The sequence below is a fragment of the Mustela nivalis genome, assembly GCF_964662115.1.
Source record: "Mustela nivalis genome assembly, chromosome: 10".
Taxonomy (NCBI): Eukaryota; Metazoa; Chordata; class Mammalia; order Carnivora; family Mustelidae; genus Mustela; species Mustela nivalis.
The window spans coordinates 97,452,118-97,524,206 of NC_139029.1; the positions used below are offsets into that span (position 1 = coordinate 97,452,118).

At 36.4% G+C, this 72,089-nt stretch overlaps 1 long non-coding RNA gene across 1 annotated transcript; it reads right to left on the bottom strand.

The window, feature by feature from the left end:
• Window positions 1–3,234: 3,234 nt before the first annotated feature.
• LOC309842967 lies at window positions 3,235–58,617 on the bottom strand. Its single transcript, XR_014299880.1, has 3 exons — window positions 58,535–58,617; window positions 58,295–58,410; window positions 3,235–3,331 (listed from the first exon to the last, which is right to left on the bottom strand). It is a non-coding gene; the product is annotated as an uncharacterized lncRNA (long non-coding RNA).
• Window positions 58,618–72,089: the final 13,472 nt, after the last annotated feature.

The window sequence follows — 72,089 nt, forward strand, 5'->3', positions numbered from 1 at the left end:
ACCCCATGCCTTGATCTTACCTTCCCTGACAAATCCTTTTCCTCCATTTTTCACAGTGCTGTATGCAAAAAGCCTTTTTTTTTTTTTTTTTTTAGATTTTATTGATTTGTCAGAGAGAGAGAGAGAGAGAGCGAGTGAGCACAGGCACAGAATGGCAGGCAGAGGCAGAGGGAGAAGCAGGCTCCCTGCTGAGCAAGGAGCCTGACGTGGGACTCGATCCCAGGATGCTGGGATCATGACCTGAGCCAAAGGCAGCTGCTTAACCAACTGAGCCACCCAGGTGTCCCGCAAAAAGCCTTTTAACCATATTCATATTGTATTAATTCTCTGAGAATTTCTAGAGAGATGTATCTACTAGGAAATGATCAGTCATTTTACTTTGGTGAAATCCAGATGAGCTGGAAGATAACAACAGCATGATGGGGAGGTTAGGTGCAGTTGATGCGTGTGTGGCTATAGAGTAGAATTAGGTCTCACAGTAGATGTTGAGAGCCAGAGAATATGGTGGGAGTTACTTGGAACGTGAGAGCAGGAGGCTGACTTCAGAACTGTGATATTCAAGCTAAGTTGTGATGTGGGTACAACTGCACAGCTCTCCTACTGGCCAGCTTCATTTCTGACCATAACTGAGCCACTCACTACTCCCCTTAGCATTTTTAAAGACCCGTGTGTGTGTTTTAAATGCTTTCTGTTAAATTTTTATCTCTTTCATGTACTCCAAACACAATGAAAAGGAACAAACTGTCAAAGCTATTTCTCTGTTTGACATCAGAGTGCATCATCCTTGCTTTCTTTAAAATTACATTGCCATCATTGTCTTCATTAAGGAAGATATTTATTACATAGACTGCCACCTGAGGGGCACTGTCCTAGGCCTGGTGACTGAGGCCCCTCACTGACTTGCCATTATCTCCATTTTAATACTTCATGCTCTTTATCAAGGGACCATGTTAATATGCACCCAATTTTTTTGTAATTTCCTATTCTCCCATCCTTTCTCTTAGGTAATTTTAGGCAGATATATTCAACACCTTCATTATCCTAATCCTGCTTTTAACTCTTTCATCCTTTAGCTTTACCCATTGCCTGGAATGTTCCTTTTTCCTGTTTCTTTTCAAAGAATTCCTGATTAACATTCCACGGGGAGACTCTGTGAGCCATAGATGAGAAGTTTACATAGGTGTCACCTGCCAAGGAATAGTCAAGAGAATTAGGAGACTAGATATTTCCATTCTTCTGGGTCTCATGTGAATTGTAAGACTCAAAAGGGCAGCATGCTACTGTTACTGAACATTGTTCTGGAGTGAGGACATTTTAGAGATATGCAGCAAAGTGTTAGAGCTGACAGAGTATGTCAGTGACCAACTTGGTTTTAGTCTTAGCATCTAGTAGGGAAATTACTCCTTCATTCTACTGGAAGCAAAGTGCAGCCATAACACAAAGGAAATACATGTTAGCTATTTCCTCTTTATAGCCATTATTTGCTTAATTTTCATAAGTAATACTGATATTCATGCATTTTTTATTTCATAAACTTCCCCCAAAAGATTAATTATAACTATTTACTTACTTTATACTTTTCCCAAAACAGGATGTTAGATAGATAGATAGATAAAGTGTTTTGTTGATGATCCTGTTCGATTGAATGATCCTTTCCTATTACTGTACTGTTTATTGTCAGTGATCACTGTCCACCATCTTTTGCTCCTGATTTCTATAAACATTTGAAAAATTTATTTTATTCAACAAACATTTGACCATGGGACTTAGAAATTCTGATTCCTGTGAGGTCTCTCAGGGAAAACAGAAAACATGTGAAGGTTCTTCTAAACCAAGGGTATAAATAGAGAACAGAAGTACTAAATTTGGGTTTGTGATCTAGAAACATGAATTCCATGTTGGCAATTCCAGTGTTCTTTTGTATGACAACCAAAAACAATTCAAGTTCTCTGTGACTCTACTTCTTGCCACTTTCACCCACCCTTTCCATGTAAAGAGGAAACATGTGGGGCAAGTTCCTTAATCTTTGGGGGCCTCAGTTCCCTCGTATATAAAATGGAGATTAAAAAAAAGAACTATCTCAAAGGGTCATTATGAAAATCAGATGAGTTAATATATGTAAAGAACTTAGAATAGTACATTGTATATAGGAAGTGTCAAGTAAGTGTTTGCTATCATTATTTGGACTACCTCTTAGTATGAGGTAAGTATTAGTCAAGGAAATATCTCTAATTGTCTTTAAATATTTTTAAAATATATATTTTTTTACCTTTGAAAAGAGGACCCTGGCAATTGAATTGCAATCAGTTATGTTTCACTAAAGAAGGTACAAATCCTGTAATGGTTTAGGATGAAAGTCCTTTTTACTTGTTGTGACCAATATTACAGAAATGCTGGGAATATTTACTAGGAAGTTTTGCCTAATGAGTACAAATTGCAGTAAATGTAATAGAAGTGGAAAACATTTGCTATATTAATGATGCAGGAAACAAATTTTAAAAATAAGCCCTGGGAAAATTATATTGCAATGATTTAAACACAGAAAGTCTCTATTTGTGTTGTATCACACACAGTAATTCTGTAGAGATACTTTTTGGGAAAACACAGTCATTACTAAAAATCTTTTAAAATAATCAGTGGAAATCTTATTTACCATAATATTGAGGAGGGAACAGTATGTAGCACTTTTAAGCCAGTATTTGCAGAACAGTTTTCCTGAAGTAAAAGTATTTTGGGCTATAGCTACAGAATAGACTGTCATCATCTTGACTCTTTAACACTCTTGTTTCACTTCAGTCTGGGGAGAGCTGGAAGATGATATATTATACAATGGAGAAATGAATAGTTTAAGGCAGAGACAAATAGTGTGGAATGTTAAATGAAGGTAGAGAAAAAGTCAGTAACAGACACGCCATAAGGCGCAGCATGGTTACTGAATATGATCTGCAAATTTGCCTCTGAACTTCCTAATGGCCAAACTAAAAAGAAAAAGTATGAAGTAAAACATTCTTTCTGACCATATAATAGATAGACCACTGAGTTGTTAGAAGCAGCAAAGAGTTTCCTGGTATTGAGGTCTAATAAAAATTTCTTCCATAGGTTTTCACAAAGGGGAATGGATAATGTGGTGGATGTTGTTTTTGGTCACCTAGCTACCATAAACCCAATAGTGTTATAACATTCTTTATTGTATCCCTCAGAGAGGCCAATGGCAGAATACCAACTCACTTCAGTGGCAGCAGTTCTGCAAGAAATCGAAGTAAATGAGGTCTGGGTAGATATGACTGGGTAACCTTAGCATTACTTCTTGCAGTTGAAATTTAGGGAATTCCTACAAACAGATGAAAAACATACCAAATTAGGAAGCAGTAACTTCTGTCCTGGTTCTGCCTCTGAGCAGAGGTGTAAGCATGGGCACATCACCTCCTGCCCCAGGTGCGTATCCCAGAAGCAAACTCCTAGACTTGTATTTGGGTACGAATGACCTATTATGAAGGTGATTTTGTAAAAAACAAAAACAAAAACAAAATCCAAGCCCTGAACTTTGTACCCTTATACCAGTTAGTTCTTGGTTGTCCTGGGCTGGGGTAGGGGGCTGGAGTGAGGACCCAAACAATCAATTTCCTCAGGTTGTTTGTAAAAGGCAAGGGCTCTAGGGCCCAAGAGAAATTCTCTAAAGTCCCAAAGAAACTTTAATGCCAAGCAAAATTAAAGGCCTCAAGTGGGGCATTAACATGGTTCGTCCTGACTTCTCTTCTTTGGGCCTCAGGATTTCATCTGTAATACAAAGTAGTAGGATTTGATGATCATTAATGTAGTATCTGTATGTGATTATAAATTCTGTGGCTCTAAGCTTACTTTTTAACTCTTTGGGGAATATTGTTTAAATGACAGCATGGCTAGGCAGCTTCAACAATTTAAAAAAGACTTATAGTCTAGCACAAAAATAAAGGTGCTGCCATGACGTGGCCAGACTGCTGTTTGTTAATGTGGAAATACACCCAAGAGGCTGTCTCTCCTGGTGGAGCCACAGAAGGAATGAGTGTGACACATGGGAAAGCGCAGGCTGGGGAAGAGCCAAGACTTGAACAGTGGTTAGAAGATGGAACTTTGTAAACTGCCTTGAAAGCCAATTATGGAACACTGAATGAAAGTTACTCAGCCTTTATGGCCACGGTGGCACCTGTTCAGACCAACTGATGGTAGTATTTACTCTCTCTCTTGCTTGGAAAAGATTTGATCCACCTTCTCCAACAGCACATCTGAAACCTGCCTGGAGGTGTGAAGCCGTATAACCCTTGACACCCATCTCCGCTATACGTCCTCCCCATCCTTCTTCCATGCAATCCAGGAGGGTGGGAAGTGGTGAGAAAGCTTATTTGCACTTAATCCATATTCTTTCAGTTTGGGTCTTTGGCAAAAGTTGTATTTGTTTATCCTCTAATCTCCAACTTTAGAAGTTTTTTAGAAGTTTTAATTCCTAATGAAACATATACATTATATAACTATGAACAAGTCACTTTGTTGAGTTTCAGTTTTCTTATGTGTTAAAGGAGCTAACATAGTATCTATCTCATATGTTATTGTGAAGATTAACAGAATTATTGGCTATACACCACTTAGAACAATGCTTGGCCAAAATTATCATGGTCAGTATTATCATCTCAGGTGGCATGGTGTTTTGAGATTGAGGCACAATGGGAATCTTTGTCTCTCACAGATGATATCTAGAATAAACACAGATACTCAAGGAACACATTTTTATTAAAACTTGATGAATTATTTTATTTGACCTAACTGCTCAAAGTTGTCTCTTTATGGATTCTAAGTTTCTTCTTACTGAATGTCTTAATATGTCTGCCCTGTTTAAAACAGCGGATCAGTATAAAACTGCAAAGTAAAATAAATAGCTTACATAAAGTACCATGGAATGCATAATGTCAACTATATCAACTGTTAGACACTAAGAAGAAAGACTGAATCCCTCTATTAAAAGACAGAGATAGTCTGCTTAGGTTAAGAAACAAAACCCAGTTACAAGTTATTTACAAGTAACAACTCAAGGTGATGACCCCAGTTTAAAAATAAAAGTATACTAGGTACATGCAAATTATAAGAAAGCATGAGTCATACTATTATTATCAGAAAAGGTAAGTTAAAAGATATAAAACAGGGTAAGCGGAGACATACATATGTTAAGTGGTGCAGTTTATGAACATGTATAACAGTACAAAAATCAGTGTGTTTCAAATCATGGAGCTAAACATGCAATACAAAATAATTAAAATATAAGAAAATTATGAAAAATTAAACTTGTAGTGGGAGATATTGTTATCCATTTTAAGACTGTTGAATCTAGTGGTCAAATGTTACTAAGGACACAGAAGACTTGAATTATACTATTACACACACCAGCTGAATTTAATGGATATTTGTATAGTGTTGTACCCAATGATTTGAGAATATCTCCCTGTATATCAGCTAGTCTCAATCTTTTTGGTTTCAGGACCCCTTAACACTGTTAAATATTATTGTAGTCCCCAAATAGCATTTGTGTATATATATTGGTTATATGTGGGTCTATATAGTATACATTAGAACATCTGAATTATATCTAAATTTACCATATTTGTAATTAAAAGTGATAGCTGAAAACATTCATCAATTTGTTTTAAATAACAGTGATAAATTTATTACATGTTAAGAATAATATACCTTATGAAAAATATATTTTCAAAAACAAAGAAGTATTGTAACAATATTTTGAGTTTTCTAAATATTTTTAATGTCTGTCTTAGAAGAAATATGTATTCTCATATTCTGCTTTGACACTCAATCTGTAATATATTGTTCTTAGTTGAAGTATGTGAGGAAACTCTAGCCCCATACCTATAGTCTCATACGTAGTTGGGAAAGGAAGAGTGTTTCAATAGCCTTTTCAGATAATTATGGATATTCTTCTGTAGTACCACAAAACTTGACAAGTGGTATGCTTTTAAATGTTATCTGCAATGTGAATTCTGAAACTATGTCAATGAACCTCACATACTCTGTTTCACTAACATCCATTGATTACTTGTGCACTTTGAAGGGATCATTTACCCAGAGATCATTTTGTAATGTCAGGCATTGGTAATATGGAAAATACTGGTTCAGTGAGTTTGCAGATCTTCCAAAATTTGATAAATCATTTTACATTATCCAAAAAATTGAATCATTAATATCATTACCAGTTTCATCAGAAAAGGTTTTAAGTATGAGGAAGGGGTCAAGCTCAGATTATTGAGTGCTGTGAAGTGTGTAAACCTGGCGATTCACAGACCTGTACCCCTGGGGATAAAAATATATGTTTATAAAAAATAAAAAATTAAAAAAATTCTATTTTTGTTAAAATTATATTTTATCTTTGGCAAGAAATGTTGTCAGTTATTTTCCTGTGTATATATGTATCAGGTAGTTCAACTCTCAATTCAGTCACACAACTGATTTTCCTCAAGACAACCATCTTACCTTCATACATAGCAGAAGTACTTTTTGCACATTTTGTATTTTATCCAAGAAAATATTAAAAACACTTGCTCAGGGTTAAGTTTTAATAAAATTTATTATTATTTTTGCTGCTTCGGTAGGATATTCTTAAGTGAAAGAGCATTTTTTGTTTTTTACAAGTGTTTCAGTGAAGAAAATGACTTCTATTACAGTTCAGTGTTCTCCCTTGTTTTGTGTTAAACAATTTTACCCACCCTTTCTTTTGCACATTAGTGCAGCTGCTAACACAATAAAACTGCAAATAATGTCTTAGTATTATTATGAAAATAGTTTTCATCTGTGACCTCCTTGAAAAGTTCTCTGAAAACCCCAGTGATTAGAAGACCATACTTTGTAAAGCTAATTCCATATATTATATATGTGTCTGTATGAAATGTACACATATTACACACATATACATATATGTTATATATACCAGTTATATATGTTATATATACCAGTTTATATATGTTATATATTCCAGTTTTATCAGGGATCTTACTTCCCTTTATCATGTTGTTTTGCCATCTACTAGGGCACCATCACTACTTGGTCACAGCTGGTATTCTATAGTTTCTAGCTGGTGCCAAGGGGCAATGAAGCACAGAGGAGGTATGCCCATTGTCTTAAGACCCAAGCTGGGATGTTTGTAATGTAACCCAGAACTGAAATTCTAGATAATATCGACCTTATAAGAAAGTGGTAGAGGGTGCCTGGGTGTCTCAGTGGGTTGGACCGCTGCCTTCGGCTCAGGTCATGATCTCGGCATCCTGGGATAGAGTCCTGCATCTGACTCTCTGCTCAGCAGGGAGCCTCTCTCTCTCTCTGCCTCCCTTTCTGTCTACTTGTGATCTCTGTCAAATAAATAAATAAAATCTTTATAAAAAAAAAAAAGAAAGAAAGTGGTAGAAAAAGCCACAGAAACGAGAGGGCATGCTAGAGTTATTGTCTCATTGAAAGGAAGATATAGAGAGCGATAAGTTTGAGAAATATTATGTTTGAATCTGGGGTTGAAGACAATCTCTGAAAATAAAAATAGAACATAATAAAGTTCAAACAATTACAAAAAAATTATTCTCTTAATTAGAAAGCAATAAAGGAGAAAAATAAAACAAAATTTTGGGAAATAAAATGTGTGAAATGAAATAGTAGTAATATAATAGTGATTGCAATAAATGTAATTCATTTAATGGGCTCAGCTCAATAATTAAAAACTAGAGAGGGGCGCCTGGGTGGCTCAGTGAGTTAAAGCATCTGCCTTCAGCTCAGGTCACGATCCCAGGGTCCTGGGATCGAGCCCCATGTCAGGCTCTCTGCTCCGCGGGGAGTCTGCTTCTTCCCCCCTCTCTCTCTGTCTCCCTCTCTGCCTACTTGTGATTTCTCTCTCTCTGTCAAATAAATAAAATCTTAAAAAAAAAAACAAAAACTAGAGAGTCTTAGTTTGGACTTAAAATCTCAAAAAATATCATTCAATGTCCAAAAGATAGAATTTAAAACAAAATGATTGAGAAACTGAAATAAAAAGTTAGAATAACAAAAAATAACAAGAGTGTTAACCAAAAGAAGATGGGGTGCTGGCCATCTTAAAATGTGATGAAATATCAAAGATAATTACAGACAATGAAAGAAGTGACATTGCAATAAAAGAAATAGTAAAGTAAGAAGATATAATAGCTATGAATATTGACATCTGCCACTCTACAAAATACATAATGCAACTATTATGGGAAGAAACAGATGAATCAACTGTTGCAGTTTTAGAGTTTTAACACAAACCTCTTGGAATGAGGTAGGAAAAAATAGCTGAGCTATAGAAGACCTGCACAATGCAATTAATATGCTCAAATGATTACACAGAGAACTCTCAGCAACACTGAATACACATTTTTGTGCATTCATAGAATATTTACAAAACTTGTCCATATACAAAGGAAGCCTCAATACATCCCAAAGAATACATAATGATGTATAAAATGAGCACAAGAACTAACAGTTAAATGTTTAGAATGTGTGAAGCACAGTTCTAAGTAATTTGAATCCTCAGAGAAACCTATCTTATGAGTCTCAGTTGATTAAGCATCTGTCTTTCACTCAGGTCATGATCTCAGGGTCCTGGGATCAAGCCTGTCCTTGGGTTCCCTGCCCACTTCTCCCTGTCCTCCTGCTCATGCTCTCTCTTGCTCTCTCCATCTCTCAAATAAGTAAATGAAATCTTAAAAAATTTTTATTATTTTCCTTTATAACACAAAAGCTAAGTAACTTGTCCAATTCATTAAACTATGCAACTGTTCTTAATCATTATGTTGTACTAATAATCTTATGCTAATTAATTTGATAATCTGGATAAAATGAAGACATTTCTGGAAAAAGTTAAAATGCAAAAATTGGTATAAGAAGAAATAGAGAACATGAACAAACCAGTAGGTATTAAAAAGAAGTAAATGGTAATCAGTGTCATATAGTCTGTATTCTTCCACTATTAATATATAAGATTTGGGTTAAAAATAAAATCATAAGGGAAATTGAAAAATATTTAAAACTAAAGAAAATTTAAAGCATGTCGGGGTACCTGGGTGGCTCAATGGGTTAAAGCCTCTGCCTTCAGTTAGGGTCATGATCCCAGGATCCTAGGATCAAGCCCCACATTGGGCTCTCTGCTCAGCAGGAACTCTGCTTCCTCATCTCTCTCTGCCTGCCTTTCTGCCTACCTACTTGTGATCTCTGTCTGTCAAATAAATAAATAAAATCTTTAAAAAATATATAAAGGTTGTCAATGAATGGATAAAGATGTGGTACATATATACAATGGAATATTACTCAGCCATCAAAAAGAATGAAATGTTGCCATTTACATTGATGTGGATGGAACTAGAGGGTATTATGCTGAGTGAAATAAGTCTGTTGGACAAAGACAAATACTATATGATTTCACTCATGTGGAAATTAAGTAACAAAACAGATGAACATGGAGGAAGGGAAGGAAAAATAAAATAAGATGAAATCGAAGAGATAGATAAAACATAAGAGATTCTTAACTATAGGAAACAGTTGCTGGAGGGGAGTTGGGTGAGCCAATGGAGTACCTGGGTGATGGGCATTAAGGAAGGTACCTGATGAAATGAGCACTGGGTGCTATATGCAACTAAACTCAACTTCTGAAATGAATAATACTATATGTTAATTAACTGATTTTAAATTAAAAAGAGATAACCACCATTAACAGTTAAAAAAAAGACTGTCAAAATCTGTGGCACATAGCTAAAGTATTTTTTATAGGGAAATGTGTAGTTTTAAAATATGTATTAGAGCATTAAAAAAATAGGAAAAAATGTACTAAGCTTTCAACTTAAAAATTTGGAAAGGAGGTGCCTGGGTGGTTCAGTCAGTTAAGAATCTGCCTTCAACTTGGGTCATGATCCCAGGGTCCTGGGATTGAGTCCTGCTTTGGGTTCCTTGTTCAGGAGTAATCCAGCTTCTCCTTCTGCCCTTTTCCCTGCTCATGCTCTCATCTCAGTCTCAATCTTAAAATAAATAAATAATCTTAAAAAAATAAAAATAAAATTTTGGAAAGAAAGAGCAAAGCTAAAATTCTGAGCAAAGAAAGAAGAAAAAAATGTGTATTTGATTGGGAAAGCATTACAACTGAATGAGATGAAATAATTGTGGGAGAAGAAAGGGGAATAAAAGTTTAAAAGGGAAAGAATGGAGGATCAGAGGCCACACAGGGGCCACACAGCAAAGCTGGTGAAGTCTTCTGGAAGGCTGTTGCTTGCAACTAGTGGTGGGCTTTGTTGTGAGGACTAAAGGGATTATGATAGTAGAAAGTGCTTTGGACAGGCCCTGGCACATAAAAACATGTGATACTCTTATTTTGCATATAATAACAATAATTAATCGGAAGCAGATTTGGGAAAATATGTTATTGTAACAATGCCATTATAATCAAGATTAGAAAATAGGAATAAATTTAACAAGAAAGCTACTTATGAGTAAAACCACAGAATTTTATTCAAGGATATAAATTATAATTTAAGCCAGGTATCTGCTAACTTTTCTGTAAAAGACCAAATAGTAACTATTTCAGGCTTTGTGGCATGTATGGTCTCCATAGCAACTATTCAACTCTGCCACTGCTCAACTCCAGTTGTAGCATTATGACAGCTATTGACAAGATAGAAATGATGGGCATGGCTAGATTTGGCCAATGGGCCGTAGTTTGCTGACCCCTGACTTTAAAAAATGGAATTACATGCCATATGCTTGGGTGAAAAAATTTAACAAGGACAAATGTCAATTTCTCCAAAATAAAAAAGAGGTATTCTGTAAAGATAATTGCATTAGAGCAACTGAAGAGAAAGCCCAGAAATAGTTTTTCTTTCTCTCCCTCCCCTTTTCTCTATTACTCTCTCTTCTTACCTATTCAGTAGAAAAATGTCAAATATATCTAGATTTGAGATGAGAACTTTTCAATCAAGATAGAAAACCTGTAAGTCATAAAAGGGAAGACTGGTTTTTGATTACATAACAAATATGAATGCTTATATAGTAAGAGATACCATATACATGATACAAAGTAGACAGAATTGTATTTTCTGCAATTCGTGTGAGAAATAATATTTAAGTATACAAAATTTTTACACTGCTACTAGAAAGGCAAAAACACAATAATGGGAAAAAGCAATTTAAAGAAATGCAAATTGAAAGGGTTCATTAAAGTATTAACATATGCTTTGCCTCAGCAGTAGAAACATCTTCCCTAACATTGGTAACCCAAGCATGTATTGGGTTATATTGCAGCAGTCTCTGTGATAGAGGGAAAAGCAGAAACAGAGCAAATGCTTATCAATCTAAGAATGGCTGAGTGTACTGTAATACATTTAGACTATAAATATTACATGGAAATTAAAAAGAATGTGTTAGAGTTTCTGGTTTAACTGAGTGATTTCTAAATATACAGAGAAAATAAATTAGATGTAGATATAGATATAGTCTCCTTTTTTAAATAAGTAATGAGCCTCCCCAAATCTTATGTGCATAAGTGTATATATCTATATGTAAATTATATGAGCACAAAAGAGTAAAAAATATTGATTGGGGATACGGGGGGCTGGAAAGAAGCAAGGCACATGCACACACACAGTTTGTAAGGAAAAAAGTGCTCATAATTTTAAAAATCTCACTTATGTAAAATTTTATTTATATATCCAGAGGTGGCATTAAAAATATTTAACAACCGGTATGGCACAGGTACAGACCAATCAGAACAGATGCTGACTGGTACATTGTACAGTGTGTGTTCACTGAATATTGGCTCTGTTACTTCCCTACATACTCATGCCTTTATTTCTGTGGGATAGATTCCTAGGAGTTGGATTGCTGGGTCAAAGGGTATGTGTATTTCTAATTTTAAAAGAAATTGCCAGATTGCTGTCCAAAAAAGACTGTAGCAATTCACATTTCTTCTAGCAATTTATATAAGAGTGCTTTTTCCCCACATCCCAACAGCAGTGGAGAACATATCAATCACTGAGCAGGGAAATATTCTAAGATAGGCAAGTATTCTGTCTCTCAGCTGGAAGCCCCAGCTGTTGAAAAGAGTGAAAGGAGCTTGTGGTTTTAAAGAAGGTCTCTGACATGCTAATCTTAAACTCTGAATACTATGTGCTCGAGGTAGAATGCCTACCAGCTGCTCCTGTCTTCCCTCATGTTAATCCCCACCAACTCCAATTTAGGCCTGTCCCTTCTTCCTAACCTGAGGTGATAATTTTATTGCAGCGGATGTTCCTATCTTTGAGATATGTAGTACCATTTAAAGCTTTTATCACTAACCCCAGAGGATTTGGTTGCCTCAGCAAATGGACACCATAATAACGAACTACTATTTTTAATAAACCAAAGTTCAAACCAGAAAACTCAAATGACAAGGGCTTTGCTGTAGGGAATGCAGACTCATGGTGTTTCATAAACTTGTGTAGAAAAGATAAAGAGGTGAATAGTTATTCCTTATGGGATACAAATATTATTCTTTGGTTAGGGTGTTTAGCCCACTGGGTGTACAGAACACTTAAAGATAGAAAAGGAAAGGAGGTAAATATGACTGAATTCACAGCATAGTTGATAAGATGGATGAATAATGATATTATTTATAAAGAGTAAATGTGCAGAAGTGCTTTTTAAAAAAAAGGAACATTAAATTCAGCTTTGAAGATTGAGTTTCCTTTACTAACATTTATTGAGAGGCTACTATATTCTGGGTGTTGAGGATCCAGAGATAAATGACACCTTAAGCCACAAAGATAGATCTATGGGTATAGATGGATCTAGATAGATATAGAGTCTAATGGACAATTAAAGTTTGTGGTGTATATTTTAGTTAAGGTAAAATTCTAAGGTAACATAGGAGAAGAGAAAAAAGACACCTAGCCCTAAGAAAGGGTCCCTGGGAGTCTTACTGGTAGCGGTGATACCCTAGGAGTTTATACCGGGAATAGTGTGAGTCCAGTGAAATATAAGGGAAGGGCATTCCAGATGAAAGGAAAGCGTTTACAAAGGCACAAAGGGAGGCTGATTGGAACAGGTGTAGGAAAATACAGTTGGTTAGGTATCGCTGGAATGTGAGCGAACATAGGGCAGTAGTCAGAAACAAATTGGAGAATAGGATCATGAAAGGCCATGCTGAAGAATTGGGGTTTACCCTCTAGTTGGCAACGGGTGAATCATTGATAAAGGAGGTGAGTGAAGACCAAATTTGTATTCAAAATTGATCATGGACCTCTGTAGAGAAGGTGGATTTGAGGAGAGGTGGTGGGACTGGAGTCAGGAGACCCCAACAGGAGGGGCTGCAAGCACCTTAGCAAGATCCTAAGGCCACAGGGACCCAGGTGTTGGTATGTCCCAGACAACCCACCCACCATTCTGCCTATCTCCTCTCATTTCCCTTTCATATTTCTAATCTAGCAAATCCTATCTTTGTCAAATATTAGAGCAAGCAATCAATTTGATACCAAATGATGAATAAGTCACAGGCTTATTTTAAAACCACTTTTAATTCTAAATTGGAAGCATTTCAAGTAAGATTACTTAGTTAAAACCATAACTTTTGGCTATGTGAGAGTGTCATTTACACTTCATAGCTGGCCACCTGCTCTGCCTGCTTATAAAACCAGCCTTGTGCAACATACAGCTATGGTCAGAGGTGAATGAATGGGAATGTTTCCTTCCACCTTTGACAGGGTCTCTATTACAGGGTCTCTGGTTACAGAAACCTAAAGCAACCCTAGCAACTTAAACAAAAGTGAAGTTGGGCATTAAAGAGGGCGTGTGATATGATGAGCACTGGGCGATATGCTCAACTAATGAATCATTGAACATTGTATCAAAAACTCATGAGGGGTTGCCTGGGTGGCTCAGTGGGTTAAGCCTCTGCCTTCAGCTCAGGTCATGATCTCAGGGTCCTGGGATCCAGTCCTGCATTGGGCTCTGTGCTCAATGGGAGCCTGCTTCCCTTCCTCTCTCTGTGTCTACCTCTCTGCCTACTTGTGAGCTCTCTCAGTCAAATAAATAAATAAATAGAATCTTAAAACAAAACAAAACTATGATGTACTATAACTTGGCTAATGGAATTTTTTTTTTTAAAAAGTTAAGTTTGGGATGAAACAAGGGTGAGTTTCTTGGAAACATGTGAGATTTCACAGGAGTAAAGGAAAAAGGAAGCAACCATGTTGGGGAAACAAAGTGGTTCCAGGGATACTTGAGTCAGGAACCGACGTGTCCCTCCGGGGCATGGCCTTAGAAGGGCCTTGGCTCTGATTTAGAGTCCATAAAGCTCTTGACTGACATAGTTTGTTTCATGTCCTCATCCCCTGGTGAGGGTAGGATGAGGGTGAGGGGTGCCATAGTTCATTCCTAGGAAAAGAGGGAGGAGTCACCAGAAGAACAGGGAAGGAATGCTTAGCAGGCAAATACAACAGATATCCACTATAGCGTTGCCTTGCTAATTTAATTTATAAATTGAGTGGACTAGGAGATTCTAAACCTTCTTCCTCTAAAGTTTGGACTTTAGAATCAAATATGACTAGGTACCCTTGTATGCTTTTATAAGTCCATAGATCCCTCTTATCAATTCTTCCCTTAGAGAGACAGTTTCAGTTTTAGGTGTGTGGCCAGATAGGGTCTAAATAGAACTACCAGTGTTTGCCTGCTGGATATTTATAATCGGCTTATAGCAATGGAAAGATTAGTGTTTAAAAAATAGAGCTATAAAGGAAATATTCACAAGGTTTTTAGAAAGATACAAGTTCCATAGCTTCCCCGTAGCAGAAGGCTATTCCAAGAAATTAGCTCTGTTTAAAATATGTGGAGTCTTTAGTTTTAGGGACTTCTACTAGCCTTCCCATTTTAAGACCAAGAATGTGCACTTTCAAGATAGTTAAAAATACAGTGTTTCCATCTCTGACCAGACAAAATGTTGACCAAAAAGTTAATTACAGCAGAAGTTGCTTAATTAGTACATGTGTTAGTGGTGTGGCAACTGCCCTAAAGACATTTTCAGAGACCCTCTAACAGTGTTCTTCGTGGGCTCCAGGAAGCCTGGGTCTCTGGCTTGCAAGGCCCTGGCAGAAGCCTTCACTTGCCTTTTTACAGTAATAACAGATGGTTGGCACCAATTGATGTTTGCCTCTACAAGTTTCTTTCTATTCAAGACCATAACATGCTTCCTGGCTGCATTTTGGCTTCTTTGTGGAACTTATTCTTCTTCATTAAAGATGGGCAGAATCTCAGTGATTTGAGTTCTGGCTTTGATTTGGGAAGTAAATTTCGAGGAAGAATGGAGTGTGTGCCTTTGATTTCTAACCTTTCCTTTTACTTCTATGTGACTCAAACCGAAATTATAGCCTTCCATTATTTTCCCCTTGAATGATTTTTGACGTGCTTCTAACAAATAGGGAAAATAAACTAACCAGCATAAGAAAACCAGTGTCAGCATTAGAAAACCATGTGTAAGAGCAAATGGAAAACCAGCATCCACAACTCATAAAAATTAATGGCAGGGTGTGGCACACAGCTGCCCACCGATGAGAAGAAAGCTATATAGTGAATTGGTGGGGAATTAACTATTGTAAGAGGAGAAGTAGAGTAATAGTGATTTGACCCGGTAACATTGGTGGGGAGGATGACAGGAAAAGAAAGAAATATTTAAGCATTTGCCCGAGAGTCATTGGTTTTTCCTGTTACACAGATATTTTTCACCATGGAAATATTCATTCGGGGATGATTGCAGTGGTTATGACAATAGAAGTTGGTGAGATAGGAAAACTGGAGTGTTCTAAGGAAAAGAAGATTTAAATTTGAGACATCTTGAAGTGCTCTAAGAGGATCCCATTATAGACACTTGGACAGGTAATCAGAATTTTATTCAATTATGAATACTGGGCACATTTAAATGATGCAAGTCAAAGGTGAAAAAAGTGACACAAGGAAAGGTGAAAAAAAGCTTCTTCTCAGATACAGCATATGTCATTTCTGCTCATATTCAATGGCCAAACAAGTCATGTGGTCAAACAGATCATCAGTGGGAGGGAAATACACTCTTCCTATGAGGAGGACGTCGTAAAGAGATGCAGCAAGTATTTTGAACAAATAATTCAATCAATCCTATTACTAACACAATTTGTTTAGTTATCATAGATTTTCATTTTATTTCTTTATTTTAAATTTTTTCCAGCTTACTGAGATATACTTCACATATGATATTGTGTAAGTTTAGGGCCTACAAAGTGATGATTTCTCTAGAGGCTGCAAAAATGTTTATTGCAGTAAGGTTAGGTAACACATCCTTTACTTCTAACAATTACTGTTTTGTTTTTTTGTTATGGTGAGAAAATTTTAATTCTACTCTCACGGCAACTTTTGGGTATATAATCCAGTATTATTAATTATAGACATCATGTTGTACCTTAGATCTCTAAAACATACTCATTTTACAACTGAGAGTTTGTACTTTGAAAACTATTTCCCTAATTCCCTTGCCCCCGGCAACCATCATTCTATTCCATTTCTGAGTTCAGTGAACTCTACATATGAGATTATAGAGTATTTGTCTTTCTGACTTATTCCAGTTAAATAAATGAGGGCTGGCTATCAAAATCCATCCATGTTGCTTCATGGCAGGATTTCCTACTTTTTTTTTTTTTTAAAGATTTTATTTATTTATTTGACAGATAGAGATCACACGTAGGCAGAAAGGCAGGCAGAGAGAGCGAGAAGGGGTAGCAGGCTCCCCGCTCAGCAGAAAGCCCAATGCGGGACTCGATCCCAGGACCCTGGGATCATGACCTGAGCCGAAGGCAGAGGCTTTAATCCACTGAGCCACCCAGGTGCCCCAGAATTTCCTACTTTTTAATGGCTGAATAATATTCCACTCTGTTTGTGAATACATGTGTGTTTCACATCTTCTTTATCGATTTATCCACTGATGGACTCTTAGGTTATTTTCATGTGTTAGCTAGTGTGTATAATGCTTCAATGAACATGACAGTATAGATATCTCTTTGAGATCTTATTTTCATTTCCTTTGGATATACTCAGAAGTGTGATTACTGGAACATATGGTAGTTCTCTTTGTAATTTTTGGAGGAATCTTCATACTGTTTTCCATAGTGGCTGTATCAATTTACATTCTGACCAACAATGTACCGGAGTTCTCTTTTTCTCTACATCCTAACAGGTTTTTTGTTTGTTTTGTTTGTTTTTTGGTGGAGTCCTTAGAATTTGGTATAAACAAGGTCATGTCATAAACAAACAGACAATTTGACTTCTTTCTTTTTGACTTGGATGCCTTTTATTTCTTTTTTCTTGCCTAACTGTTCTATCTAGGACTTATAGTACTGTGTTGAATAGGAATGGTGAGAGTGAGTACTCTTGTCTCTATTACTGATTAAAAAGGGCAAACTTTCAAACTCTCACCATTGAGTACAAAGTTAGTTGTGGACTTGTCACATATGGCCCTTGAGTATGTTGAGGTGTGTTCCATCAATACCCCATTTCTTGAAAGTTTTTATCATGAAAGGATTTTTAATTTTGTCATATGACTTTTCTACAACTATTAAGAATATCATGACATTTTCTTTCATTGTGTTAATGTACTATAGCACATTTATTGATTTGCATATATTAAACCATTCTTGAATCCCAAGGATAAATCTCACTTGATCATGATAAATTATCCTTTTAATGTGCTGTTGAATTCAATTTGTTGGTATTTTGTTGACAAATTTTGCATCTATTTTTGGTAGAGATATTGTCCTGCAGTTTTCTTTTCTGGTAGTATCCATATCTGGCTTTGATATCTGCATAATTCTGGATTGTAAAGTGAGTTGGGGAGTCTTCCCTCATCTTCAGTTTTTGGGACAAGTTTGAAAAGAATAAGCGTTGTTTTTTTTTTTTTTTTCAGTATTATGTAGAATTCGTCTGTGAAGCCAACTGGTCCTGGGCCTGTCTTTGTTGGGAGCTTTTGATTACTGATTCAATCTCTTTACTCACTATTAGTCTGTTCAGATTTTCTGTTTCTTCATGATTCAGCCTGGCTACTGTGTATGTGTCTAGGAATTTATCTTCATGTCAAATTGCTTTTTTTGGAGGGGGATAAAGGCTAGGGTCTCCTACTTCACCATCTTGGTAATGTCTAGCAAACCCTTCCCTTCATCCAAGTTTTCAAATTTATTAAAATAAAGATTTTAACACTATTTCAGTTTTTTCCCTAAAATTTTGACTACATATCTACTATATATGTTCCCCCTATTTGATTTGTGTCTTCTGTTTTTTCCATGGTTAATTTTTCCAGAATTTTACCTCTTGACTTTTCAAATTAAAGGGCTCTATGGTTCCTACCTATTGATACTTCTGATTTCTATTGTACACGTATTTGTCCTTATCTTTACTGTTTCTATCTAATCTACTTAGACTTGTTCTACTTTTTCTAATTCCTTAAGTCAATATGTAGCTATTCAATTTTCACTTTCCCCTATATAAGTATTTAGCATTATTTTTCCCTTATTTGCTGCCTCTCACAAATTTCTGGATGTAGTAGTTTCAGGATTATTCAGTTCTAAGTGTTTTATAATTTCCATTTTGACTTCTTTTATCTTTGGTCTTAAAAATATATTTTTAAAATTTCTGAACAGGATAGCCTGGGTGGCTCAGTGGGTTAAGCCTCTGCCTTCTGCTCAGGTCATGATCTCAGGATCCTGGGATTGAGGCCCACATCAGGCTCTCTGCTCAGTGGGGAGCCTGTTTCTCTCTCTCTCTCTCTGCCTGCCTCTCTGCCTACTTGCGATCCCTCTCTCTGTCAAATAAATAAAATATTTAAAAATTTCTTTAAATTTAAAGATTAAAATCTTTTAAATCTTTAAAAAATCTTAAAAAACCTGAACAGATTATTATTTTTATTGTTTCCTAACTTTAATTTCTTACTTAAATTTATTTCATTTGATTATTATAAAAATATTTTGATATGTATGGACTATTGCCTTATGACCTGATGCAGTGTCAATTTTTGGTCAGAAGAGTGGACATTCTGTTATTATTAAGCTTGGTATTTTAAATATGTGCCTTTGTTAATTGGGTTCTTTACATATCCTATATTCTTAATTATTTCTTATCTGGTTAATCTATCATTTCTGATAGAAATATATTCATATAACTCACTGTGAATCTAGATTTGTGATTTTCTCCTTGTAATTGTCATTTTTAAAAATGTATTTTACATCTATGTTATAAGTTATATATAAACTTAGAATTGTTATAGGTCCTTGGTAAACTGTACTTATTGCCATTAGGGAGTGACTCTTTTTCCACTGATAATGTTCTTGACTTAAAATATATTTTACCTAATATGAATATAGCTACTCCAATGTTATTTTACTTAAAACCCGGTAGTATATATTTTTTCATTGTTTTCTTTCCAATTTTTTTTTTTTTTTTTTTTTTTTATGTTTTAGATTTTTTCTTGTAGTGGATTTTGTTTTTGTATTCAACTGAAAATTTCTTTTAGTTTAATTGATTTAGTTTATTTAAATTTATTATAAATGCTGACACATTTGAATTTTTTTTTCAGCCACTTCATTTTGTATTATTTTGTTCATTGGCTTATTGGAGGTAGAGTAAATTAGGATCCAAATCTGCATGAAGGTAAGTTGATGATTATGAAAATAGCACCTGGGCTAAAGCATACAGCCTTACTTTTTGTCCCCTTTGTCATTGAGCAGATTTTTCTTCCAATCTAATCCTTTCATTAAAGGTGTACCCTTTTAGGAACATAAGCATTATGTATGTTATTTAGTTCTTGTTTCCTTATTTTGGCCTAAGGTCTTCATTTCTGTCCCCATTTGCTGCTAAATCCAAATCCCCATGTGTTTGATAAATGCCTCTAGGGTTACAAAGGCCAATTCTAATTTTCAGCTTTCTCTTTGTTTTTTGGGCCCTGGACATTTTCTTATTGTAATTTCAGCTACCAATTTAAAGGATATGTGATAGATTTTACCCATCATCTTTCTGGGTGGTTTGAGGTAGAAAGTTTTTCTTTAGAATACCTTATCTGCCTATGTTGCTGGGAAAGAGAACTGGTACCAGTTTTCTTTCTTTCTTTCTTTCTTTCTTTCTTTCTTTCTTTCTTTCTTTCTTTCCTTCTTTCTTTTTAAATTGGAAGGGTATCAGTGCTTCTCAATTCTATGCTACCCTTTTGTTGGATGTATACATCCTTTAGATTCTTCTACTCCAGCTGCAGCTGCTGGATCCTTGAGAAAACAGATTTGGCACATCATACCAACCTTTCCCATGCATTTAACCAAATAAAAGTATGTATACATACTTGTTCAATTATGAAAAGATATTTACGTATTTCTAATGTTAGTGTGAATTTATATTTTAGCACCACCACTTAAGCTGTAATATAAACTTTATTTTTCCAAATGAGTAATCCTGGAATGTTACCAAAGGCTGAACTGCAAAACTCTAAAAACAAAGATATTTTTATAAATAAAGTGATGTATGCTCTTCTTTTTCAGTTTGCCAAAGTTAAATTTGATTAGAAATCTGGAAGATTTGTGGTTCCTGTTTCTGAAAGATGACTGATAACAACTATTCTAGTTTGTATGCCTAGTGTGATAAGTTATTTTTTTTGCAATTTGCAAATCCTAGCAATAAGTCTCAAGGCTTAACTTTACATGAAGCTTTAAAAAAAAATTTATTTGTGAGTTTTATTTTTTTAATTTATTTTTTATTTTTTATTATAATGTTTAGTTAGCCAACATAGAATACATCATTAGTTTTTGATGTAGTGTTCAATGATTCATTAGTTGTCTGTAACACACAGCACTCATCACAGGCTGAACTAAAAAATGCTATGAATGAGATGTGGTCTAAACTGGATACTCCAACAGCCAAGGTAAATGAGGCAGAAGAAAGAATTAGTGATCTAGAAGATAAGCTAATGGAAAGGAAGGAATTTGGGCAAAAAAGGAGATAGGCTACTAGTAGCACATGAAAAAAGGATTGGAGAGATTAATGATGCCATGAAACTTTACAATATCAGAGTAATTGGGATCCTCAAGGGGGTGGAGAGAGAGAGAGAGAGAGAGAGAGAGGGCTGGAAGGTATATTTGAACAAATCATAGCTGAGAACTTCCCTAATCTGGGGAAAAAAACAAGCATTCAAGTCTGAGAGGCAGAGAGGACCCCTCCCAAAATCAATAAAAGTAGATCAACACTCTGACATATAATATTGAAGCCTGCAAATTTTACAGCCAAAGAAATTATCCTGAGAATAGCCAGGGAGAGGGGGTTCCTTACATATGGAGGGAGGAACTTCAGAATAACATCAGACCTGTCTGCAGAAAGCTGGCAAGCCAGAAAGGGCTGGCAAGACATATTCAGAGTACTAAATGAAAATAACATTTAGCCAAGAATACTTTATCTAGCAAGGCTGTCATTCAGAATGGATGGCAGATAAAGAGCTTTCAGGACAGGCAGAAACTAAAATATGTGACCACCAAGCCAGCCCTCCAAGAAATATTAAGGGGGATTCTGTATGTGAAGAGAGACCCCAAGAGTCAAATACTTGAAGCTTTAAGATGCAATTTGAATGATAGGAAAACTAAGTATAGTAATTCATATTGACAAGGAAATCTAGAATCAAATGAATATGCTGACTTTATCAGTAAGTGACTACATGACAGACTGAAGGTTTCTAACCGCAAAATTGTCCAGCTGCCTTTGTGACTTTATGATATCAAGTTTGACCTTTATTAGTTACATCATAGTATAAATTTATAAATAATCAAGCATTAGCAGGTATAGCAACATGTGGAAGGCCAAACACAGATTTTGACCACTGAATCATAACAATAATTATGATACTTATTATGAATAATAATATGGATACTTTGTGCCAATAACTCAACATATGGTATTGCTTATCCTTTTTGTAAGCCTGCAGATAAGGAAAGAGGCTCAGGAAGGGTTAGCAATGTGCTGCCTCTCCTGCAGAACTTCTTTTCCTAAAACGAAATGGTCAAAATTTTGGGAGATAAAATCATTAGCAGAATCTAATCAAGGTATTGTTAATGTACTTTTAACTCTACAAAGTTGAATGGGTAACTGTAAAATTTGCAGGAACCTGACTGGCCAAGAGATGATGAAATAACATTGGAAGTTTATATAACTACATAGCTTATAAATAGTGGAAACTGATCATATAACAGTGTTATCATGGCCATGGTTAAATATTCACTTAAGTTCATCTACTATTTTCCTTTAAAACTTATAATATGATTGGAATATCACTGTTTATGTGCTAAACTTGTACTAAAGAAGTAGAACTTAGAAATTTTATGATAGCTACATACCAGAGATAGTGTTAGGATTATCTCAATAGATTAAAATATGGATGAATACATTTTTTCCTCAGACACTGTCAATGTTTTTTTTTTGTTGTTGTTGTTGTTTAGATATGTATTTACATAAGCTCCACAGATAAATTTAATGCAGGTGGTTTGATGCAGCTGACATATATCATCTAGCATGCATTATTTCATGCTTTTATGACAAGGTAGGTTACCAGACAGGGTTTCTTCATTGTCTGCACGACATGTAGGAAGAAAACAAAATTAAGCATGCCTTTAATCTGAAGTGGCATTTTATTATCTGATCTAAAGAAGCCAAGCCTGTGAAAAGTGGTATTAATTCGTAACCAATTAATGGTTCTGACTTACCCTGGCATTTTCAAAATACATTATAGAAGCTCATTAAGCAAGTTCGATTTAAGATTTAGGAAAAAATATATAATATTCTTCATTAGTTAAATAAGGTGTGACCACAAGATAATGAGAAAGATGCCATAGTAATATTGAAAAAATGAAAATAAAATAATTTTGCTTTATAGCTGTATCCCACGTATATGATACATGCCTTTTTATTCAGGTCTGTTAGAAGTTATTTTATGAAAGGTGACCTCAATGGCTGGTCTGGGAAAATACATTGTGGGATTTCCAGGCAGTTGATGTTAAGCATCCTCCATTTGTAGGATATTCATAGAAAGATAGACCCATTACAGTGACAGTATTCATATTGCTGCATATCTCTGTTGGGTATGCTTTTCTTGATAGCAGTCATATTAAGTACTGATATATACTGAAAGATCCTTCGAATACATATTTCATTCTTGCCACATGAGGTACTTTCACTCTTCTAACATCATGCAAGCCTGATGGCATCACTGCCATCAGTGTTATTGTTGCTTTTCATTCAAGTCCGAATTAGGGAATTGTCTTCTGTCATAATAGGGATGCTCTTGGGGCACCTGGGTGGCTTAGTGGGTTAGGCCTCTGCCTTCGGCTCAGGTCATGATCTCAGAGTCCTAGGATCAAGCCCCGCATCGGGCTTTCTGCTCAGCAGGGAGCCTGCTTCCTCCTCTCTCTCTGCCTGTCTCTCTGCCTACTTGTGATTTGTCTGTCAAATAAATAAATAAAATCTTTAAAAAAAAATAGGGATGTTTTTAGCACTGACATATTGTATTCTTTGGCATGATTGGTTATCTGATGAACAATTTTTCTGTAATTAATATCCGAAATACCACAGGTGAAAAACCTGTTGCCTTTATCATAGTAATCCTTAATTGGACCATTCTTTGCTTTTTTTTTTTTTTTTTTTTTAAGGGAGAGAGACTGTGAGGTGGGGGGAAGTACAGAGGAAGAGGGAGAGAGAGAATCTCAACTAGGCTCCACACTCTGAATGAAACTCATGATCTCATGACCTGAGCTGAAATCAAAAGTTGGACACTTCACCGACTATGCCATCTAGGCGCCCCTCATTCTTTGCTTTTTGAGCAAAAATGTTTCTGCAATACTGAAGGTGAGAATTGCAAATACCATGTGAGCTGCAGGAATCATTAAACACAGGTTCTATCTTATATATATACATCTATTGGGCGCTCTTCTGAGATTTCTGTACAAAACTCCTCTAGGTGATATTCATTTTTTTTCTTTCTGTGAAGGTATTCAATACAGAGAGAACTGCACTTCTTACAGTGAAGCCTCAAAGTACAATTTAGATCATGTTTTCTTCTAAAATCAAATAGTATGTATCTTTTTCACTTTCTTTTGTGGAGCCAGTCATACCCCTCCCTTTTCCCCACCAATTTGTTAGCACATTGCTCTTGTAGAACACTGATCAAGGGCATGTCCCTGAAATATTCCAAACCACTGGATACCCAGTCAAAACAGTCATCACAACAATAGGATGAGTCTGATCCACCTATAATACACTTCTCCAAGTTACATGTATGGCATCACTTATTATGCCTCCTACCAAGGGAATGACCTATTTCATGAACAACCAAAACAGCCTCTATGACCAAATTCAGTACCCCCTGAGAAGTTGCAGTTGCTAAAAAAAGATTTCACCCTCAGAGTCTATATTGGTTAATCCCAGAGAATCCTCATAAACATGATATGCAAAAAATGTGCAAGGTCATAATGACACTTAGGAAGCCAGTGTTTCATTTACCAGTCTTGAAATGCTGTGAAAATACTGATTTTGTGTTAACATTTATTGAATTTCATTTTGTCTGTATTTTTATAGCAGCCAATGGAAATAACAGCATTCATTGGCTCATATAATACATCCAAAAGTTAGTATTAATCAATGTTTCTTGCACACTCTGATGTATTGTAACCTGTGTTTGTAGTTAACTGTCCATCCCTACCCCCTGTCCTAAACACTTTTTATAATACTCATGTTCTTAAAATCAGGAGTTGCATCCTTAATCTCTTCAAAGAACTTTCAGGTCTAGCTGTCTACATCCTTAGTGGTTAAGCCACTAGCATCATTATAAGTTGGACCCCTTCTTAGGGCAAAGGCAAAATAGTAGGGGAAGCTGCCCCTGAGATCCTTGAGCAGGTGTGGAAAGCATCCACAGACTTCAGGATACTTGTCAGAAGAAAGCTGCAGAGTTTTGAGGTAACCCTTGCTTGGATCAGGAAAAGTACTCTGTGGTGGGTGAGGTGGAGGTAAGCAGCTGGGTGGGGTGGGCATGCAGGGTCTGCCCTCTTACAGAGGTGGCAGTGAGAGAGGTGTTCTTTTGGTCATGGCCTGGGGAAGTGCTTCAGCAGAAAAGTTGGAAAGGTGCCAGATTTCTTTTGCTGCTCCATCCCTGCAGTTGAGAAGGCCAGAGCCCATCTTTCATGGCACTTTTATTCTGCAGTTGGAGATAGAGAGTAACTATTTACAAAGTTACTTATTTATTACAGTCAAGAAGAGTCATGAGGGTGTTTAACACAGTGAGGAAATAATAGATGATAATTAGGGAGGCAGTCCTGAGGAGATAACACTGGAGCTGAGCTCTGTAGGGTGTGTAGGAATTAAGAAAGCAGAAAAAACCTTCATGCAAATTAGTGAGAATTGGGTCTACTTGATACACATATGTGATTGTTTTGTCATTTTCGAAAGATTGAAATCTTCTTTGCTACCTTCACTTCACTCTTGTTACTTCCTTTTTTTTTTTTTTTTTTAACCATAATCAAGAAAATTTCATAGCTTCTTTGGATCAGATAGGATGGAACCTAAATAATCATTTAAATTTAGATTTAAAATGTGAATCTAAAACAATGTTTTTAATGAACCCAGACAAAATATAAAGGAAAAATTTCCTATTAAGGATTCAGAACTGTCAAACCTCTTGACTATCTTTTGTGTGGATATGATTACATTTAGGCAGATACAACTTTTTAAAAGCAATTATACCCAGTCAAAAAAGTATTGAAAGAAAATTTCTAAAATTAAATTTTATGTATATTTTCCAGGATAATCAATGTCACAACTCAAGCTAATAGAAGAAATGGCAACATAGATTATGGGAAGGCTAAGAGCCTTCCTTCTGAATGCTCACTTAGGAGCTACCACCTTCTTTTTACCACTTTTCTTACTAAATTATCAAAATTATCATTCTATACATGTTGGCTGGCTATTTGCAGCCTCCCGTATAACCTTTCCAAGGAAACTCAGCTGGCATTAGGCAATCATTTGTCATTTGAATCTAATACTTTTTCTCCATCTTGTCAGATCATTTTGATGTGTCCTACTTGGTGAGAGAATTGTAAATACCTCTGCCATCCATCACTGCTACAAATCACTAAAGTGGGATCCCTCTGCTTGTGTTTATCTAGCAACCAAAGTTGTGTTGCTAGGGTGAAGGTTGCCCTAGATGAACCTGTCAGTTATCAGGCAGGACCTTACAGCCTCACTGTTAGGACTGAGATCCAGTAAACATCTTAAACTCTCCCCTGGTTCTGCGAGAGTTCATGTATGAGTTCATATATAAGAAAAGAGAGAAGACAGCTCTCCCACCCATAACTATACGAAAACCAAGCTCATCTCCTGCTCCGCTCATGTAGCAAGGGCAACAGATCTATAAAAATATTTTGAAAAATTAAAAAAATGATATTGTTTACCAATATTATTTCATGATCATCTATGTAATAATAAATATCAGGTGTCCTCTAGATTGATTGCACTATGCAAATTGTTATATTTATCTAGGATTAAATAATTCTAATTTTAACCTGTATCCTATTTCTTGTAAGAGAGAATGTGTGGTTATCATTAACTATATTACATGTCTGCTCAAATGACATCTAAATAATGTTACTCTCTTACTTAAAACAGTTCAAGGGTTCTCACAATTTACAGGATGCAGGATAAAATTTAAATTTCTTAGCATGGCATCAAAATATCTTACTTCTTTATAAGGGTCTTTATCTTACTTCTTTATAAATATTGCCTTTATGTTCTCCTTTTTAGAACATTTCTGTTTCCACTTTTCTGCCCTCAGAAACCTTCAGACTTAAGCTTTTATCACTTGTTTGTGGTAGTATATATTGGGTATTTGTCACTTGTTATGAACTGCCTTGCATTTTGGGGTGTGTGGGTTTGTGTGTGTGTGTGTGTGTGTGTGTGTGTGTGTGTGTGTTTAAATATGTGCCTATTACACCGTCCAGAAGGCACCAACCATGTCAATGACTTTTGGTTTTCTTCACAGTACTTCACATACTCTAGGTATGTGGTGATTAACCAGTGGTGATAATGAAAGACCCGCGGATCCCCTTACCCAAGAATCCAACACTGCCACTGGATGCAATCAGCAAGAGGTTCTTTATTGTTACGCAGGCGCCTGCGGGTGGTCAGCGCCTGCGGGTGGTCAGCAGCTCCTGCTAGCTGAGCACACCCGGCTGGGGTGGTGCCAGGTTTTTATAAACAGGTACAAACAAGTTTTGGGTGGGGCGCAACTGATTGGTTGACAGTTAGAACTTTTGAAAAAGGCATACGTGGAGTTTGCTGATTGGCTTTGGGGACCCGCTCGCTTGAAGAGAGAGGCGGGAAGGGGGAACAAGCTGATGTAGCAAGGGCCCGTGCGCGGGAGGAGAGAGGCAGGGAGGGGGAACAAGAAGGGGGAAGGTAGGAATGCCATCATGGCGTCTTCTATTATTTCTATAAGCCAAGCAGTTACAGAAGGGCAAAAGAGCAATTAATCACGCAATTAATAACCTAATCTACGCCTAAAAGCCAGCGGTTCACAGAAAAGCAAACAAGCGGTTAGTTATCCTATCTATCTTCTAGGGGAGGGGGCTTTCTGGGGGAGGGGGCTTTCAATAACAAGGATCAGCACAGAGGTTAGTCATTTTGTATCCACTATAGGTGATGAGGGAGCAGGAGGCTGGCTGAAGACAAAGCAAAAGCTGGCGCCTTGCACCCCCCTCTCCATCCGCTCCCCCTCAGTCATATGTGTAGCATCCCTCAGGCCGCCCTGACTGCCATGAACAATAAGCAAATAGTTAACTTGCAGAGCTCACAATACTGCTAGACAGGAGTCTCCCTTGGCTTACAAATGCCCCAAATCTCACTAACAAAGACGATTGATAGCAGGATTGTGACACCCCACCAAAAAGTCTCCCAACTATCTTAATGTTAATGGCTGGTCTAAAGACAACATTGATCCAGCTGCAAAGGCAAGGCCTCCGGTAGGCCAGGGACATCCTGGCACCTTGTAGGCCCTCTTTAGCATATGAAAACTCCATTGAAACCTCCCTTCCCCTCACCTTCCCCCAACAGCAGGGTACATAACCTGCCATCCCTCACAACCCAGGGCAGCAGCTCTTTCTGCCCACGGGTCCTATCCCTGTGCTTTAATAAACCACCATTTTGCACCAAAGATGTCTCAAGAATTCTTTCTTGGCCATTGGCTCCGTATCTCAGCCCACCGAACCTCACCTAGGTTCTAGAACTTCATCATAGGAATGCTTAATAGTAGTAGGTCAACATCAGTGAACATTTCTTTTCCTTCTTTCTCTATTATTTGAGTGTTATATACCAGTTATATTAATATGCACATGGCTATTTGGAAAATAATACCTTTCCCTTCAAATATTAATAAACTTTAATGTATACATTTAAAATAACAAATGTCCTTAGTATGGTACTATATTGGTGACATTGGTCACTAGATGGCACACCACAAGCTCCTTTGTGGCAGTTCCACAAACTAACCTATTATTTGAAAAAGGACTGCAAAGATTCAGAGCAATCTGCTTTGGGAAAAATGACAACAGAAGTGGTATTTAGTTTGTTACAAAGTAAACATTAGATTTAGAATGCATAAACTTATATGACAGATGTGAAGGTGAGCTATAAGGAATCAATCATTCAATAGATAATAATAATAATAATTATTATTATTTTTAAAGAAACTAGGTACAAGGAAGAAGCTTTCTTATGAATAGCCTAACTTCTAGAGATCTATTAACTCAGTTTCCTGAAACCCTAACATAACCCTCCCCTCCATAAAATTGAGGGAGGCTGAGGCAGAAGGAAATGTAAGTAAAATTGAGTTTCTTTTAAATCTGCAGCCCATTGATAAGGATGTGTGATAGGGGGAATATAACATTCTTCCAGGAAGCTCCCAACTATCTTACTGTTAATGCCTTGCAAGAGGGGAGGGAAAAACAATCTTAACTTGACAATGGCAAAGGCATAGGTATCCTGTAGGTCCTCTTCAGCATATGAAAGTTCTTTCAAAACCTCCCTATTTCCTTACCTCCCCAACCCCATAGTATATAATCAGCCATTACTCATAACCCCAGGGCAGCCTCTCTTTCCGCCCAGGGGTTCTGTCTCCATGCTTTAATAAACCACCATTTTGCAGCAGTAAATAAATAAATAAATAAATAAATAAATAAAAGAAAAGAAACTAGGTACTAGACCCTCTGTCAGGTCCCGAGGAAGACAACAAAATGATCAAACCTAGACTTGAAGTTTAGCAGAGGAGCTAAGAGCATTAGCCTTCACTCTACCTTGTAATTGGTGCTAAAAGAGTAAATCTAACAACAACAAAATAGTAGATTGTTTAACTCCTAAGGAAGAAAGTAGAAGAGATGAATGACAACTCAAGTGACCTGTAAAGTATTTAATGTCAGTGAGAGAGTTTTCTACACTCATGTGCCCAAAGCCAGCATGGAATTATCACTGAAGATTTATGTTGATATTAGACTGTAAGTACACAGGACTTCATAGTTCTCTGGGCAGAATTTTAATCACACATGCTTTTTGTAATCTGAACACAGGACATAAACAACTTACAGGACAGTAAATCTGAAATCAAATGTACATGTTTATACTTGCTTCTGAGGTATGGTATGATCTGGACACCCATCTAGAAGGAAAATGTCATTTCTCTACTCAATACTACATTTAAGGAAGTAAATGATCTCTACATCTTCCATCACCCAATGAATGTACTCTTAGCTTCATCCATGACAACTTCACACCAGCTCATCTTTGAACCAGCCCTCTGCTCTTCTACAAATGCCAGGTTTTCATGACTCTCAGTACTCAAGTCTCCATATATGAATAATTCTTGATGTCCCCTTGTGGGTTCTTGGGTTAAAATGCCCACTATCTATTGTTTTTCTCTCCAAAAGTTACTCACTGTTTTCCTTCCTTTTTTTTTAAATTAAAGATTTATTTATTTATTTAAGAGAGAGAAAGAGAGAGGACACTCCAGAGAGCACACAAGGCAGGGCAGAGGGAGAGAAATCCTTAAACAGACTCACTGCTGACCGCAGAGTCTGACTCAGGGTTCAATCCCAGGACCCTGAGATCATTACCTGAGCCAAAATCAAAAGATAGAACCTCAACTGACTGAGCAACCCAGTCTTCCCTGTTTTCCTTCTTTGCCATCTTTCCAGAGTATCTGATTTCCAGTTATTCCTGATAGTGATTTCCAGTTGTTCCTAAGAGTATGGTAATTGCTATAACACAATCTTAAAGAAATTTAAAAAGTCGTTAATTTTTTCCATCACAGAAATGTGGAAATTTTTATAGAAATGTAGAGCTTCAAATAGAAAAAAAATTAAATTGTCATCCTTTCATCCCATATTAGTATACTTCCTGACAGTTGTTTTTATATGCACATTTTTTCAAACATGAAAAATCTTTGCATGCTAAATTTTTGTTAAATGTGACAAAAACATTTTTTTGTTATTTTTATAAACTCTTGATAAAAACATGCATACATTGTCCAGGTTATGAACTCTTTGTTACAAAGATAGAGCTCTGTGTTCATGACACTATTTTTATCTTTCTGGCATATAACAAGATTACATTTATAGTTTCCCTTTACAGGTAGGTGTGGGCTATGTGATGGAGAGTGGATGGTGACGTAGTAAAGACGATGTTAGGGTTTGAAGTTGACCGCCAAGAAAGAATTCTTGAGACGTCTTTCGTGCAAAAAGGTGATAATATGAAATTCCAGGGGCAGGACCCGTGGGCAGAAAGCTACAATGGGGTCATGAGTAGTGGCCCATAATACACTTTCAAGTTGGGAGGGGGTTAGGCATAGCATAAGTCTCTAAGGAATTTCGGAAGCAAGGCTCCCAGGACCTTGAGGGGGCTAGCTATTGTTTGGAAAAAGCCATTTATTACTGTCTAATTAAAACCTTAGTCATGAGACCCTTCAGATGTGTATTGGGGGGGCTATATGCTTGGGAATGATTGCCAACATGTATCTTGGGGGGGGGGTTAGAGATAAAGGAAGTTTTTATATGTTATTTTTATATGTTAAAGTGTTTTTTTTTAATATGTTAAAGTGGTTTACAGGATCCTGGAAGGGGATGGGGGTGGTCTGGCTAGGATTGCCTTTTGTCCTTAGAAAAGTATTAACACTGAAGCAGCTGAGTCCCTAGAGGAATATCACTCTGCCTGTTTCAAGGACTTGTCAATGGGATGTAAAGAAATTTGGTAATTTTTTCTTCTGCCTTTGTTTCCGAAATCAGATGGAATACAGGCAATGTGATACAACCTCTGCTAGACCCTATACTTGTATCCAGCATGAACCTTTAGCTTTTTTTTCTCTTCTCTTAAAACCCACATATTCCAAATATTATATCTGCTAATTCATGACAGAAAGGGTCTGGAGTTCTGAATCACTGCTTACAGAAAAGTTGACCAGGGGAGCCCTTAACCACATTGGACAGTGCCATTAGTTGTGTTAAGCTTAGTTATATGAAATCTTAGTTATTAGTTGTGTGAAAACTTAAGGTTATCTATGACTATGGGATAGCTTGGCCTATCCTGACTAATATGGGTAACTGTTTAAAATATTTCTTTGCCATTATAAATCATTATATGTTGATTATTTTGTGCCCTGGATTTTTTCCCCTTCCATTTCAGATTGTTCCCTTTATGTAGAGTTCCAGAGGTAAAATTTTAGATCAAAGGATATAAACTTAAACACTTATAGTCTCTTTATATCATGCTTATCTCACATAGTAGCATATCAGATTTATGTGATAACTAATTATGAAAATGTCTCTTACTCCTATGAGATGGCAAGTTCCTCAAAAGCAGAGTCAGTATTTTATCCACTTTGTACCTCCTACTCCCAAGCACAGGTCTTTCTCATGGTAGACTAAAGGAAACATTTGCAGAATACATGAAGGAGTGGCTATGGATTGTTAAGTGATAGCTATACTGCAGTCATTCTCACAATTTTGGCATTGGTAATGGAAAATTCTATCTCTAAAAGTTTACTATAGCACTTTGTTTTTTCCAAAAGCAGCATAAGGCTAATGCTTTGACTACTGGGCATTCAGGGCTTGGGTGAAAACACATTTAAAATTATAGATGAGACAGTTCATTCTTATTGTTATCGTTCCTCTGAGTTTTGGCTGTCATTGTTTATGTTCAATAAAGCTAATGACTGTATCTATTAGATGTAATATAAAAAGGAATGTGTTTTAGATTGAATATTCAGATTATTCAAAAATTGGATGGATTATATATTTAATCCAATCAATTGCTTAGTATTTGTTCATGATATTCTTAAAAAAAGAATCCTAACAATGGCTCTATTAATGAATGGTCAAATTTCATTTTAATGAAAGAGTGATCCATTTTACAGCCACAATATTGTTATTGTTCTATTTGTGCAGAAATAAAATATATGCTTTCTGCACAGATCTAAGTACACATCTTATGTTCTTTAGGCTATATAATAATATGTGGCAAACATCAATCACATTTTATTTACCCATATAGAGATTGACCTTGTTCATGAGAAGAAACACATCTTCTACACAGATGGAAAGGAAGGAAGAAGGGAGAGGTATAGAAAAAGATACATTGCTTAGTCTGTTTGTGAGGGGCCAGGAGGCAGACAGCACTGATCTCGTATCTTCTATGCTTTCTGGGCAGCAGGAGATAAGATCATTGCTGAGTTTTGGAGAAGCCGTGGCCATTCCACTTTTATGGATCCTCCTTGCTTTGTGATCCTCTTCCCACCCTACCTCTATGACTTAGCCTCTTTTTGTTCTTCTATCTTCAATGTCTCTCTTCCTACCAGTTTCTTCCATACAGCCTGTGAACAACCTCAAGATTCTTTCACTCTTCCCTCTTAAAGTTCCCTTGACTCTCATCCTCTCATTCCTTCTTTCTCAAAACCCTGTTCTTCATGGCTTCTGGAACACCGTATTTTCTTGATTTACCTTATCCTATTAGACCTTTTCTTTCCTTTTGAATTGTTCTCAGATATCATCCCCCTTCTCTCTTCATTTACTGTTGTAGTCAGCTTTTTAAAATACAGGTTTCTCAGTTTGAGCTGTTGTCCTAAATGAGCTTTGAGCAGAATACCTTGTACTGAGTACGTAATTAAAATACTCTCATCCTCTCAGAAAACTATGGTCGGAAGCCCCCTCCCATTCTTCCATGGCATGCATTATATTCAGTCTTATGAAATAAAGTGATAGATTTTATCCCACAAAAATGTGTGCCATTCAAAATAAATCTTATTACATTGTATAATATACCAAAACACAACTAGGACCAGGAAGATCACAATATTTATCACATTATCTTTTACTGCACTTGGCACATGGGATTAGAGTACTTCACACTCAGGAGGAAGCCATAAAAACAAACACCAGGTCATCAGATCCAACTTTTGTAAGGAAACTTTTTCCCCCTGAGATACTTAATACAAGGTTAAGACAGTATGAAACCTGAAAAAAAAGTTTCAGGTAAGGAGAGAGAGTTTTCATCATAGTGTGAAATGCAGTGACATTTATAAGACTTGACTTTATGAAGTTTAGTCACAGGACAGATAAAGTTGCCTTGTCTCAGATGAGTGAATCTACTTCCAACTGATCAGAATCCCAAGATAAAAAAATAAAAAGGAACGTGAAGATTCTTCAAATGCATGTCTGAGAAAACACTGAGAACCTACCAGATTTTTAAATTTAGAAAGTAGAAGGTGTTGAAGTCTTGGACAATCCGTTTACTTGATAATGTTTGAGCTGTGAAAGTCATGATTAATTTCCCGACCTCACACAGTGCTGATGACATCATCCTCCTGTTTTCATTTCACTCTTCAGTGATGATAATATAATAGAACTTTAATCACTTTGGCTTAAAAAAATAACTCTTCTTTAATCCTACTAATTGCTGTGATTACTCAAAAGCTCTGCAGAAAATCTATTTTTTAAATATCCTAAAGATAAAAACCTTGTTATAAAGTCATAGGGGCTCTATTGATATTAGGAATTCTACATGATTCAAAGCATTAGTATTTGAGAAAGTTTCCTAAAGAAATCAGGAAGAAAACTGTGGTGTTGCTAGGAAAAATTAAACTTAATAATTTCTCTTTAGATGTTATTATTTGTATTAAGAGTCCATCACAGTGGGATTCCTCTGAATGAAACACATGAAATATTCATATAGAAATAGTGAACAAGTCAGTGGTTCTTAACCATAGGTAGGTTATAGAGTCATCAGAGAGTATGTGTCCCTGTGTTGGTGACAACTCCAGACATTCTAATTTAACAGATATGGGGTAGGACGTGGAAGTCTATATTTTAAAAAAAGTTCCATAGGAGATTCTGATAGACATCCCTGCTCAGGAACAACTAGGCTTTGTTGGATATTTCCTGCATGCTGGCCCAGCACTAGAGATTAACAGGTGACAAGAATGTGAGAAGAAGCAGAAAGTGCAACTTTCAGATCAGAACATAGAAAACTAGCAAGTTTTCCCTGTGAAATGTAAAAGTATATACAAATATCGTGACCATAACAGCAACAAATGAATAAATTAGTTTATTGCATTTGTTCCTAAACTCTTTTATTCCACAACGTGTCTCTTTCTGATTAGTCTATATCACAATTTCGTTAAGGAAAAAAAAAAAAAAGTGTACAATACTTACTGGCAGACAAAACTGGGCCTGTGCCACCTAACTATCAATAAGGCACATCACTGCATCTGTCATTTTGGGTTCATAATTGCAAGCAAATAAAACATACTCCAGCTGATTTAAATAGAAAGGTAATTTATTGAAAACCTATTGGAATCTCTTGAAAGCTAGAGAATAAGACTGGGCAAATAAGCAGGAAATGGGGGAGGGCAGGCAGTCATAAAGCCATGTTTAGGGGTCTCCTTTATCCTTGCTTCTCTTTGACACTAGCACCCAGATCCAAAATCTGGGGCAGCGACATCTGTCCACTAAATACAGATCAGGTGCCTCCATCCATGCTGAATCAGAGGCTGGGAAATCAAGTATTTGGCTTTTCAGCCTCCATAAGTGGAAGGCAGTTCTGCCTGCCGCCAAAATTCACATGGTATAAAATTCCTCAAACAGAAAGGGGGTTCACATATAGGGCAGAAAAAAGTACACTATTTTTATTGTTTAAGCAATATGGTTTCTGGTTAGTGAGATTTTTTTGGTTAATTTGTAAGTTGATATGGTAAATGTTTCTGAAATATTAGTGCATTTTCTACTCTAGTAAGTGTAGTGAGATAATTTAATGTTCAAAACTTACCTTTACAGTTCATAAGCATGTGATCTTGAGCAATTTATGACCTCATTTGACATTAACTTTTTTCATTTGTAAACGGTGATTTCAATAACTCATACCTCTCAGGGTTGTAGCTCAAATAAATTGATACATGCTAAGAAATTTGTATTCTGAAAACACTAAATAATCATTAAAATTTGTTACTATTCTTCTGGTACTTAGGCTCATTATTTTTAACTTTATACCCTGTAGCTGTTGATAAGAAGGCCTAGGAGATTGTTTTGGAAATCAATCTCTTTCTCCTAAAAATAGAGTAAGTATTAAGAATTACTATGATTGAAAGATACAAGTATTTGAATCCTGACTAAGTAAGGGGTAGTACTGTGGTGGTATTTTATTATTTAGATTAATCTGTAAAATTACTGATTGTTGGAATTAAAGTTTTCTGGTGGGAAGGCATATAAGATGCAATTCGTTCATTCCCTTCATAAATAGTTAAGGCATGCTTACCATGCGATGACTTAAACAAGGTCCCTGCCTTCAAGGGATTCCCAGTCAAGTGGAAGACAGACAAATAGAGAATTGTAACATTGATGCCATTTCACTAGAAATGTCTAATTCCAAAAGGTGTCTAATTAGTATACTGAATTCACTCTTAGTGATTCAGATAAAAACACAAGATTTTAAACACAAATATGTTTTGTATGCAAACTGGCATGGATCATGATGCTGAAGTTCTTTAATTTCATTAAACTGTTAAATAACTTATTAGTTTTCCAAGATAAGATTCTATTTGAGAAATCAAATTGGTATTAATTTTGACCTTTAATTTGTAATCATAATATGACTTACACTGATGGTTATTCAGCTTTGTAACATGAAAATAGTATGCTTTGCAGTGTCCATTAAACCTCTGTCCTTTTTTCTTCTGGTCTGATTTCCTATTAAGTCCCTCAGTATACCCTTAAATTCAGTCACATTAGACTGTTATTTTCTAAGCATGTTACACTCGGGGCTTTTGCCTATGTCTTTGCTTACTCTGGAATTCTCTTCTCTGTCTGTCAAACTTTTGCTTATTCTCCAAGAGCCAGCTCAAATACCACTCCTTTGTTTAATTTTTTCCAGTCCGTGAAGCCAGAATTTAGGCTTTCCCCCTTTGAATTCCCAAGAACTTTGTTTATCCATTTACTATAGTATTCGTTTTATTGTGCCTTAGATTATAGTTATCAATTTATAATCTAACTAATTCATCAATCCTCATGCCTTCTTAAAGGCAGGATCATATCATTTTTGTGTCAGTATTCCCTCAAGTATAGTATTTTGCTTGCATTTAACAGAGGAAAGGATTCCAACTCGAAAGGGGCTTGTTGAACTAGAGACAAAAACAGATGGAATCCAGAGCAACCAAGGCAGGGCCCTATTTTACTCCCTGAGCAAAGGAATGTGGGGATGGGGAGGGCACAGGGTGAGGAAAAGCACTCATGTGACACACATGTCCTGGAGTCTTCACTGGCAGGAATGTGGAGTAGGGGAGGGCACTGGGAACACAGATTCAGTGAGGCTGCTGCAGTTGTGACAATTTGGGCCATAAGGGATGACTGAAGATTAAGGCTTACCAGAGAAGAGGGTGTGGGGAGACACTGATAAATTCCCTGCCTCAGTTAAAAGTTAAGCTAATGGGAAAAGTAGAGTTCCATTTAAGTTACGGGTGGGGTGATTCAACAGGTCTGCTCATGGAGACAGGTATGTGGGACTTGACGGGGGCAGCATGTCGTAATTAAAGCAATGTTTTAAGAAGAGTCAGCTGAGGGGCACCTGGGTGGCTCAGTGGGTTAATGCCTCTGCCTTCGGTTCGGGTCATGATCCCAGGGTCTTGGGATCAAGCCCCGCGTCGGGCTCTCTGCTCTGCAGGGAGCCTGCTTCCTCCTCTCTCTCTGCCTGTCTCTCTGCCTACTTGTGATCTGTCAAATAAATAAATAATTTAAAAAAAAAAAAAAAAAAAAAAAAAAAAAGAAAAAAAAAAAAAAAAAAGAAAAAAAAAAAAAAAAAAAAAGAAGAGTCAGCTGAGGGGGGCGCCTGGGTGGCTCAGTGGGTTAAGCCGCTGCCTTTGGCTGGGGTCATGATCTCAGGGTCCTGAGATCGAGTCCCGCATCGGGCTCTCTGTCTACTTGTAATCTCTCTGTCAAATAAATAAATAAAATCTTAAAAAAAAAAAAAAAAGAAGAGTCAGCTGAGGCAATACAGAACAGTGAGAGCTTCAATGTAGGCTATTGGAATAGTCTCAGAGTCTCAGAGTGTGTAATGCATCCCTAGATTAAAAAAGAAGACAGCAGAAGGATGCCTGGGTGGCTCATTCAGGTAAGTGTCTGCCTTTGTCTCAGGTCATGATCCTAGGGTCCTGGGATTGAGCCCCACATGGGGCTCCCCACTCAGCAGGGAGCCTGCTTCTACCTCTCCCTCTGTTGCTCCCCCTGCTTGTGGGCTTTCTCTCTGTCAATAAAGAAAAAAATCTTTTTTTTTTTTTTTTAAAGGCAGTGGAAGTGGAAGAAAAGGACTGCATTTGAGACAAAATACAACAAAGATATGCAAGTACTTTCCTGAAACCAGTATTTTTCTTAAAAAAAATTCTTGAAAAAGGGTTGCTAAATACCAACCAAACTTATTTAACCACTCAAGAAAGCATTTTGTAGGTGGCTCATGTAAAAAAATTTACAAATAATATACATTTTTATTTATTACATTGACTAGAAGGAATTGGGTCTTAAATCACTTTTGTCATATACTTTATTTAAGAACACACAGTTATCTGACATGAAGCACCTGGGGATAGAGCTTCATTTCTGAGTCAGTTGTCCAGATTTGTACCTCAGATCTGCTGTGGTCTGTCTGATCTTGGGCAATTTATGTATGCTTCCTCAGTCTCAGTCACCACATTCTGTTGTGGAGCAGGTTGCACAGCTCAGGCTGTGGTCATCAGCTATGGCTGCGGGAATGGAGTAAAAAACGTTTAAACATGGCTGTGGAAAGTCCTCACCTGGGTTATGGTGATGCTAGTCCACAGGAAAACAAGGAGGGAGGCGAGCCAGCTTCAGGGCTGTGTGACTTGTGCAGTCATGCAGGGTCTTAAGCTCCAAAGGGCCCCAGCCTTGGTTAAATGCTGTTACCGTCTTAAAATTCTTAATTTTTGAGCAAAGGACCAGCTCAGCATTTCTATTTTGTGCTGGGTCCTTCAAATTACGTATTAGGGTCTCGAAGGAGGGGGTTTATTGTGAGCTGAGCAGATACAGCCTAAAGTAGTTTTTTTTTTTGTTTGTTTGTTTCTTTGTTTTGTTTTGTTTTAGCACTAACTGAACATTAGAATACCTGGGGAGTTTCTAAAAAAATAGATGACCAGACCAATTATTCAAGATCTCTGGAGATGAGGTACAACCCTGGGCATTTTTGAGAGATGTTGTCTTAGAAAAATTCCTTTAATTCCATATACCACTGCTCCCTATATATCATTTCTCATTTTAAAACCTCATTAGTTTTTCCATGGCTAATAAAGTATGAGCTTGGGATCCTTAGCCTGGTTGATACTCATGGCTATTTGCAATCTGGCTCTATAATCCATTTCAGTTTCAGACCCTACACTTCTTTTAGGTACTCTATGCTCCACCCTAATGCTCACCATTATATGAATATTGCTTTGGTTCATGCTGTGCCCCCAACTGGAATATCCTCTGCTTCCATCTACCTGCTCTGTAAAATATGCAAATGAAATCTCCTCCTTAAATGTTTCTCTTAAAAAAAGTGAAGAAAAAAAGGAGTTTCTCTTAGATCTCTTTCTTTTCTGAATATTCACAGCTTCCTAGGTAACTTTAAATAACATATATATTCTTCTTTGATTCATATACATGTCTTTCCTCTTCCATGTGTTCCTTCGAGGGTAGGTAATGTGTCTTATGGATTTCTATATCTCTCGCAAGACCAGGCATGGTTTTAGGTGCTCAATTGCTGTTTGAATATATATTTTCGTGCATGAGTAACCGACCCTATTGCACTCGTTGACTAAACTATACATTTTGTATAATACCCAGCAGTCTTTAGTCATCTATTTGCCAATAAAGATCATTTGAGAATAGTGAAATCATGTAACTTCACCGAGGCTGAAATTAAACCTTCAAATGACCCCATTGGGTCTGAATTTGTTCCAGCAATCAGGGTATGAAATGTAGCCTTACAACCCAAATGCCATTGGGTAAGTAATTGAGTAAGAAATATTAAGCTCGACTGCATTATTTTTTTCTTTAATTTCAAAAAGTATATTAGTGCTTAAAGATAATTAGAATAATTTCAGGGGCCCTGGGACTACCCAAAATGTCTTCCTACATGATGTAAGAATATCTGAAATTTTACTCCCTTCCTTTGAGTAAAGGGATTATTTAACTGTTAAAATGCAGAAATCCTTAGAAAGGAGGAGCCATCTCTCCTCTAGAAGACTATAACTGTCTCCTAATATGAAAGTCCATGTCTGGTTTTGCCTCCTGATCTTTTTTACCAGAATGATTTATTGAAATGTAAATATGATCTCTACTATCCATCCCAATTAAAATATTTTATCATCTCCTTATTGCTCCAAAGACAAAGGCCGTAATATTAATACCACGAGGGAGTGGAAGGATTAAGAAAGGTGAGGAAACAAAACAGTAAAACCACTAAATGGTTTTGCAGAGTCTGAGCCCTTTGGTTCGATCATTTGTTCTGCATTTGCTCTTTTGTATCCCATCAGCGCAGCAAGGGGCCCTGAATGCGGGGGTTCATATGTGGATGTTGTAAAAGACAACAACCAACGTATTCCAGGTATTCTACAGTGGCTTGAACATGCTGACAGAGAAAAATTAGATGGCAGAAGGACAGCTGTGAGATCCTGGGGTGCAAGGTCTAATTTCCAGCATATTATATGGTCAACCAAAAATTCTTTTTGCAATAACAAAGTCAAATAATTTCCCTTGCTTGTATGTTGTTTTTCTATTGCATCATCTGTGTGGGAACCCAGTGACCCACAAAAAAGTTCCCAAGACATGCTGACTTCACCCAGGTGATGAAGCTAAGATGTAGTAAGAAAAATAACTAGGGTCTTAAAAAATATTCTTCTTAACAATTTCTTGGCTTCTGGCAGAAGTTGAAGTGGGACATTAAAAACACTGTTCAGATAATTAATACTCTGCTCTTATCCCTGCCAACCCCTAAGAATCCCTTTAATAATCTCTCTCCACACACACAACACACACACACACACAAGCAAAATACACATATTTAATTTTTAAAATTTTAATTTTTTAATTAATACATTTAATCTAAAGCTCCTTTAGATTCATAAAACAAATTATGCAGAAAGTACAGAGAATTCCTGTATATCCTTTTTTTTTATCCCTGCACACAGTTTATCCCTATTTTATTAATATCTTGCTTTAGTGTGATATATCTCCTACAACTGATGAAACAATATTGATACATTATTATTGACTAAAGTCTATAGTTTACATTAGGGTATCTAGGTTTATAGTTCTATGCATTTTGACAAACATCCTGTTGTTGAGCAGGTTGCACAGCTCAGGCTGTGCAAGAGTTTCACTGCCCTAATAGTCTTGTGTGTTCATCTACTCTCTCCCTCTGAACCCCTGGCAAAGAAAACAAAACAAAACCAAGAAACCACAACACTGATTTATTCTCCTGATAGTTTTGCCTCTTCCAGAATGTCATATAGTGCATTCTCTCCAAAAAACTTCTTTGAATATTTTTGCCAATGCAGCTCTACTGACAAGAGAATTTCTGTTTGTCTGAGAAAGTATTTCTCCTTCAGTGTTGAAAGACAATTTTGCTGGGTACCTAATTCTAGATGGGCAGGGCTTGTTTTTGTTCTGTTCTGTTTTTGTTTTTTGCTGTTTTTTTTTTTTTTTAACTTTCAACACTACATATTAACCCACTCTTTTCTTACTTATTTCCTCAAGTGATGTCCAATATAATTTTTATTCTTATTCCTCCAATATAATTCTTACTCTTTTTTCTCTATAAGTAAGGTGTTTTCTTTCTCTGGCTTTTTAAAAGATGTTTTCCTTTGTCTTTGATTTTCTGCCATTTGAATATAACTTGCCTATTTATAGATTTTATAGAATTTATCCTTCTTGATGTCCTCCAAGTTTTCTGCACTTATGGTTTGGCCTGTATCATAAACTAAAAAAAATTCTTAGCCATCCTTTAAAATTCTTTTTTTAAAGAATCGTGTGTGTGTGTGTGTGTAGTTGCTACACAATATTATATTAGTTTTGGATGTACAACATAGCTATTCAATGGTTTTATACATTATGCTATGCTCCCCAGAGTATAGCTTCCATCTTTCACCAATGCTATTATAATATCATTGACTGTATTTTTATGCTTTGCCTTTTATTTCTATGACTTATTCATTCTATAATTGGAAGCCTGTGTCTCCTGCTCCCCTTCACTCATTTTGCTTATCCTCCCCATCCCCTTCCCTCTGGTAAACACTCTGTTCTCTGTATTTGTATGTCTGAATTTCCTTTTTTAAAAAAAATTTTATTTTTAAAAATTTATTTGACAGAGAGAGAGAGAGGTCACAAGTAGGCAGAGAGAGAGAGAGAGGAAGGGAAACAGGCTCCCACTGAGCAGAGAGCCTGATGCGGGGCTTGATCCCAGGACCCTGGGATCATGACCTGAGCCAAAGGCAGAGGCTTTAACCCACTGAGCCACCCAGGTGCCCCCTCCTTTTTTTTTGTTTATTCATTACTTTTTAGATTCCACATATGAATGAAATCATATGGTATTTGTCTTCCTTAACCTTATTTCATTTAGCCTAATACTGTCTGGGTCCATCCATGTTGTCTTCACATGGTACGATCTCATCCTTTTTTAATGGCTGAGTATTATTCCATTGTGTGTGTGTATATACACCACTTCTATATATATATATTCTAGATATATATATCTAGAATATATATATATATATATACTTCTATATATATTTATATATATATTATATAGGAATATATATATATATACTTCTCCCTACATATATTTAATATATATACCACTTCTATATACATATATATGTTACATATATATACCTCTTTATATATATATCTATACATACACACACACACATACACTCAGCCATATATACATTATGGCTGAGTACACCCCACTTCTATATATATATATACACATACGCACACACACACACACACACCCCACTTCTATACACACACACGCACTCAGCCATATATATTTTATGGGTAAGTATTACTCCACTGTGTGTATATATGCATACCACTTCATCCTTAACCATTCATCTATTGATAGTTGCTTCCATATCATGGCTATTATAAATAATGTTACATTAAACATAGGGTGTACATATATTTTTGAATTAGTGTTTTTGTTCTCTTTGGGTAAATACTCAGTAGTGGAATTATTAAATCATATGGTATTTATATTTTTAATTTTGTGAGAATACTCCATACTACTTTCCAATTTACATTCTCATCAGCAGTGTACAAGTGCTCTTTTCTGTTCTGTATCTTTATCAGTTCTTGTTATTCCTTGTCTTTTATTTTAGCCATTCTGACAGAATTAAGCTGATATATCTCATTGTTTTGATTTGTGTTTCCCTGATGATTACTGACATTGAACATCTTCAAATGTTCTCTTGGCCATCTGTATGTCTTCTTTGGGAAAATGTTTTTTCGGGTCCTCTACCCATTAAAAATTCAGATGATATGTTTGTTTGTTTTGTTTTTTGGTGTTGAGTTTTGTAAGTTCTTTCTACATTTTAGATATTAACCCCTTATTGGATATGTCATTTACAAATATCTTCTCCCATTTAGTAGGTTGCCTTTATGTTTCATTGATGGTTTCCTTCATTGTTCAAAAGCCTTTTCAATGAAGTCCTAATGATTTATGTTTACTTTTGTTTCCCTTGCTTTAGGAAATATATCTAGAAAAATGTTATAGCTGATGTCAGAGAGATTACTGCCTGTGTTCTCCTCTAGGATTTTTAAGATTTCAGGTCCATATTTGGGACTTTAAATCCATTTTGAGTTTATTTTTGTGTATGGTGTGGGAAAATGGCATAGTTTCACTCTTTTACATGTAGCTGTCCAGTATTCCTACACCATTTATTAAAGAGACTGTCTTTTTCCCATTGTATGGTCTTGCCTCCTTAGTCATAGATTAGTTGGCCATATAATCATAGTTTTATTTCTGGGCTCTCTATTCTGTTCCACTAATCTATATGTCTATTTTTGTGCTGGTACCATTCTGTTTTGATTACTACATGTTTGTAGTACCTCTTGAAATCTGGAATTGTGATAACTACAACTTTGTTTTTTTTCCTCAAGACTGCTGTGGCTATTTGTGGTTCCATACAAGTTTTAATATTATTTATTCTAGTTTTGTGAAAAATGCTGTTGGTATTTTGATAGGGATTAGATTGAATCTGTAGATTGCTTTGAGTAAGATGGACATTTTAACAATATTATTTCTTTCAATTCATGAGCATGGAATATCTTTCCATTTGTTTGTGCCATCTTCAATTTCTTTCATCATGTTTTAAAGTTCTCAGAGTACCTGTCTTTCATCTCTTTGGTTAATTTTGTTCCTAGGTATTTTATTCTTTTTGGTGCAATTGTAAATGGAATCGTTTTCTTAATTTTTCTTTCTGCTACTTTGATATTAGTGTATAGAAATCCTACCAATTTCTAGGTATTAATTTTGTATGCTCAAACTTTATTGAAATCATTTATTACTTCCAGTAGTGTTTTGGTAGAGTCTTTGGGGTTTTGTGTGTAAGTATTATGTCATCTGTGAACAGTGACAATTTAACTTCATATATATTACACACACACACACACACACACACACACACACACACACACACACACACTTTTTTTTTTTTGTTTGATTGCTGTGGCTAGAGGTTCCAGCACTATGCTGAATAAAAACATTAAGAATGGACATCCTTGGGGATGCCTGGGTGGCTCAGTTGGTTAAGCAGCTGCCTTCGGCTCAGGTCATGATCCCAGGATCCTGGGATCGAGTCCCACATCGGGCTTCTTGCTTGGCAGGGAGCCTGCTTCTCCCTCTGCTTCTGCCTGCCTCTCTGTCTGCCTGTGCTCCCTTGCTCTCTCTCCTTCTGTCTCTGACAAATAAATAAAATCTTTAAAAAAAAAAAAAAAAAAAAAGAATGGACATCCTTGTCCTGATTCTGATCTTAGAGTAAAAGCTCTCAATTTTTTATCATTGAGATATTAGCTGTTGGTTTTTCATGTATGGCCTTTATTATATTGAGGTTTGTTTCCTCTAAACCCACTTTGTTGATAGTTTTTATTGTGAACAGATGTTGAATTTTGTCAAATGTTTTTTGATTTTTCTTTCATTTTGTTGATGTAGCATATCACATTGATTGATTTGTAAATACTGAGCCATCCTTGCATCCCGGAAGAAATGTCACTTGATCATGTTGAATGATCCTTTTAATTTATTGCTCAATCTTGTTTGCTAATGTTTTGTTGAGGGTTTTTGATTTTAGCCATTATTTCTTCAAACATTTCTTTTTTCCCCTACTCTCATTCTTCTTTCTCCAGGATTCTTAGCTCTAGATATTTTAAGGTAAAGTTGTTTGAGAGTCAGAATTAGTAATTTTAATAAGGTTTTCTTATTTTCTCTCCCATTTTGTTATTTATTTCTATGCAAAGATATGGTGATTTTTGTTTATTTTAATTTTTACTTTAAAATAAATTTCAATACTGATTTGGATGAAAAATTGTTTATGTGCAGGAAATTTTAGGCTGTGGTTGAGGGATCTGGAATGGGAAGGCAATATGCAATTAGGGGATAGGAATGAGATGAGACTTAAGTTATAGAAGAAACTGGAGTTTTGAACTAGACTGGACTAAATTTTTAATGGCTGTAAACGACTGAAAAGCTGTGGGTTCTGCCCAATATATTACTAAAAGACAGTTAGAGGAAGGGACTGGAAGAGATAAAATCATTCCTCATTCATTCTCCACCAAGATAAGGTTGATCAATACTGGTTATATTAAAATCAGAAGAAAAAGAGCTTGAGAAAAAAAGTACTAATAGGGATAAAGGGGGACATTACATAATGATAAATAGAATATCCACCAACTAAAATTAATTATGAGCGTATGTGCATCTAAAAAAGCTTGACACATACAGATGAAAATTGATTAAAATACAGAAATCAGGGGGCACCTGTGTGGCTCAGTGGGTTAAGCCTCTGCCTTCCATTCAGGTCATGAACTCTGGGTCCTGGGATGGAGCCCCATGTCAGGCTGTCTGCTCAGCGGGGAGCCTGCTTGCCTGTCTCTCTCTCTCTGCCTGCCTCTCTGCCTACTTGATATTTCTGTCTGTCAAATAAATAAATAAATAAATAATACAGAAATCATAAAATTAATAAAAGGAAATTATCATATGCCTTTCTCTGATTTATCAACTTTCCATAACACGACTTATAAACTGGATATAAATTCTTTACCCAAGGACTAAAGATGATACATTTCTTTCAAAATTACATTATTTGTAAAATTTTACCACATAATAATTCACAAATGTCTTGAAATTTCACTTTTTTTTTTATCAGTGTGCAATAAAATTAGAAATCAACAAAAAGAAACCCCCAAAATGGTGTGTTAAAAAATCAAAAGGGAAATTTAAAATGACACTTCTAAATAATTCATACATTAAGAATAAAAAGTCATAGTGAATTAAAAATATTTGGAAGTTTAATGACAGTGAGAGCATTACTTATCAGAACTTGTGGAACATACTTAAAATGGAATTTGGAGGGGGGAATGTATACCCCTAAAAGCATATATTAGAAAACAAAACAAAACAAAACACTGAAAACTAACAAACAACTTAACTCATGAAGGCAAGTAAAAGAATGACAGAATGAAAACAAAACAGTGGAGAGGAGAAAATGATAAGGATAAAAGCAAAACTGTAATGCAACAGACAAGAAATAAACAGTAGAGGTGATCCAGAAAAATAAAGGCTGGTACTTTGAACAAACAAAAGAGACAAGCCTCAAAAGATAAAAATAATATTAAAAATGAGTAAGGCTAAAGAGTATTATGGTAAGCAAAATAAGTCAGTCAGAGAGGCAAATACCATATGTTTTCACTCGTATGTGGATTTAAGAAACAAAGCAGATGAACATAGGGGAAGAAGGGGAAAAAGAAAAGAGGGGGAGGGAGGAAAACCATAAAAGACTCTTAAGTAGAGAGAACAAACTGAGGGTGGTGGGAAGGGGGTGGTGGGGGGGGATGGGCTAAATGTGTGATGGGTATTATGGAGGCACTTGTGATGAGCACTTGGTGTTATATGTAAGTGATGAATCACTAAATTTTACTCCTGAAACCAATGTTACACTATATGTTAACTAACTAGAATTCAAATAAAAAAATTGAAGAAAAAAATAAAAATTAAAAAAGTCAATTAAAAAATCCAAGATTATGAAAGTCATAACAGAATTTCAAAGAAAAAATGAAGAATGTTCAAGATTGAATGATAGTATAAAAACATGACAAATGGAGTATCATTTGATCCTGGATTGACTCCTTTGCTATAAAGGAGCTCTGAAACAATTGGTAAAACTTGAGTATGGTCTCTGGGAGAAGGATATAGGGGATTTCTTTTACTATTCTGATAACCTTTCCAGTGGAATTATTATACCCAAAAAACACTCATAGATGATTGTCATGGTAAAAAAAAAAATGAGTAGGGTAATATGATCACACATGAAGTACATAATGCTAATAATTTAAAAAAATACACAATGCTACAAACACTATATTCATAATTTGTAAAATGTGGATGAAGCCAATTTATAGAAAATATAATTTAACAAAATTGATTCATGAAGAATAAAACCTTAATGATAGAGCAATTATTAAAGACAAATTAATCAATTTAATTTAAAAAAATCATCCTGAAATAAAGCATTATATTCAGAGGCTTTATAAACACATTTCACCAATCCTTTAGAAAAACCACAATTTTTATCTATATAATTCTTTTCAGTAGATAAAGAAGTCTTGACAGAAAATACAGTCAAGGAAATCTCAAGAAAATAAAATTATAGCTCATTCTGACTTACAAATATGGAAATTCAAAAGTTCTAAAGGAAATATCAGCAAAATAAATCGTTCTTTGTATATACATAATACATTGATATTGAGTAGTATTTAATCTCTGAAAGGTAAGTTGGTTGACATCAGAAAACACACCCGTTTAGATTAAAACAGTAACACATTAAAGGAGGAAACTATACAACTATCTCAATTCATATAGGAAAAAAGATAAGAAATTCAAATTTATGAAGATAACTAGGATTGGAAGGGAACATTCCTAACCTGATAAAAGTATCTACACCAAACCACAGCAAATATGTTATTTAAAAAAGAAAATCTGAAACCTTCCCATTAAAGTCAGTGTGCTGGATCCCCTCTCCACCCTTCTCTACTTAACTCTATGACCCAGGAGCCTGGAATTTACACTCAAGGGCTCTCTCGCTCCCAGGTTTCATTGCCATCAGCTGGTAGGGATGATCTGAGATGGGAAAGAGAATGGAGTCAGACTATTTATTCTCCTGCCTTCTTCCAGGTAAGTCATCCTAGGCTGGCTCTGTCCCTTAATGCAGGTCATTACCCTTCTCAAGGTGAAGTGCTTTACATGGCTAAGTATGTTTTTACATATATCTTTTCACCTCTTCATGTACATACATATACACTGGACCTCAATACTTTCTGACTTATACTAATTGGTTCTCATTTGTAGCTAATTATGTATGAATTATGAAACCAATTGTGTTCTCAGACATCCATGATTGCATCTGATATACACTGTATTTGTATATGTTAACCTACACAGCCAAATAGCCAATATGATATATTATATAAATGATATTCATAGCAGTGTAGGAACTAGCTATCTCCTGTTTTATCCATTCTGTAGTAAAATAACTTAGAAGTTCAAAGCTACTGATGTATTTAACAAGCTTCATGTTCTTTCCAACATTCTCTGTTTCTGAATTTTTAATACTTTTTTTTTTTTTTTTTACTTTTCATACATATATGCACCATCTCATCTCAAGTTTGTGCTGTTGGTCTGTTTTCTATTTTTTTGTTTGTAATTTTAGTTTTGATGTAGTCTCCCTGGCAAAATCCTGGGCTCTGAGTTTAGCTTCATGCTCTTCCTGGGAAATGATTCAATGTTTTGCACTAATAAGCCTTTGATACATATCACTCAACTGCTAATTTGTTGGGGATTGCATGCTTGTAATTTCAAGTTCATCATTCTTGTGATTAAAACATAATCCTGCACTTCCTCCCCTACCTCTACTCTCACTGCATGTTAATTTTGTAGGCTATAAGATCTCCAGCCAGAAGTTTCTGGAAGACTTTTTTCCTCTAAAGCTTTGCTACTTAGATTTTAGAAAATAAACTTAATAGTTTACGGAACAGGAATAGTTCTTGTGGGTTATATCCTTTTTGTTTGTTTAAAAAAAGATTTATTTTTAGAGCTAGAGCTAGAGATAGCGAGAAAAAGAGAGTGTGTGTGTGTTGGGGGAGGGCAGAGGGAGAGGATCTTCAAGCAGACTCCCTGCTAAGTATGGAGGCTGATGTGGGGCTCAGTCTCACGATCCATGAGCTCATGACCTGAGCTGAAACCAAAAGTCAGCCACTTAGCAATCTCAGACTGAGCAACCTCAGACACCTCTCTTGTGGGTGATATCTGGAGGATACCTGTAACTGAAATTTTGTACCCTTTAACTAACTACCCTTTCCTTATTTCTCCTGACCCCCAGCTCTTGGCAACCATTTTCTATTTTCTGTTTCCATGAGTTCAACTTTTCTTGGGTTCCACGTATAAGTAATACCATGCAGTATTTGTCATTGTCTCTCTGGCTTATTTCACTTAGCACAATGCTCTCCAGGTTCATCTACAATGTTAGGAATGACAGGATTTCTTTTTAATTATATTCCACTATATACATATATATTCATTCACCCATTGATGGACACTTAGGTTCTTTCCATAGCTTGGTTATTGTGAATGATGCTGCAGTGAACATGGAGATACAAAAATCTCTTCAAGATAATGACTTTTTGTCCTATGGACAAATACTCAGAACTGGGATTGCTGTAATAACATACGGTAGTTTAATTTCTTGAGGAATCTTCATACCATTTTCCACAGTGGCTGTACCAATTTACATTTCCACCAGCAGTACATAAGGGTTCATTCCCTTTTCTCTACATTCTTGCCAGTCATTTGTTATATCTTGACCTCTTGTCTTATTGATAACAAACATCCTAATAGGTGTGAGGTGATCTCTCACTGTGGTTTTGATTTGCATTTTCTTGATGGTTAGTGATGTTGAGCACTTCTCCATGTACCTCTTTACTATTTATTGTCTTCTCTGGGAAAATGTCCTTTTAGGTACTTTGTCCATTTTAAATTGGGTTATTTATTTATTTATTTTTTACTACTGAGTTGTATGAATGTCTTATATATTTTGCATACTAACCTCTCATCAGATATATATATATATATTATATATTATATATATGTACATATGTATATATATATGGCCAAGTTTATGATCTCTTCTCCCTGTTACTCTGCCTCCAATTAACCATTTATTAATTTTTCCATTATTTAATAAGCTTTTACTGTGTCAGATATGGGAGATAGAAAAGATGAAGAAAATAAGCTCCGCCCTAGAGAAGCTGTCACATTAGTGAGAAAAATACACAAAAATTATGCCTCTTGGTCTGTAAAGTACAGTGATATTTACATACACAGAATGTTTCATGAAGTCTCCTAGAATGAGGGAAAAAGGCTTTCTTCTTGTCCACCACCTTTTTTTATTTTGACCATGACTTTGTGAAAATGCACATAGTGCTGAGGAGAACTGAAAACTGTCAGGAAGCAAATATTAAGGTGATAGTATTTTACTTGTTTTAGTCAGTGGAAGAAAAGAGAACAATTCCCCTTCCCCAATTAAAATCAGTGCTAGCACGGATTGCATGGAGCACTGGGTGTGATGCAAAAACAATGAATACTGTCATGCTGAAAATAAATAAATAAATAAATAAATAAATAAATAAATAAAATCAATGATGGATTTGTCTTTTATTCTGAGTTAAATAGGGAGCTCATGAAGATTTTGAGCAAAATGTGACCTGAAGAAAAACCAAGTAAAGGCTACTGCAATAAATTAGGCAAAGGATTATGGTAGCTTCAACCAGGTGACAGCAATTAGAGCAATAAGAAGTGGTAAGATCCTGGATATATTTTGGAGGTATAACCAATAGGTTGTGATTAGCTAAAAGTAGGATGTAAAAGAAAAAGAACAGACAAAAATGACTCCTTGTTTTTTGGCCTCCCCACTAGGAGAATAGTTTTTTATCTACTTGGGTATGGCTAAAGATAGAACAAGTTTGGATAGAAGATGTTTTGAGTTAGGAGTGGAGTGTCTATTAGTCATTCAAGAATAGATGTTGAATAGGTGCTTGGATATATGAGTTGGAGTTTGGGGGAAAGGTTTAGGCTGGAGATGTATGTTTGGGAGTTGATAGCATACAGATAATATTTAAAAGAATGAGTCTGGATTGGATCATCAAGAGATATAATCATATAATCAAGTTTAAGTTGTGGCAAAATCAGTTTGAGTAAACTGAACAGGATAAGACCAAAAATTTGAGCTATTTCATGTACAATAACCATGTAGATATTGACTAGAACTTAGGAAAATAATATCCCATCACTGAAAAAGCTCTGTAATGAGTCCTCTCAAACAGGCATAATTCTTGAATATGTAATAAACCATTTACTCTATTAGGTTAAAATGTGGTGTTAGTGAGTCTAGGTCTTATCCTCATGCAGCCCAGTTCGATTTATTTAGTGGGACAGTTTTTCCTCATGCAGAGGAAAATGTTGTTCTAATGCCATAGACCACTCTTCTTTCTAATCAGTTTTATAAGTATATGTGATATTAGTTACAAGGAGGTGGGATAGAGTTGTTTCAGTGGCAACTTACGAATAATCCTGCCTAAGAGAAAGTCATTTATCAGTAGGACCATTTTTATAACGTCAACTGAAAAACTGAAATAATTATAATCATTATTGCTAAATTATCTAAACTTTTTAAGGTAAAAAGTAGTTCAAAGCATGACTTATTTAGATGATTATGTGTACATGCATATCCCCTTTATCCCTTTATACCCATGGATAATTTACTTTTTACATAGTAAAATCTAAAGTAGTATGTCTACATCATAAAAAGATAAAATGGTCATAAATTATTTTCCCCAAGGTTCTCATTTTCCAAAATAAATATTTCATCAGAAAGTATATTTTCTAACGACTTGTAAAAACATGTGAGTGGAACAGAGACTCTTAAAAATTTTTCATGGCACTTAGAAATCTAGTTGAATATATCCCATCTTTCCTGTTAGTTTGTTTTTTTTTTAAGTTCACTGTAAACAGTGCAAGACTCATGAGATACTTTACAGCTCCCTGCTTAGACATAACTCAATATTCTTGGACAAGTTCCATACTCTATTGGAACATGAGGGCAATTAGTGAAAGGATTTGGCCTCACTAATCAATGATGACTTTGACTGAAAGAGAAGAGCAAGGAGACAGGTGATGAACAAAAGGTCTGCTATAACTTCTGCCAATGAATTTTTTGCTCTAAGATGGAACTATTATCATATCCAAAGAGTTGGAGGTGCTCTGGTGAATTCTAATTAGATTCCATCTTGAGTAACCCCTTGATTGCATCTTGAGTTCTTTCTTATTAGATTACATCTTGAGTAAATTAAAATTCTAGCTCAATAACTAGAGAATACATATTTTTCTATTTTTTCTTTGTACTTAGTTACTAAGTGAATAATAATAACTTAAAGTGTATTCATTTATTCAGATATATAACTTTTATTTGTTTATATCATTTCTGCTTATTGACATTCTACTCATCAGCAAATGTTACTTCAGAAATTAAAATCCCTCAGTTGTTCCTCATATCTGTTTTTTATTTTAAAACTTTTTTTATTATTATGTTCAATTAACCATCTTTTAAAATAAAATTAAGTCTTCTTATTTAGGTGTGCTCAGCTCTTCATGATCAGATCCTGCATATTTTCCTCACATCTTGCTACAGAAAATATTTAAAACCAGTCAGACAGCATCATATGCCTCAGGAGTAATATTTTTACATGTCCTTTTCCTACTCACTTGCTCAGTTTTTTTTTTTTTTTCTGATCCATTTTTCACAGGTCATTCTTAGCCAGGACTCCATGTCTTTGGCTCTGTAATTGGGCATGGTCTCTATTTACGGCTGTCCTATTATTTTTGAGAGACTAATCTAAACTCTGCTCTTTGGCTTATGAGCCTTACTCCTCTGTTTGATCTTGAGTATTGGACTTGTTGTTTTCTCTTGTTTTCATCATTTTCAATAATTCTCTCCACAGTGAACCACTGCTCCCTATCTCCCCCCTGCCTTCCTGCAAAAGGCAAGGAATCTGGCCAAGTATTGAACTTAAAAATGTGAGTTCTTTGTAAAATTTTAATGACTGTTGCCATCACCCTAAGTACTTATACAAAGACCTACCAAAAATAATGGATATGGGTCCTTTGTCCAAGCTTTCTCTTTTCTGGACAGCTGGAAATACACAGGGCAAAATCTTACTTTATACCAACCCTTTACACTAATCTTCCCGCTGACCAAATCCTGGATGTTAGCACCTTTATTTTTACACAAGATATACCACAGCTGATGAGGCTACAATTTAGACATGATAATATGGATCTTCTAAGGTCATACACTGGTAACTTTAATTGTAATATATAATATGGGTTCCTGGAAGGCCCTCTATTATCCATATATGGATTACTTTTCAGATAGCCTTTAAAAATTTCTTTTTTTGGTAATTTTATATCAAAGGAATAACCTAATGGGTTTAAGGGTTCTTGTTGTCTTCTTAGGTTCTCACCACTCACATGTACTAAAATACTTCTGAGAATCATTATCATTGTTGTTGTATAATATTACAGCTAGATGGTAATGAGAATGAGCATACCATTATTTAATATAAAAACAGGGAAAGAAGAACAACATGCTTTGAGGGATATACTCAATGATCAAACTAGCTATTGCTGCTCTAGATTGTTTTGTGACTTTAAAATAAAACTGCCAACATTTGTTCTCAGCTTGCTTTCTCCAATAGCTCCTGCCTTGGCTCCATCTCATAACTGTTCAAAAGGGGATTCATAAATAAGTGTTGGGTAATGGCCCTGGTATGTGTTTTGGGACTATAGGATATTATTTCTTAACTTCTCACCATATTTCATTGTGGACTTTGATTTTTAGAAAAGCAGTGACCCAAGTGAAGTAGCTCCCCAAAGCAGCTCTGATTATTCCAGACTTGGCAAAGCTTACAGCAAGACCTCAGTGTGAGAACCAAGAGGTGAGCTCACAGAATTGGCTAGCAGGTGGCTCTGGAGCTATGTGGGATAACAATGGAGATACAGACTAAAGCCTGTGGTTTGGGTAGGGTGGTGAGGAAGAATAACTCACTTCTAGAAAAATAGAAGCAGTAAATAAGCACATATCTTTTCCAACAGCACTGACTTTCTGGAGCTAATGAAATCATGCTGAATGAAAAACAAAATAAAGTTTATAAAAGAACCAAAAACATGAAGGAGCCAAACTAACTTTCCAGTCACAAACAGGTCAATTTGAGCCAGTTGGCTTAAACCTCCAGCAGTTCCCTGTAGCTCTAATTAACTGCTTCTCTTTCCCAACTTTAAAGAGATCTAATAGTTTTTCTTAAAAAGGCAGGACAAGGGAGAAAAGAAAACTTTAAAATACTGTTCACTAAATACTTGTTTATGAATTTTGTCCCCAAAGTCCAATCTATGAATAAGATCAGGAAAGTAACTGAATTTCCTCATCTCCACTTCTCCTGGGTTAGTGGACCATATTTTTGGAGAGTGAGGATGGGGTCTGGAAAAAAGAAAGCTATATTTTCAGTTGCTTTTTTTCTATCTCTATTCTCCCTACAAAGTGATTATGCAAATTGACAAGAGATTATTTAACCTTAGAACCGTTTAGTCTTGGTATAGTGTTATCTGCATGTGTCAGCAAAACTAAATGAAGGCCAAATGCTTACCCGCCTCATTACTAAACACAGCAACACATTACTAGGCTCTCTTTTTTTGGCTGAGACGTCGCCCAGCATCTAACACATTGCTTTTGGCACATAGGTAGAGAGACTGTGAAATCTGAGCATAACTAACTCTCAGTCTGTGAGTCTCATTTTCTTGGCTCCGTCCCATAGGCACCCCACTCTCATCTATTGCCCCTCCATCACTCTACTAAACTTACCAGCATCTCTCTACATATTAGAGTTTCTGTAAATTCACACTTTCCATCTTAACAGCCAGGGTATACAAATACTTTCCAATTGACACTAATCTTAGAAAGACTTTTTTTCTTTCTTTCTTTTTTTTTTTTTAAAAGAACTGGATGGAAGGAGAAAAAGTTGCAAAGACTGAAGCATAAGACGTTTAAAACTTAAATGGGATAAAGATCAATTTCCTTCTAAATGTAAAACTCTCACAACCATGGTAGTGAGTGGCTTTTTGATACTCCCTATTTACGCACATCTGGGATTCATAGTATTTGTGATTACCAGGAGCTTGTTTTGGGGTTGGAATGATGTCCGAACCTGGAGAACTACTTGGATATGTGAAGTGGTATCAGCAATTTCTTGGAGATTTCCACAGTGAAAACCCAGATTAAATACTTTTTCCATTGGCTTTCCATGTTCAGGTCTAAGCAGATCAAAATGCTTGCTAATGGGACATTTTCATCAAAGATGGCTACAGAATCTGGGATCTGGGTTACATTGGGGCTGGCTCAAATATATGTTTGAAGTCTTAATATTTTGGCTCAAGCCCCTTCCCAGAAACTAAAAAAAAATGTACCTTATTGGGGTACCCTACCAGGGAACACTGCAAGAGATCAGTTTTAAATAAAACAAAAATCAACAGTAAACAGAAGTTACAATGTCTTCTAGCATCTCCCAATTGCTGGATGATCCACAGGAAGTATTATCTCTCCTCTCAACTACAGTCACTAGAGAATAAATTCTCATATTTTGGGATCAATTAGATCACTGGTTTAGCTTTGCTCTCATACTTCATCACTTTTGATGGAATTCTTCTGCTATGAGGATTTCTATGGGAATTTCTGATGATGCCAACTCTACTGCATATTTATCTTTCGCAGAACTCCATTGAGGGGTGAATGCAGTGCTTTCCCCCAAGCAACATATGCTCCCTATTATGAGGGCAAAAAACTCCTCCTGGACACTCTCAACCTCACGATAGAAAATTCCCTTTTTCCTCTAGTTATCTGCAATTCCCTTCCTCTTTCTTTTTTAAAAATTTTGCCTATCTCCAAAGTAGACCTCATATCCTCTTTACATTCTGTCCCCTAAACACAGTTTTCCATCCTCTAAGGAACATTGCCTTGACCTTTGGATTACTGATGTAAGTAGCTTATATCTCCTTTCTCTTTCCTCAGTTGACATTTGGGGATGTTTTTTGGCCAGTTTAGTAACTTTGTGGTTTTGGAGATACAAATTTGGCTGAGCCTGGTACCAAAGATGTCCAAATCTATTTGTCTAGTTAAACCTTTCCCTGAACTTCAGATTCATATGTTTAATAGAGCAAATGCCACATCACCTTGGAATTTATCCTCTATACAGTGAAGGCTACTTAGTAGCAGGAAACACTACTCTCCACATGTGGGTCTTTCTTTGGGTGGGGGATGGGCTGCACGAGAAGGAGCATCCTATGCATGACTCAAGCTAGCAATGCTGCAGATCTGCTGGGAAAGTTAATGACTACAGAAATGGCTCTCAAACAGTGCTGGTTGAGATTTGGTGGATAACAACCCCAAAACTGGTTAACTCTAGAGTTTTACCAGTGGTGCTAACCTTGAATTTCCCCATCTTTGGTGGTTTTAACTGGTTCAACAAAGCACATTTTATAGGTTTCCTTACTTTCCCTTCCTCACTTTCCCTCTAATCTACTGGTGTTTTCCAGGACTGCTTCCAAGGTACACTACTTGCATCTGAATCTTTTCTCAAGAGTTTATTTCTGTGCTAACCCAAAGTAAGGCCTTTAGGAAACTATAGGACTTTTTAACCTGGTTATTTCACTGAAAGGTATCTCAAGAATAATTCATCTGAAGCAATTTTATCTTCTTTTTTTTTTTAAATTTTTTATTTTTTATAAACATATATTTTTATCCCCAGGGGTACAGGTTTGTGAATCACCAGGTTTACACACTTCACAGCACTCACCAAAGCACATACCCTCCCCAATGTCCATAATTTATCTTCTATTTTAAATCTGCTCTTCCTCTTCTATGCTCAATTCTCTATCCACCCAGTTACCCAAACCCAAACTCTCTCAAAGCCATTCTGTCACAAATCTGTCAATTCTACCTTGATAAAATTCTTCAAATCTGTCTCTTCCTCTTGATTCCTACTACTCCTGGCCCATGGTAGGCTCTTATCAACCTTACAGAATCAGTTACCTTTTATCCCTGCCTCCAGTCTCATTTTCTGGAAATGAAGGAGAATTTAAAATGGCTTCCAGACCTTTGGCAATTATAAGAAGAGCAATACAGAATAAGGAGATTTAGAAGTAAAATTGTTGCAATGATTTTCATACATTTTTAGTTTGAAGAGTCTGTAAGCCACAAAAATAGAAATCTATAGTAGTTCAGTGGATAATGGGCCAGGAGATCATGGAAGTGGTCTTGTTTAGGAAATATATGTATATACTTGAAACCATAGGAACATAAGAGATCCTCCAGAATGAGAAAAGAGCTAAAGGCAAAATTTGAGGAATACTAATTTTTAAGGGTAAACAGAATAGGATTTTGCAAAGGAAACTAAGAATGAACAATATGGAAAACATGAGGGAAACCATGATAAGTGAAGAAAACCAAGATGTTATAAAAACCAGAAGAGTGAGCTAGAAAACTTTACTTGGTGTGAATTTCTCAATGAAATCGTCCCTAACTACCCTGTTTAAAATAGTATCTCTCTCCCCACTACCCAGAATTTCTTATGCTTCTTCTCTGCTCTATATTTTCTGAAGTACTTTTTACCATAAAACTTCTAAATATTTTTATTTCTTCATTTTACACATATTTACTGAGCTATAACTGATATACGGAAAAACAAACAAAAAGCCAAAACCAACCCACAACCTTGCACTTATTTAATATATGCAATCTAGTGAATTTGAAAATATTCACACGCCTGAGAAAATATCACCACAAAGTAATAGTCACATCCATCATCTCCAAAGATTCCTTGGTTTTTGTTTTGTTTCTGTTGAGAATATCTAATACCTAACATTGGATGGACACTCATCACATTTTGAAGTGTACAATCAGTTTTAAATATAGGCAATATGTTTGTTGTATACCAGAGCTCTAGAACTGTAATTTTATACCGAATGAACAACAAAGCAACCTCTCATTTAACCGAACCCACAGCTCGTAGCAATCACCATTCTATTTTCAGGTTCTATGTGCTTGACCACTTTAGATACCTGATATAAGTGGAATCATGCAGTATTTGTCCTTCTGTAATCGGCTTATTCACTTGGCACAATGTCTCCCAGGTTCATCCATGTGTTGTCACATATCGCACGCTTTCCCTCTTTTTTTCCAAGCTGAATAATATTCCTTTGTACGTACCTATCACGCACATAAAGAATGCATGGAGCACCAGTTTCTCCAACTTCCAAAGCACTGTTCTGAAGTGCCACTTCGGTCTCATTCACTTAGACCGGGAAAGCGGAGTCCTGAACCCGCTGGAAAAAAGAAAAAAAAAGCAGAGGCTAACATTACCAGATTCAAAGTGCCAGTCTGGAGGTTGGGTCTGTGCAGGTGGCCTGCCCCTGGGTGGGCTGCAGGCCTGGGGTCCTGGGAGCTTGCCTGGAGCTGGGATGATTGAAAAGTCAGGTTCCCTGGCAGCGTGCCTAGCTCTGAGTTTGCCCCGAAGCTGGTGTTGGTGGATGTTTCCCTGGAGCCAGGGTTCGCGGGGACTGCCGGGAGCCTGGGGCTACGGAAGCCGGCCAGGGTCAGGAGCCATTGGGCACTAGGCCGACAGGAAGTTGGTATAGCCGGATTCCACCAAGAACTTCGTGCTTTCTTGGAGCTATACCTGCTGCGGGAGCTGCTTGACACCGAGGTGAGCTGGGGAGTTTGGGTCCCAGGGTGTGCCAGTGCCCGTTCCCGCTGGAGTCAGCTGGCAGTGGGTGGGCTGGGAGCACTGGTTTGTGGGATCCTGGGACCTCAGTAACTGTCTGGGGCTGTGGCTGCTGGCAGGTGGCGGCGTGGATGGAGCCTGGGTTCGCAGTAGCTCCCAGGGGAGCCACTTAGGGCAGGGGCAGTTGTGTCATTCTGGGGCCTGCCAGCTCTAGGGTCTACAATGAATTGGGAGCTCGCCTCATTTTGTTTCTCCTACTGGAAGGGTGTCTCTGGCCCTGGGCTCCTGGGCTAGGGAGGGAGAAGGAAAAAGGGCTGCTGGATGTCATGTGAAATTATCTTATCAATGTCAAAACACCTTATTTCTCTGTTTCGTCCAAGTGGTGTAATTGGTGTAATCTTTTACCTGGAATCCTTAGCGCCTGTGAAACTATTCTCAGGTGCAGATAGTTGCTCAAATTGGCGTTTCTGGGGAGAGCACAAGTGCTAGAAATTCTTGCAATCATTTTGCTGACGTTACTCCTATACTATATCTTGAAGTTAGGTAGCAACGTTCTTTAACCTTGTTCTTCTTTTGTACAATGCTTTGGATAGCTTCTTTACCTTCTCGCATGAATTTTAGTATCAGCTCATCAAATTTTGCCAGAAGGGTGGTGGGATTTTGATTGCAACTGCATGAAATCCGTATATCAGAGGACTGTGGACAATTTATTCATGTAGTTAATTACTCAAAGAACTCCATTAGCTCTTCAGTTTCTTTCAGCAGTGTGTTTTAGTTTTTTATGTGAAAGTCCTGTTTATCTTTTATTAATTCATTTCCTAGTATTTTGTCTTTTACTGCTATAGAAATGAAATTTTTTCTTGGAACACTGAAATAAAAATAAAAACAATAAATGAAATTGTTATTAAATTACTTTCTTTCTTTTTTTTTTTTTTTAAGGTTTTATTTAATTATTTGACAGAGAGAGAGAGCACAAGTAGGCAGAGAGGCAGACAGAGAGAGAGGGGGAAGCAGGCACCCCGGCAAGCAGAGAGACCAATGCGGGGTTTGATCCCAGGACCCTGAGATCATGACCTGAGCTGAAGGCAGAGGCTTTAACTCACTGAGCCACCCAGGCACCCCTTTTAAATTATTTTCAATTGCTTGTTGTTGGTATATAAAAGAACAGTTTTTTTCTTTGGTCTTTTATCCTGTGACCTTGCATGGTTTACGTATTCATTCTGGTAGTTGTTTTGTAAATTTTTAAGGATTTTTCTATGTAAACAAATATCATCTGTTAAGTGAGATAGTTTTACTTTTTCATTTCTGATACTATGTCTTTATTTTCTTTTTTGCCTTATTGAAATAGCTAGAATCTCTAGTATAATGTTGAATAGAAGTGGTGAGATTGAGTATCCTGGACTTTTTCTCAAGCTTACAGGTAAGTGTTCATAGTTCACCATTAAGTGACTTTAGTTATACATTTTAGAAGATATTCTTCATCACATTGAGGAATCTGACTTTTATTCTTAGTTTCCAGAGATGTTTTTGTTTGTTTTGCTTTTAAAATCATGGATGATCACAACTTTGTAATATAGTTTGAAGTCAGGCATTGTGATGTCCCCAACTTTGGTTTTCTTTTTCAACACTCGCTTGGTGATTTGGGGTCTTTCCTGGTTACATACACATTTTAGGATTGTTTGTTCCAGATCTGTGAAAAATGTCGATTTTATTTTAATAGGGATTGCATTGAATGTGTAGATTGCTCTGGGGAGCATAGACATTTCAAAATGTTTATTCTAATCCATGAGCATGGAATGTTTTTCCATCTCTTTGTGCCTTCTTCAATTTCTTTCATAAGTATTCTGTAGTTTCTAGAGTATTGATCCTTTACCTCTTTAGTTAGGTTTATTCCTAGGTATTTTATGGTTTTTGGTACTTTTCTAAATAGAATAAATTCCTTAATTTCTCTGCCTTTGGTCACATTATTAGTGTATAGAAATGCAACTGATTTCTGTGCTTTGATTTTGTATCCTGCCACGTTGTTAAATTGCTGTATCAGTTCTAGCAATTTTGGGACGAGTCTTTTGGGTTTTCCACATGAAGTATGTCATCTGCAAAGAGCGACAGTTTTACTTCTTCTTTGCCTATATAAATGCCTTTTATTTTTTTTTTGTTGTGTGATTGCTGAAGCTAGGACTTTTAGTTCTATGTTGAGCAGTAGTGGTGAGAATAGGCATCTCTGTAATGTTCCTGATCTTAAAGGAACTCAGTTTTTCCCCATTGAGAATGATATTTGCTGTGGGCTTTTCATAGATGGCTTTTGTGATTTTGAGTTATGTTCCCTCTATCCATACTTTGAAGAGTGATGAATGGGTATTGATTTATTTCAAGTGCTTTTTCTGAATCCCTTAAATTGGTATTTTTCTTTTTTATTATGTTAATATATGAAATACACTGATTTTTAAATCGTGTATTTATGGTATAACCCTACTTGATCTTTCTTTGTAAATATAATTTCTTTTATTACCAAATTCAATTTATTACTTCAGTGTGTGTACATCTGTATTCACTAGAACTGCTTATAATTTTTGCAAAAACATTGTCACTTTTGTTACTAGGATAATGCTGGCTTTATAAAACAAATTGGAGTGTTTTTTCTATACTCTTGAGTTTCTGTACAATTGGTGTTATTTCTTCCTTAAATGTAGAATTACCAATGAAATAATTGGGCAGGGAGTTTTTATTGAGAACGTTTTGATAATAAATTGATTTTCTTTAATAGACATAGGGCTAATTTTCTTTTTATGTCAGTCTTGGTATATTGACTGTTTGAAGGAATTCATTCATTTTATCTAAATTACCATATTTGTTAGCACAAATTGTTCATAATCTCATATATTCTTAATGTGTATAGGATTTGTAGTGACAATCCCTCTTTTATTCTTCATGTTGGTAATTTGTGTCTTCTCTCAAATTTATTTTCTTGGTCACTCTAGCAAAGGGTTTTCAATCTTACTGTTTTATTTTTTTTCTGGCTTTTTATTTTTATTTTATTTTACTTATTTATTGTTTTTATTTTTTTAATAAACATATAATGTATTATTAGCCCCAGGGGTACAGGTCTGTGAATCGCCAGGTTTACACACTTCACAGCACTCACCATAGCACATACCCTCCCCAATGTCCATAACCACACTACCCTCTCCCTACCCCCCTCCCTCTGGCCACCCTCAGTTTGTTTTGTGACATTAAGAGTCTCTTATGGTTTGTCTCCCTCTCAATCCCATCTTGTTTCATTTATTCTTTTCCTAGCCCCCAAAACCTGAACTTTGCCTCTCAAATTCCTCATATCAGGGAGATCGTATGATAGTTATCTTTCTCTGATTGACTTATTTTGCTAAGCATAATACCCTCTAGTTCCATCCATGTTGTCGCAAATGGAAAGATTTCATTTCTTTTGATGGCTGCATACTATTCCATTGTATACATATACATACCACCTCTTTATCCATTCATCTGTGATGGACATCTAGGTTCTTTCCATATTTTGGGTATTGTGGACATTGCTGCTATAAACATTCGGGTGCACATACCACTTCAGGTCACTACATTTGTATCTTCAGGGTAAATACCCAGTAGTGCATTGCTGGGTCATAAGCTCTATTTTCAACTTTTTGAGGAACCTCCATGCTGTTTTCCAGAGTGGATGCACCAGCTTGCATTCCCACAGTGTAGTGTAGGAGGGTTCCCCTTTCTCCGCATCCTCACCAGCATCTTTCATTTCCTGACTTGTTCATTTTAGCCATTCTGACTGGTGTGAGGTGGTATCTCATTGTGGTTTTGATTTGTATTTCCCTGATGCTGAGTGATGTGGAGCACTTTTTCATGTGTCTGTTGGCCATCTGGATGTCTTCTTGGCAGAAATGTCTGTTCATGTCCTCTGCCCATTTCTTGAGTTGAATATTTGTTCTTTGGATGTTGAGTTTGCTAAGCTCTTTATTGATTTTGGATACTAGCCCTTTATCTGATATGTCATTTGCAAATATCTTCTCCCATTCTGTCAGTTGTCTGTTGGTTTTGTTAACTGTTTCCTTTCCTGTGCAAAAGCTTTTGATCTTGATGAAGTCCCAATAGTTCATTTTTGCCCTTGCTTCCCTTGCCTTTGGCGATGTTCCTAGGAAGATGTTGATGCAGCTGAGGTTGAAGACGTTGCTGCCTGTGTTCTCCTCAAGGATTTTGATGGAATTCCTTTCTCACATTGAGTCCTTTATCCATTTTGAGTTCGTTTTTCTGTGTGTTGTGAGGAAATGGTCCAATTTCATTTTTCTGCATGTGGCTGTCCAATTTTCCCAGCACCATTTGTTGAAGAGAATGTCTTTTTTCCATTGGACATTCTTTTTTGCTTTGTCAAAGATTAGTTGACCATAGAGTTGAGGGTCTATTTCTGGGCTCTCTATTCTGTTCCATTGATCTATGTGTCTGTTTTTGTGCCAGTACCATACTGTCTTGATGATGACAGCTTTGTAATAGAGCTTGAAGTCCAGAATTGTGATGCCACTAACTTTGGCTTTCTTTTTCAATATCCCTTTGGCTATTCGAGGTCTTTTCTGGTTCCTTATAAATTTTAGGATTATTTGTTCAATTTCTTTGAAAAAAATGGGATTTTGATAGGGATTGCATTAAATGTATAGATTGCTTTAGGTAGCATAGACATTTTCACAGTATTTGTTCTTCCAATCCAGGAGCATGGAACATTTTACCATTTCTTTGTGTCTTCCTCAATTTCTTTCATGAGTACTTTATAGTTTTCTGAGTATAGATTCTTAGCCTCTTTGGTTAGGTTTATTCCTGGGTATCTTATGGTTTGGGATGCAGTTGTAAATGGGACTGACTCCTTAATTTCTCTTTTGTCTGTCTTGTTGTTGGTGTAAAGAAATGCACCTGATATCTGTGCATTGATTTTATATCCTGACACTTTACTGAATTCCTGTACAAGTTCTCGCAGTTTTGGAGTGGAGTCTTTTGGGTTTTCCACATATAATATCATATGATCTGCAAAGAGTGATAGTTTGACTTTTTCTTTGCTGATTTGGATGCCTTTAATTTCTTATTGTTGTCTGATAGCTGAGGCTAGGACTTCTAGTACTATGTTGAATAGCAGTGGTAATAATGAACATCCCTGCATGTTCCTGACCTTAGCGGAAAGGCTCTCAGTTTTTCTCCATTGAGAATGAGGGTTTTTCATAGATGGCTTTAATGATATTGAGGTATGTGCCCTCTATCCCTACACTTTCAAGAGTTTTGATCAGGAAAGGATGCTGTATTTTGACAAATGCTTTTTCAACACCTATTGAGAGTATCATATGGTTCTTGTTCTTTCTTTTATTAATGTATTGTATCACATTGACTGATTTGCACATGTTGAACCAACCTCACAGCCCTGGAATAAATCCCACTTGGTTGTGGTGAATAATCCTTTCAATGTACTGTTGGATCCTATTGGCCAGTATTTTGGTGATAATTTTCGCATATGTGTTCATCAAGGATATTGGTCTGTAATTCTCTTTTTTGATGGGATCCTTGTCTGGTTTTGGGATCAAGGTGATGCTGGCCTCATAAAATGAGTTTGGAAGTTTTCCTTCCATTTCTATTTTTTTGGAACAGTTTCAGGAGAATAGGAATTAACTCTTCTTTAAATGTTTGGTAGAATTCCCCTGGGAAGCCGTCTGGCCCTGGGCTCTTATTTGTTTGGAGATTTTTTTTTTTAAGATTTTATTTATTTATTTGACAGAGAGAGAGAGTGAGAGAGGGAACACATGCAGGAGAACAGCGGAGGGAGAGAGAGAAGCAGGTTTCCCGCCAAGCAGGGAGCTCCTGTGGGGCTCGATCCCAGCTTCCTGGGATCATGACCTGAGCCGAAGGTAGCCGCTTAACGACTGAGCCACCCAGGCACACGTGGAGATTTTTGATGACTGTTTCAATCTCCTTACTGATATTGGGTTTGTTCAGGTTTTCTATTTCTTCCTGGATCAGTTGTGGTATTTTATATGTCTCTAGAAATGTATCCATTTCTTCCAGATTGTCGAATTTGTTGGCATAGAGTTGCTCATAGTATGTTCTTATAATTGTTTGTATTTCTTTGGTGTTGGTTGTGATCTCTCCTCTTTCATTCATGATTTTATTTATTTGGGTCCTTTCTCCTTTCTTTTTGATAAGTCTGGCCAGAGGCTTGTCAATCTTATTAATTCTTTCAAAGAACCAGCTACTACTTTCGTTGATTCGTTCTATTGGTTTTTTTTGGTTTCTATTTCATTGATTTCTGCTCAGATCTTTATGATTTCTCTTCTCCTTCTGGGTTTAGGCTTTGTTATTCTTTCTCCAGCTCCTTTGGGTGTAGGGTTAAGTTGTATATTTGAGAACTTTCTTGTTCCTTGAGAAAGGCTTGTATCGCTATATATTTTTCTCTCAGGACTGACTTTGCTGTGTCCCACAGATTTTGAACCATTGTGTTTTCATTGTCAATTGTTTCCATGCATTTTTTCAATTCTTCTTTAATTTCCTGGTTGACCCATTCATTCTTTAGAAGGATGCTGTGTAGTCTCCATGTATTTGGGTTCTTTCCAAATTTCCTCTTGTGATTCAGTTCTAGCTTCAGATCATTGTGGTCTGAAAATATGCAGGGAATGATCCCAATCTTTTGATACTGGTTGAGACCTGATTTAGGACCCAGGATGTGATCTATTCTGGAGAATGTTCCATGTGCATCAGAGAAGAATGTGTATTCTGTTGCTCTGGGATGGAATGTTCTGAATATATCTGTGATGTCCATCTGGTTCAGGATGTCTTTTACGGCCTTTATTTCCTTGTTGATCTTTTGCTTGGATGATCTGTCCATTTCTTGAGGGGAGTGTTAAAGTCCCCTACTATTATTGTACTATTGTTGATGTGTTTCTTTGATTTTGTTATTAATTGGTTTATATAGTTGACTGTTCCCATGTTAGGGGCATAGATATATAAAATTGTTAGATATTCTTATTGGACAGACCCGTTGAGTATGATATATTGTCCTTCCTCATAACTTATTATTGTCTTTAGCTTATAATCTAAGGATTGCCACCCCAGCTTTCTTTTGATGTCCATTAGCAGAGTCCGTTGTTTTCCACCTTCCTCACTTTAAATCTGGAGGTGTCTTTGGGTCTAAAATGAGGTATCATATTGATGGGTTTTGTTTTTTTATCCATTCTGATACCCTGTGTCTTTTGATTGGGGCATTTAGCCCATTAACATTCAGGGTAACTATTAAGAGACACGAATTTAGGGCCATTGTATTGCCTGTAAGGTGACTGTTACTGTATATTGTCTCTGTTCCTTTCTGATCTTCTACTTTTAGGGTCTCTCTTTGCTTAGAGGACCCCTTTCAATATTTCCTATCGAGCTCATTTGGTATTTGCAAATTATTTCAGTTTTTGTTTGTCCTGGAAGCTTTTAATCTCTTCTTCTATTTTCAGTGATAGCATAGCTGGATACAGTCTTCTTGGCCTCATGTTTTTCTCATTTAGTGCTCTGAATATATCATGCCAGTTCTTTCTGGCCTGCCAGGTCTCTGTGGATAAGTCTGCTGCCAATTTGATATATTTACCATTGTATGTTATAGACTTCATTTCCCAGGCTGCTTTCAGGATTTTCTCTTTGTCGCTAAGACTTGTAAATTTTACTATTAGTGATGGGGTGTGGACCTATTCTTACTGATTTTGAGCAGGGTTCTCTGTACCTCCTGTATTTTGATGCTTGTTCCCTTTGTCATATTAGGGAAATTCTCTCCAATAAATCTCTCCAATATACCTCTACTTCCCTCTCTCTTTTTCTTCTGGAATCCCAATTATTCTAATGTTGTTTCATCTATGGTGTCACTTATCTCTCGAATTCTCCCCTCATGGTCCAGTAGTTGTTTGACTTCTTTTGCTCAGCTTCTTTATTCTCTGTCATCGGGTCTTCTATATCACTAATTCTCTCTTTTGCCTCATTTATCCTAGCAGTAAGAGCCTCCAGTTTTGATTGCACTTCATTAATAGCTTTTTTGGCTTCAACTTGGTTAGATTTTAGTTCTTTTATTTCTCCAGAAAGGACTTTTATTTCTCTGCACATCATTTCTCTAATATCTTCCATGCCCTTTTCGAGCCCGGCTAGAACCTTGAGAATTGTCATTCTGAACTCTAGATCTGACATATTACCAATGTCCATACTGATTAGGTCCCTAGCCTTCGGTACTTCCTCTTGTTCTTCTTCTTCTTTTTTTTTTTGTGTTGAGTTTTTCCACCTTGTCATTTTTTCCAGATAATAATATATGAAGGAGCAAATAAAATACTGAAAGTGTGGCAAAGACTCTAAGAAAATGTGCTTTAACCAAATCAGAAGAGACCCCAAATCATGGTGGGGAGAAAGGGGATAAAAAGAAGTTTGGAAAAAAAAATTTAAAAAAGAAAACAAATAAAGAAAAAAATATAAAAAAGAAAAAAGTATATATTAGACTGGTGACTAGAACAGGGTCACCCACTTAATTTTGGGATTATTTTGGTCTCTTAAAAGAAACTACCTCCCAAATTTTAAAAAATGAAAAACATATATAAGGGTAAACACAATGAAGTGATGGAATATGCCTATAAAGATGAAACAAAAAAAAATTTTTTTTTTAAATTTCTGAAAAAGGAGTTGGTAAAGTAAGTTGGTTGGGAGGATAAAGAAAAAGAAAGTGGAGAGAATTTGCTTGGGCTGGAGACTAGAACAAGCCCAGAGCTAGATTTAGGCTATATTTTGATCTATGAGAAGAAGTTATATCCCAAAGTTTTTAGAAGAAAAAACTCTATGTGTATACAAAAAATAAAGTTAGATACAATGAAGGATAAAATATGACTATAATAATGAAGGTTCAAAAAAATTATTATTATTTATCTTAATGAAAGGTATTGTTAAGAAAGAATAGTTTAAAAACGTTGACAGAGGAAAGGGTAACTGTTAAAAAAAAATTAGCAGCAGAAAAAAAAAAAAATAAAATAATTACCTGCATGGCTAAAGAATCATGGGGAGAAAGCCATGAATTCCATGCTTTGCTTTCTCCTCCTCTGGAATTCTGCTGTTCTCCTTGGTAAGTGAACTTGGTCTTGGCTGGATTTCTTGTTGATCTTCTGGGGGAGTGCCCATTGTAGTGATTCTCAAGTGTCTTTGCCTGAGGAGGAATTGCATCGCCCTTACCAGAGGCCAGGCTAAGTAATCCACTCGGGTTCGCTTTCGGGAGCTTTTGTTCCCTGAATGCTTTCCGTAGAGTTCCGGAGGATGGGAATGAAAATGGCGGCCTCCCAATCCCTGGCCCGGAGGAACCAAGAGCTCAGGGTCCCACTCTTCAGTGTACTCTCAGAGAATAGTGCTCAATCACTCCCATCTCCCTGGCCTGTAGTCGCACTTGGAGAAATGTTCTCAATCAGTCCTGTCTCCCTGGCCTCTGGCTGCACTCCGGGCTCACCCAGCCTGTGACCAAGCATCTCTGTCTCTTGCACATAGCTCCGCCTGGAGTCTCCGAATCCCGCAGATCCCTGAGCTCTTCCAGGGGGTGTCTCCCCGGATCTTGTGGGGCCCCCACTCAGAGAGAAGTGGCCTGTGCCACGGATTATGGTTCAAGGTAACCCTATGTTGGTTCACTTCTTAGCCCTGTCTCTGTAGCCAGCTTCCCCGCTCTAATACCTGCGAGCTCTGTGACACTCAGACACCCCCGAACCTTCTGTGACCCCGCGGGACCTGGGGCCGCTCTGACCCAGTGTGGGCTTCACCCCGGTTTAGCCTCTGGAGTGATGTCCCTCAGTGGAGTAGATTTTTAAAAGGCCTGATTTTGTGCTCTGTTGTTCTGCCGCTTGCTGGGAACTGGCACCTCCCCCCAAAGTCTATGTTCCCATTGCTTTGGATTCACTTCTGCATGGGTCCTACATTTCAGAAAGTGGTTGATTTTCTGTTTCTAGAATTGTTGCTCTTCTTTTCTTTGGTCTCCTGTTGGATATGTAGGTATTCCGAATGGTTTGATAAGCTATCTAGCTAATTTCCTGCTACCCGATGTCATCTCAGCCTGCAACTACTCTGCCATCTTGACTCCTCCTCTTAATCTTACTGTTTTAAAGGACCAAAATTTGCTTTGTCAATTTTCATGTTATTTTCTATTTTATTGATTTCTGCCCTTTACTCTTTCCTTCCATTTTCTTAATTTTGTTTAACTTCATTTTTTTTCTTTCTAGATTCTTTTTTATATTTTTTTTCTTTCTGGGTTCTTGAGTAGAAGTTTGGAGGTTTAGGGCATTGATTTCATACCTTTCCTTTTAAATATAACATTTAAAGATAAATTTCCCATTAAGCACTGATAATATTTTGACATATTTTTCACTATTCAGTTTAAACTGTTTTCTGTTTTCCTTCTGATTTTTTTCTTTTTTTGTAATCAAAAATAATATGTGTTATGTGGTTGTTGGGAGTCATCTTTTACAGTATCAATTGACAAATATCAATTAGGTTAAGGTGAATAATAGTATTGTTGAATTTATATCTTTATCATTTGTCTGTTAATCTCTAAATTGTTGTAAGAGGAGTGCTAATATGAATATGACTATGAAATTGTCTATTTTTCCCTTCAACTCTGGATTTTTTCATGTATTTTGAAACTTTGTTATTACCTATGTGCATTTTTAACCAGTGTTATGAGCTTGAATTCACCCTTTTATCATTATGAAATGTTTCTTTTTATCTCTGATAATATTCTTTATCTTGACATCTGTTAATATAGTGACTCCAGTCGTCTTATGCTTACCATTTGCATAGTCTCATTCCATCCATTTACTTGGTTAGAGTTTCCATCTCCCTGCTAACATTATCCATCTGTTATTATGTGTTGCCTACTTCTTTGATTAGAGTGCTTAATATATTAATCATAGTCACTTTAAATTCCCTTTTTGATAAATCCAACATCTGTCATATCTGTCTGGTTGCAATGATTGCTGTATCTTTTTAGACTGTGTTTTTTTCTTGCATTCTGGCATGCCTTATAATTTTGTTTATTGAAAGCTGGATCTGTTGTTCTAGATAACAAGAACTATGGTAAATAGGCCTTCAGTTTGACAATTTACAGTGATCTCTTAGAAGTTCGGATGTTTAATGTTTTCTGTAGCTGTAGGTGTCAGAGGCTTCACATTCCTCTAGTGTCCTTGTATTTGTCTCCCTTCTTGACTTTGAGCTTCCCTAAGTGCTCCTTCTCAAAAAAAGTCTGTATCTTGCAGCTTTTTCACTTGTAGCCTATTGTTTTTGTACTAGAGCCCTATTACTGTGGTAAAGGGGGAGTGTTCTATAATCATCTGATTATATCTCAGTGTTTTAGTGAGCCTGTATCTTGGGGCTGTAATCTTCGTAAGTGTTATCTGCTGATATAATGCCCCATCCCCCATTTTCATTCTGTTCCCTGGCTATAGTGCTCCCAGTCTATTTTCTTGTGACCTTGACTTCTGTTGATTATACTTTTTGTTGCTGTTGTTGTTGTTATTAGATAAGATAGGAAATCTAGATGTAGGTGGAGTGAGAGAAATGCTCTTTTCCAAAATGAGATATGGCTCTGGCAAAGTTATTTTTCCTGAAGAGTAGTCCTTTCTTATGAAGTATGCCATGGTTATACTTCACACTGATTATTTTCTCTCTACCCCTGCTAGAATTAGGAGGTGATCTTTCTTGGCTCTTCTTTTTGAGAACATGGTGGAGCTCCTGGAGGTCAAGCTTATGAAAATGTGCCATTTCCAGGAGTTTCTCACTCATAGGCTAGTCCACATTTGGTCTCCAGCAAACTGTCAAAATTACTAGTTCCCTGCCAGATTATGGCTTCAGCAGGTTCAGCACCAGGTAATCAGATTTTTGCTGTATCTCTCTGAATTTGTCTGTGTCTCCATATTTGGGGTGGTGATTTGCTCTGCAAATTCATTTCTTTGATTGGCTCAAGAAAAGTCATTAACATTAAACTTTTCAAAGTTTTTTTGTTGTAAGGATCAGTGATGATTTCTAAGCTCTTTACATATCAGAGCTAAGTCTTAGATCCATCTATTTACTTTTGTCCTTTCAGAATTTTTATATTTGCAATGCATCTCTTATACATATATATAGTTGAGTCTTAAAGTTATTTTTTTTTTAAAGATTTTTATTTATTCATTTGAAAGAGAAAGAAAGCAGGAAGGGGGGAGGGGCTGAGAGAGGGGAAAAAGCAAACTCCTTGCTGAGCAGGGAGCCTGATGAAGAGCTTGATCCCAGGACCCTGAAATCATAATCTGAACCGAAGTCAGAGACACTTAACAGCTGAGCCACCCAGACACCCCAGGTCTTAATTCTTTATGTATTTTGACAGTCTCTGTTTTTTAATTATTGATATGGTTGTATTTAGGTCTATTATTTTACTATTTGCATTCTGTTTCCTCATTTTTGTTATTCTTTTCCTTCTTTTCTACCTGCTTTTAAATTTGACTAGTTTTTAGGATTCCATTTTACTTTGTTCCTTTTTTAATTACACCATTTATATTAACTTTTATTGTTTTCTCCTAAGGATTTTAATGTTCATCCTTATATTTACCTATTGAGAGGATATAGGAAGCTGGTGGCAGAGTAGGATGATCCTAGAGTTCAGAGATGTGGTTTAGGGAAGAAAGGGATCCTGGTTGCTGGGAGAGGAGGGAGCCACAGTCATGGAGAAGAGTGTGAGAGAGGAGTAACACTGGAATGCACATGGAGAAGATTTCCCCATAGTTACTGGCTTGGAAAATGAGAAGGACTGAATTTCATGAGTTCTTACAACCAGCAGAGCTTAAAGCCTGGAGTTGTTTTGGTGTTTTTTTATTTGTTTGTTTGTTTTTATTTTTATTTTTATTTATTTATTTTTTTGTTTTTAGATTCAGAGGTAGAATTTAGTGATCCATCAGTTGCAGACGACACCTAGTGCTCATTACTTCAAGTGCCCTCTTTATTTATTTATTTATTTTAAAAAAAGATTTTATTTATTTATTTAACAGACAGAGATCACAAGTAGGCAGAGAAGCAGGAAGAGAGAGAGGAGGAAGCAGGCTCCCTGCTGAGCAGGGGCTCCATCCCAGGATCCTGGGATCATGATCTGAGCCGAAGGTAGAAGCTTTAACCCACGAGCCACCCAGGCGCCCCAAGTGCCCTCTTTAATACCCATCTCCCACTTACCCCATCCCACTTACCCCAGCAACCCTCATTTTGTTTCCTTTGATTAGG